Below are 61706 nucleotides of genomic sequence, written 5' to 3' on the forward strand. Positions count from 1 at the left end.
TTGTAGCATATCACTGTATTAAAATTGTACAGAATTTACAGTTTGTATCTGCAACTCTTTGGCCCTTCACTAGGGCAGGCTCTGCTTACTCTACTGCTGCTTCGAGCCTTCTGTAGTGATGGTTCGAGGTGAAATATAAGGGACAATGAATGTTCAAGAAGCAAATTCCATGCAAAGTTTTGCTACATTTCGATGCCAGTCTCACCTGCATAAACATTTAATTTGCCTATGCAGCCGCTGCGGTGGCTTAGTGGTTATAGCTCTCGGCTGCTGACCCGAATGACGCGGGTTCAATCCCGGCCGGGGCTGTCGAATTTCGATGGAGCCGAAATTCTAGAGGCCATGTACTGTTCCCTGTCGTAGCCTGAGTCGCTTTGGGCAGTTAAACCCCCCTAAACCATTTGTCTGCCTACGCTATAAAGTATTGTTCTTAGTAAAAATGCCCTTAAAAACCATCTAAAAAAGGATTAAGTGAGAGATGTGACGATAGGATAGGCAAAAATGGCATGTAAACAAGTGTCGCAAATCTTGATGCCGCGAATAATTTCAGCCAGAAGACAGCAAATCAGCCTATAACCCCGGCTTTAAAAAACTCCAGGAGTCGCGAAATGTTTTGATACTGCGAACTAAGCCGAATCTACGAAGGAGTACAAAAATGCAAAGCGGAACATTAAATTAGTTTTTCCGAGCAATAAGGATGAAGCAGGCACGAAAACCTACCACAGTAATCAACAACTATTGCAATTTAACAACTAAGGTGAAACGATAGTGCTTTTCGATAAAAAATGAGGAAAGTTAAATAAGATCTACGTGTAAGAGTACTTTCAAGGTCCTTTAAAGATCCGAACTATCACTGCATTTAGCAACGGGGTACATTTTGTGAAATGTGTTGGGCAAGCAATTGAGTGTTAATTTTTTCGTTATGTCAGACTCGCCTCGTTCAATGCATTCCCATTGCTTTAGTCTGCTTGCCTAGAACAAGTTGCACAATTATTTTAATGTGGTTCTAGAGAGATGCGTTTTCGTATTTTCCGCGCATAACTCGTGCAGAACACACGGCTGTGCTACTTGTGAAAAAAAGTAATTCATCGCTATACTCTTTTTGTTCTTAAGACGTGCACGCAGGAAGACAGGATGGGACAGACGCTGTCTCATCTGGAACGGAACTGCTTGTTCTTCTGAAATTACTAGTTCCAGAAAGAAAAAAAAAACTCGCAGGCCGTTTCCAGTCTTTTTTCGTCAGTTTGTCATGATTACGATTTGCTGTTAACCTTTGGCGATTTTTTTTCGTGCTGTATGCACACCCTGGGCAAATCACAGATTAGTTTTCAGCGTTACGTTTAGAAACTTGCCATCAAGTCAATCTATTTAAAGGAGAAAAAAAAAAAGCCCAAGCGCCCTACACAGCGAGCTACACAGCCCCTGTACGTACGAGAAGTGGCTTTCCCGCACAGCTTAGAACATGATGGCGGACCTTCGCGCAACTCTGCTCCCTGCGGGAGCATATATACAGGAACTCTAGGTAGTAGCAGAGCGCAACGCCACCTGCCGTGGCGATAGAGGAGGAATGGACGACCGGAAGGTGGTTACCACGGGAAGATCACAGAGGGTGGCTAGCAGCGTAACACGACACCAGGTAGCGTGTGAAGAGCTCAAATTTGGCATTACCGACCATCGCAATCGTCTGTCAATTTTTAACCATATGTTGTGACACCCAGGTAAACTTCGAAGGGACCCATGCTGTGGGCGTTGCGTTCACCAGGTACGGCGAGCCGCGGAACGTGTCGGCCCGGCGTGAGGTGATCCTATCCGCAGGAGCCGTGGGTTCGGCTCAGCTTCTTCTGCTCTCTGGTGTAGGGCCGAGACAAGAACTTGAGCGGCTTGGAGTGAGTGCCTTTAGTTACATTGCACAATCAAAATATTGATGCGGGTTACAGTTGGTGCACGTGTTCTCAATAACCGTTAGGACGCAGAAGACACGGACAACACAGGGTCAACACATGGAAGACACGAAGCGCCAACTTAGAACTTTAAGAGAGACTTTTTGGTCGCCACTGAGAATATGTTAAATAGACTCGCTGAATGCTGTTGATTTACGCGCGTGGCGTTGAGCTTGGATATGCCAAGTGCCACCTCTGTCAAAAGCCTGCTTGGACTATAACAACATCGCTGGCCTGCTGTGAGGCTTGACACGAACAGCAACAATGAATGCGTATCTGCAGTAGCAGTGTAGGGTAGAAATAGTATTGTATACATTACACTGTGTAGGAACTTCAAGCATGTTCCTCATGGTGTCATTCACAGGCAGCAATACCAACCATTTTTTTTATGCGACCAGTTCCATTTAAACGCTGTTTCGTCGGTCCCGTGCGCAGCGTATAATACGACATATATTATTTATACTCTTTCTTAGATGAATTTGGTTTCGTGCTTATTTGACTAGAGGCCTGAGGATACGTTAAAAAACTGAGTGGTGTTGATTTAGGCGCGTGCTGTTCAGCTTGGATATACTAAGTGCCACCCCTTCAAAAGCCTTCTTGGACTGTAACGACATTCCCGACAGTGCCAGTTTGACACAAAAAGCAACGATAAATGCGCATCTGGTGTAGTAGTGTGCGCTAGAAATGGCATTGTATACATTGCACTTTATACTAACTTCGAGCGTGTTGCTCGCGGTACCATTCATAGGCAGCAATAGCATTGTTTCTTTTCTTTTTTTTGAGACCAGCTCTGTTTTAACGCTGTTTGGTCGTCTCCTTCCTCATCGCATAATGCGAGGCGTAAATTATTTATAATATTTCTTAGATAAAGTGAGTTTTGTGATTATTGGACTAGCGTCCTACGACTTAGCTCCTCTGTTTAAATCACGGTAACCTACTTGCTTCGCCGCCAGCAGCTTTTTCCAGATTACAGTCGGACTAGGCGCTGGGAAGTATTCTGCAACGTAAAACTTGCACAAAAGCAGACTGATTATTGATAATGATAATGATAGTGAATCTTTATGGAGCAAGGGCATCTGCGGCCAAAGAGCGCCATAACGCATGGCATTTTCGTTTGCTCAAGGTGGGCTTGAAGACCCATCTCCCAAGCACTTCAACTTGATTGAGCCAAGAATGAGGCCAGGGGAAGCTTGTACCCATTGTATCACCGCTGGGTATCCGGCGGCACTGGGGATCGAACCCCCCACCTTCCGCATGCGAGGCAGATGCTCAACACTTTGTCACCGCTGGGGTCAATGATGAATGAGTGCTATAATTCAGATTCACATGCACAGTGCACTCGCAGATTCCAGTGGTGGCCGACCTTCCCGTGGGGCGCAGTCTCCAAGACCACGGGGCGTTCATGACAGCGGTGCAAATAAGTACGGATGCCACTGTCGGCATCGGATCCTTCACCCTTGGAGACATAATTCAGTACACAGAGAGCAGGAATGGTAAGAGTGGATCTTTCAGCGATTGCATATACCTAAGAACCATTTCTTCTCTTTGTTCTACTGGGGCAACTGTACTGAGTGCAATGGCAGTGCAAAGTTGACCTATGTAACAAAGTTCTCGATACCTTCAGGACAAGATAGAACAGTTGCCTGTTTATCTCGCTGCTGGAAGAGGGCTTAATGAACGAGCTGATTTCCCTTTAAAACTTACTTGAACACGGGCAGACAGAACGACTGAAGCGGCAGCTTACTGGTGGCTGGTCGGGGCTATTATCGGTAACCCACGTCACTGTGCTTTCCCGAATTGCGTCCTCTGTGTTCCCCTTCGGTTGTCGCTGTGCCAGCCTACTTCAGACGTTCCGTGTAACTCGCTGCAGGCTCGCTACCTGTGAATGACATTGTTAGGGATAATCTGTGTGACAATCGCTAGAATTCAGTTTCCTGTAGTCGCGTTTAAGTTGTGTCTTCTAGAAACGAAAGGTTCTAGAACACGCTGGGTTAAGTCGGATACCACAATCAAGCGTATATAGCCGTGCTTAAGGTGCCTATGCAACAGGCTTTTACGACTAGTTGCGTATTGTGCTACATTTGTAGCGATCTTTGTTGAACACTGTAGTGTTAGACCATCATAGTGACCCCTGAATCATATACCAACCACAACGTGGCATAAACGAACACTACGAGATGGGCCCTAGACCTCTTTGCTTTGGTAGTCGCATAGTGTACCCGTAAATGAACAATACTATACCTGAGCCAACCCTAAGGCATGGTGTCGTGCCGGCGCCCACATTTCGCTGGCGGGCCTGTCTAAACAAGCGCTGCGCGCTCGCCGACGCTCAAAGCAGGCCCAGACTTTCTCGGACAAGTCGCAACATGCAGCGTGACTCACCCCGACGCCGCGGCGCCGACGCGGACCCTTCCTCCTCTCCTCCTCTCCGTCTGTGCGAATTCCTCCGACGCTCGCCGGTTCTCGACCATTGGTCTAAATTGAATGGTGGCCAGTGATTGGAGGATTTGAACGGCTGGCTGCCGTAACCGTTTCCAGCGGCTTTAAAAGCGGAGCCGCGCCGAACCCGAGCAGCAGACCAGGGTTGCCAGGTGTGGCTACTTTGCGCCAAATTGGCTACTTTTGAGAGCTCTTGGCGACAAAAATTTGAGCTTGGCTACTTGGCTACTTTTTGGCTACTTTTGAAATGCTATTTATGAACACCATTATCCTTTTGTACCTGCCTTGTTGTCGATAAATGGGGAACAATTTAGCAGGGTTAGGCCAAATGTAAATTAGTTGTGCAGGCACTTCGGTTTTCACTTTGGTTTCGGTTCGAGGCTCGGTTTTACACGTCAAGCAGGCTTCAGACAAAGATCGGCGACTTAATCAGACTTGAGCTCCATCTTAAGGGCATGGCGAGATAGCATTAATCGGTTAATACCCAGATATGTGGAATTGGTCATTCTCTACATTTACTGATCGCAGAGAGTCCTACCACTCCTGGCGCCGTGGTGCAGTGGTTAAGCAATACGCTACTGCCCTGCGATGGCAGGTGCTGCCATTAATGGAGCTTGTGCCCAGGTTGCACTTCCCAAGCAACCAGTCTCAACCAACCAGTAATTTAACTTCCATAAGCCATGGTGGGGAGAGTACTCATAATCTGGTAGGCAATGCTTCACTCCTAGAGTTCCACGTACGCCTTCACGTAGGACTCACAAGGGCTTCACGTAGGGCTTCACTTTGTTTACCCATCACGAAATTGCGACATGTCCCCTCTAATGCTCACGCATTAATAACTATGACTGCGTCAAAAGAACACAAAGTATTTGCTCTGCCGAAGAGAGAATGATTTATTCTGGTCACTTTTCAAGTCATGTCATAAATACCTCTTATGCTTCCAAGTTATTTACAAGCACTGTTGCCCAATAGGTTGCCCTCTGTCTTTAAACTGTAAATTTCCTGTCTCTGGTGACGTTTTTTTGGTGTCTTGGCGCCAATTCTGGCTACTTTTGAGACCGTGGCCGTAGATTGGCTACTTTTTGGCTACTTTTATAATTTTCTTGGCTATTTTTTGAGATTAGGACCTGGCAACCCTGCAGCAGACGGGCAGCAGAAGAGCCATCACGCCGGAGCTACGCTCGCCGCCGGGGCCGCCCTTCTTCTTTGTGCTCGCCCGTGGTGCTCTTGGCCCTTGTATCATGTAAAAGCCCTTGTACGTACTGTACATAAAGTTCATTTGACTCACCGTCGCCTCGACCGTTTCCTGGCTCGGACCACCAGTCCCAACAGTGGTGGCAGCGGTGGGATGCCTCAGACCCAACAGTGGTGGCAGCGGTGGGATGCCCCAGTCCCAACAGTGGATGGCAGCTGCGGGATCGACCGAGGTCAGCTACCTCGGCGCGGTGAGTGCCTGATGTTTTCCCCTCAATTCGCCAGACTGCTCTAGCACACGCGATTGTAGTTTAGAGTAGGGCTGTGTGTAGCACTGTAGAAAGCTTTGCTGTTTCGAGCCAAGTCGGAGCGCTTTGAAACGAAAGCTGGTGCAGAGGGAGTAAACGAGGCGTTTTGGAAAGAATTACTTGCGCGTGTCGTACTAGTAGCGCTATAGTAGTGAACGGCAAGGGAATTCTAAGAAAAGGGCAAACTACAAGAGGCTATTGTGAGCGATGGAGAACTTCAAAGTGAAGGAACTCATCGAAATTTGTGAAGAGTTGGGCATTGATTTGGGCCCCGCAAAACGAAAGCATGCGATTCTTGAGATCATGCGGAAGGAGAATGTAACGGCTGAGGAAGCCAATGAGGCCTGGGAAGAGATCACAGAACGCCGTGAGCGCGAGGAGGCCGAAAGACGCCGTGAGCGCGAGGAGGCCGAAAGACTCCGTGAGCGCGAGGAGGCCGAAAGACGCCGTGAGCGCGAGGAGGCAGAAAAACGCCGTGAGCGCGAGGAGGCCGAAAGACGCCGTGAGCGCGAGGAGGCCGAAAGACTCCGTGAGCGCGAGGAGGCCGAAAGACGCCGTGAGCGCGAGGAGGCCGAAAAACGCCGTGAGCGCGAGGAGGCCGAAAAACGCCGTGAGCGCGAGGAGGCCGAAAAACGCCGTGAGCGCGAGGAGGCAGAAAAACAGAGGCAGCTTGAGATAAAACGGTATGCTCGCGCTAAGAAACTGATGGACCTGGAGCTTGAAGCGCATGAGACCGATTTCGAAAGATATAAAACATTGTCCGCTCTGCATGAGACCAACGGTCAGCAGCTGAGAGACAGGCCGCAGCCCTTCGTGATCGCCGAAGATATGGCGAAATATCTTGCGGAGTTCGAGCGCGTCTGCGAGAGAAAGCGCGTTGAGCGGAATGGTTGGGCACAGAAGTTGGTAGCCCTGCTTTCCAGCGAAGCGTATGACGTTGTCAAGCGCCTGTTGGACGACGGCTTGGCGGACTACGATGAGCTGAAAAGCTTCTTACTGGCGAGATATAACGTGTCACCGCTGGACCTTCGCCAAAGGTACCTGCGAGAGAATAGCACCCCATCGTTTAACGATTTTCCGTACCAGTTTAAAGCCGACATTTTAGAGTGGCTCGAAAATGCTGAAGGGTCGGAAGATCGTGACGCAGAGGTAGAGTGCGTAGCTGTAGAGCAGAGCTGCCAGTGCGGCACAGAGGAAGGTAGTCCGTACGTGGCAGATGTAACTGCTGCTGTAACATTGGGAATTGCCCCGCATTCGCCAACTGAGAAAACCTCTACACCATCGGATAAGGTAGTCACAGCATCGGACGATGCACTAACAGAGGTCTCGCCCATTGAGATTGTGGCGGAGTTACCGGAAAGCGAATCTCCTAGCGTGTCGAAAGCAGAAGTTGCCGAACAGGGCAGAGAGGACGTCCGTCTGGACATTAGTGAAAACACTTGCGCCGACGCAAGCGAAGTAGATGAGGACGGCACACCGTGTTGTTCAGCGCGTTCGGCAGAGATGCAGAAACCTGAAACTTACGATCAACGGAAGCAGGCGCATGGAGAGTTTGCGGACGCTGAGTTGTGCGTTAGTGTCTCTGGTGAGGAATGCAAAACGAGTCCCGTGCTTTCGCACTGCTCTGAGCTTTGCGACATTCCAGAAAGCAGCTGCAGTAGCGGGAACACCGCGACTGAGTGCACAGCCGACCCTCAACCGAAATTGGCTGAAACGCGTCAGGAGCATGACGAGAGCTGCGTGTCAGCAGTAATGTCGACAGAAAACACTGGTTCGTCCGCGCCTGTAGAAGCCAAGGTGCTGGACGACAGTGGAGTACAGAACCTCCCAGACGACATGGGAGCTGTAGACGTCAGCCCGTCCGAGAAAGATGAGGACGAATGCGCACTCAGAGACGCTGAGCAGGAAGAGCGCAGCTTTGAGGAACTTAGTAAAGGCGCCAAAGACAGGCCTGATCTAGGTAGCACATATGAATCAGCTGACAATCAAAGCGACGTTGTCAGAGAGCAGAAACTTAGGCGACGGAAGCAGAATGTGCTTTCACAGGCGAAAGTGAAAGGAAAGCTCACGATAAAAAGCTGCAACCGGAATGAAAGGCACCGCCAGTTCAGGAATGTGAGCTATCGCCACAAGGTGATAGCGAAACAGGAGAAACAGTGCTGCCGTCGAAAGGAGAGGAAAGGCAAGCTCAAGAGAGAGAGCTGCCACCGAAAGACGATGGAAGGCAGGCAAAAGAAAGAGTGGTGCCGCCGAAAGATGAAAGGCAGGCATAAGAAAGACAGGCGCCGCCGAAAAGAGAGAAAGGGCAAACGCGCGAAAACGGGTTTCCACCATCGGAAGCGCCAGCGTCGCCGGCAAAATGACTTCAGTAAAGTCAGTCACGTTGTCAGCCCTGAAACTAGCGTCAGAACCAGAGCTAAAGAAATGTGCGAGGCATTACTATCGCGCAAAGCGAAGCGCATAAGTGTGTCGGGGCACATAGGTCTGGGCAGTAGAATAAACTGCAAAAAGAAATCGTGCAAACATTCGCGCGGAAAAGTGCACCAAGGCACCAAACCGAGATACAAGAGAGCGCTGCTCAAGAAGCTCAAAATAAAGGAGCGAGGCAGGGGTGAATCTTGCCGCGAGCACAGAGAGAGCAAGATGCGCAAAGGCACGTGCTCTCATGCGGGCTCTCTTTTTCCGCTGCAGTCACGGGAGAAACCGCGCTCCCACAGAAAGCGGCACGCGCGCGCAAGGAAAACGCGTGTACGGCTCAAAAAGTGCAAGATTGTACGGGGCCGTAGTGACAGGGGCAGGAAAGTTAGAGAGAAGAAACCGTCTAAGCGCTCGGCCAAGTGCAATCGCGATAGAAAGCCGCGTGTCAGGATAACGCCATTTAGTAGGCGTGAAATCAAGAGGCCGTGTAGAGGCGAACTACACACCGAGCGGAAAGGCAAACGGATGCGCGAGAAAGTCAAGACTCGTGCAAGGTCTGACTTGCCCCCACGAACAGAGAGAAAGAAAGAACGGTCCCATCGGAAGCGTTGCGCACTCGCTATGGGACGTCGCGACTGGCGCGCGAAGCGCAAAGAAAGGGACAAGTTGCCAGTCTATGAAAGCGCATCGCTCTCGTACTGTAGCTCCCGTAGAAACTGGAAAGACAAGTACAGAGAGAAAGAAAAGCGCGTATACCGCGAAAGAGGCAGAGACATTAGCTACCGCGGTAGTAGAGAGAGAAAGAAAAGCGCGTCCACCGCGAAAGAGGCAGAGACGTTAGCTACCACGGTAGTAGAGAGAGAGAGAGAAAAGCGCAGCACAGCGAAAGAGGCAGAGTCACTAGTTTCCGCTGTAGCGGGTGTCGTTTACCGTCCGTTAGAAGCGAGGAAAACACGAACGTAGACGCACTAAGCCGTGTGTTCTAAGCAAGGCTGGCTTCGCCTCCTCGTGACCTACATTTTGTCTCTTCGCGAACAGCTGTTAAGTTCGCTCGTAGATCGGGGGAAAAATTGATATCCTCCTTTGCGGCCTCAGCTGAGTGTTCTTCTGGCCGAGTGATCTCAAGAGAGCGAATTTATTTTGCATTCATTTCATTCCGAGTGTTTCCTGTGTTTGACACTTTGTTTGAGTTTATTACTTTAGAGTTCTGGTATCCCACATGCGTCTCTTGTAGAAGAGGGAACAAAAAGGGGACAGAAATATAGCCAGCAGAGTTTTTTTGACTTGAAGTCTGGTGTTTTGACGGGTGACGGAGGGCACTTGCTCGTGTTGGGTGTTGCCTGTTGTCGGTCGGTTCTTGGCAACATGCAGAACGATCAACGACCGATGCTGAGAAGCAAGCTCTTCCGAAGGACCGAGCGAAGCTGATCCAGTCACCTGGGCGACAAAGCTGCGGAGCAGTGATCCTGTCCTGACGAGAGGGACCCGTTCTCGGGAAGGAGCCTGGAGCTACCTGCGGCTGAACACCGGACGAGAACTTGGAGGAGCCTGGCGTACGAGCGCGCCCCGCATCCGAGCCACGCGGAAGTAGCTCGTCTTCGTGGCGCATTGTCTGGCGGCGGTGGTGCTGTCGTGCCGGCGCCCACATTTCGCTGGCGGGCCTGTCTAAACAAGCGCTGCGCGCTCGCCGACGCTCAAAGCAGGCCCAGACTTTCTCGGACAAGTCGCGACATGCAGCGTGACTCACCCCGACGCCGCGGCGCCGACGCGGACCCTTCCTCCTCTCCTCCTCTCCGTCTGTGCGAATTCCTCCGACGCTCGCCGGTTCTCGACCATTGGTCTAAATTGAATGGTGGCCAGTGATTGGAGGATTTGAACGGCTGGCTGCCGTAACCGTTTCCAGCGGCTTTAAAAGCGGAGCCGCGCTGAACCCGAGCAGCAGACGGGCAGCAGAAGAGCCATCACGCCGGAGCTACGCTCGCCGCCGGGGCCGCCCTTCTTTGTGCTCGCCCGTGGTGCTCTTGGCCCTTGTATCATGTAAAAGCCCTTGTACATACTGTACATAAAGTTCATTTGACTCACCGTCGCCTCGACCGTTTCCTGGCTCGGACCACCAGTCCCAACAGTGGTGGCAGCGGTGGGATGCCTCAGACCCAACAATGGTCACCTTGTGCTCTACACCGCTCTAAGGCGCCGCTAGATAGTTCTCACTTCAGCTTCTCAAAGCTTGGCCACCCTATTGAGACAAATTTGCTTCCGGAAGCGTTGCGCTATATTTCGCATCAAATAAGTGCGTGTCAAATAAGTTGGAGTATTCGAATTAATCTTTCTTATCGTATTATCACGCGGCGTCCTTTGATTTTTATCCTTAAGATAAACTTATAACAACATAGTGTTCATTCGTTCGCCCCAGGTATTTTGTCCTGTGAACATTGGCGTATGTCCTTATTTTCGCCGCCGCAGAGGCTCAGTGGTTATGGTGTTCGGCTGCTGACCCGAAAGACGCGGGTTCGATCACGGCCGTCGCGGTCGCATTTCAGTTGAGGCGAAGTGCTAGAGGCTCGTGCAATGTGCGTTGTCAGTGCACGTTAAAGGATCCAAGGCTGTCGAAATCATCCGGAGCCCTCCACTACGGCGTCCCTCTTAGCCTGAGTTGCTTTGGGACGTTGAACTCCATAAATCATACAAAACCAAACCTTATTTTTTCCTTATAACTTTTCTGACTGCGTTTCCTTTCTCATCATCGCCTCGCTGCATCAATTCTCTTTTAAATGGAAAGCTGCCACAGAGACAGGGGTAAACATTTCCATCTATCTGCATATATTTTTAAGAAATAACATATTGCACCGACGTACTTCTGCGAGACAGTACGTGAGGCTGAAGATTCTTTGCAGATTTCTTTTTGACACCTTTGCATATTAGGCATCCCTAGGCTGCGTATAAATTCAGTTAGTTGTTGATGTCATAATGCAGGAACATTCTGTGATTGCACAAGTAAGCTAAACTGGGCTAGTCGGAGCAATTGCATCTTCGAAAAATGTAGCGCGAAACAATTTAAATTTTGGCGCCATCCATTTGGGCTAGTAAGTATTGCATGCTTTAAAACAAAATAGTTTTTATTGGGAAAGCGAACTGACATAAAAGAAAACAAGCGCGTCTTTAATGCACAGAAGAACAAGTGAACACAGAGAGAAGCCGATATCGCGTTTCAAAATTATGGGCAAGAGTACCAGTAATTGAAATGTTACTGGAACGTGAAGCGTTGCACTTTAGTCGAAAATTTATCGCAGTCACCTGCCCTTCTTTCTTGATGCGTACAAAACTGCATGACATGTGAGTGAAGTGCGAAATGGAATGTGAGTGCCTTTACCGCGATGTAAATCATTTCGACGTTTGTAGCAAACATAGGCAGCGCAAAGGACACATCAAGGATCTGAGTTAAAGGAGTATAGACACCTAATTTTGGTGGCATATTTTCTTCTCTATAGTGATGCGGAAGACACTACTATGCATGGATCACCATGGGTCATTCGTCAATGATCGCCAAATGATTTATAATCGAATTTTTCTGACATGATGTTTCGGTTTCGGTTTCAACAGCCGAACGACGGCTGTTACGTCAAAGAGAGCTTATAGGTCACGTGAGGCATTAAAAAACTGCCTTATAATCGCTGCTTCGTCGTTTTAATTCACTACAGTGCTGAAGACAGCGTTCCTCAAGAGTCAGAATGACAACGCTTGTAGCAGCACCGATTGTATAGCAGATTTAATGCCTCATGTGACCTATAACCTCTCTTTGACGTGAAAGCCATCCTTCGGCTGCTAAAACCGAAACAGCACAAGAAAGAAATTCGACTATAAATTATTTAGCAATCGTAGGAGAATACCACGTGGTAATCAGTGCATAATAATGTCTTACGCCTCTTTTTTGCGAAGCCCTTCACTACGGCGTCCCTCATAGCCTGTGTCGCTTTGGGACGTTAAACTCCAATAAATCAAATCAAATCATTACAAACAAGAACACGCGCACCAAAAAGTTAGGTGTTTATACTCCTTTAAGAGTCCAGAAAAAAATTACGCGATTAAAGACAAACATGGTGATTTGAGCACAAATTTTTTTTTCATTGATTGCTTTCTTCCACTATGTACGCAAGGAACAATCTCGATTCCTGCTGGTTCTGAAGCCCTGCAATTCCTGAGCACCGATTACGCGCCAGCCATCGGTTCCCCGGATATCGAAATCACTCTCGTTTCAACTCAACCCGCTACTCAGGTGGACAGAGAAACGCAGCTCGGCACAGGCATCTTGCCAGAGGTCGGTGTAACACGACTGGTGTCTAGAAAATGATAAGAAAAAGGGATGGTTACTCTAAAGCAGCTAAGCATAAAATACCAGTATAGTTCCTGAAATGCTTCTCTCATGGGCCAATTATTGTGCCACTTTGCAGGCATACGACAGTTACTATGGGCCGAGATACGATGATCCTGGTTTCAGGGTGGCAGTGACCTACAATCGGCCGAAGTCCCGTGGTCGCATAACTCTGCGTTCCGCGGACCCATATGACTATCCCAACATCGACAATCGCTTGTTTGACAACATCGACCTTGCAGAGAAGTTTATTGGACTGATTATTCATACAAAGGGACCATAGTCCCTCACAAAGACAAAAACACCAAGGCAGCGACTAGTGTCGCTCGGCACAAAAAAGCTATGAAACAAGAACACGACGGCGACTGCTGCCACCGTTCACACAAAATCATTCACAGCACAAAATGTTCAAAGGGTCCATAATGTCCAGGCATCGCGGGGAAGCACGCTCACTGAATACGATGAACGCGCACCGACACCGCGCACCACACACTCAATACGGCAGGAGCCGCACCGTCACGCGGCCCCCGCTGGCGGCGATGAAGCGGGTGCTCCACCGCCGCAGGAACTCGTCTTCTGGGAGGGTCACATGATCTAAACACGCCTGTTGAAACAGGCGCGCCCGAACCCTCTGCAGCATGGGGAACATGGCGCGTTGAGGCCGGCCCTGCAAGGAAGCGACGCCTCTCTGGCGCCACAAAACAAAGGCCCCAACACACAGCAAGAGCCGCACAAATGCGTCGCGCGGCCTGGTGTGCGAGTCGAGGCTAACAAAAAACATGCGCGACATCAGCCTCCAAAAAGTGCGCGCTACGACGCACTCAAAAAGCGCGTGTTCGAGGGTCTCTGTCGCACCGCACTGGGGACACCGAGAAGAAGGAGCGATGCCCCACGCGGCGATGCGGACCCCCGTTGGGAGGACTCTCCAGCCTCGCAGCCAGCCGAAGTCGCGGACGTCTGGTGGTACCCAGTGCGACGTCAAGTCTCGCCACCGTACCCGCCTGCTCCGCTCTAGCTGTTCAGGTGTAGCCTCCTGGATGGCAAGGAGCTCGCAAACGCGGGAGGCCTGCGTCTGAGAGACGTCGACCTCGGGCAGGGTGGCGGTGAGAGACTCGGCCGTCCGACAGACATACCGGAAGAACGCCGGCTGCCGTTCGGCTGAAGGACCTACGAGTTCACCAAAAAAGAGCCGCCGCGAAGTACCGAGAAGGTAGGCGAGGAGCCCTCTTCCCGGGTAGTCGGTGGCGTCGACCAGGTCGCGGACGCCTCGAACAGCAAGCACGCTGCACATTGTGCGCAGGTTGGGCAGGCTGAACCCGCCCATGCGCGTGGGAAGACGGAGGAGCGCGCGAGCGACGGTCTCCGTTTTTCCCGCCCAGAAAAAACTGCCACAGAGAGTGGCCAAGCGGCGCGTAAAGGTGCGCGGCGGACAAGCGACGCGAGCTATATAATAGAGCGGCGCGCACACCGATGACCTGATGATAAACGCGCGTTCCGACAGCGACAGGCGGAAACGCGCTGCTACTGTCAGGCGTTGCTCAGCGGTCGCTCTCAACTCGGTCCACGAGTCGCGGGCTACCTCCCCCGAGGAGCGGAACACGACTCCTAGCACCTTACAAGCCGGGACCCACTCCACCTCGCCCAGCAGGTCCGACGCGAAGGCCCCGAAACGCAGAGCCTTGCTCTTGCCCCTGTTGAGGAGGGCGCCGGACAGCTCGCTGTAACTGGAAAAAAGCCGTGCAAACGCTACGAAGCTGTCCGCGTCCCTCAGAAACAAGGACACGTCGTCAGCGTACGCTGACACCTTCACCTGGCCCTGGCCAGGCAAAGGGAAACCGCGAATCGATGGAGACTCTGCTACGCGACGCAAGAGCGGGTCTAAACATAACACGAAGAGCATAGGTGACAGGGGACAACCCTGGCGAATACCGCGCTCTATCCCGAAACGTGCGGTCAACGCCCCGTTGAATAGCAAGCAAGCTGTAAGATCGGAGTACAGCCGCTCCAACCGCTCTACGAACTCCGGCGGAAAGCCGAAAGCCCCGAGAACTCCAAAAAGGTATCGGTGCTCGACCCGATCGAAGGCTTTAGCCTGATCGAGAGAGACAAAACAACCCGGAATTCCTGTTCTCGAGGTGAACGTGAACAAGTCACGCGTTAGTGCGAGAGACGAGAACACCGAGCGTCCAGGCACGTTGCAGGTCTGCGCAGGGCTTACGAGCACCGATAAAACCTTACTCAACCTTTTAGCCAGCAGTGACGCCACGATCTTGTAGTCTGCGTTTAGCAGAGTGATCGGGCGCCACGCTTGCGGGTCAGATCGACACCCGCCAGGCTTCAGGATGAGCACTACGCGGCTCTCTCGAAAAGACTCCGGCCTCTCGCCATCCCTGACGAAGGCGTTCACCATCTGGAGAAGGTGATCCTCTAGGACGGTGTAAAACCTAGCATAAAAGCTGATGGGAATGCCGTCAGGGCCTGGAGCTGAGGCGGCGTTCATGCCCTTAACGGTGGCGAAGAGCTCTTCCGCGCCTACAGGAGCGCTCAGCTGCGCGCCGAGATCGCTCGGGACCTGCGGTAGCGTCGCACAGAAACTACGGAGGGAGTCCGTGAAAGAGGCGTCGTCCCGCCTTTCGGCCTCGGAAGCAAACAGCTGCGAAAAGTGACGCGTAAATGCGTCAGAGATGTCAGCCGCGCTGCTGCTCCTGGTACCGTCCGGCAAAACTACCTCCTCCACGCGGGCCTGTCGCTCCTCGTCAAGGCTACCTGCCCGTACTTGGCGTAATACGGTCGGATCGGAAACCGGTCGGCCCTGTACGAGCGCCCTACTTGCTGTCCGCGATGACTGACGCAGGAGTGTGTGGTAGCGCGCCTTCAAGATGTTCAAGTAATCGCGCATGGCGAAAGTAAGCGGCGCGCCGCGCTGCACGGCGCGTATACGAGCGAGGGTGATGTTAATTTCGCCCGTTATTCGCCTACGGCGTTGGCGCCCTTCGGTGATAAGGAGCGCGCGCCATTCCGCTTTTCGCTCGTCCCAGGTAATGCGCGCCGCGTCGCGTCCACCCGGGTTTCCCAGAGCATGTTGAAGGGCTATCACGCTCGACCAATCTGTCAGCAGACATGGGTCCATACGCCACGCTTCCAAACGTGGGGCGCGCTCGCCTATGTCCAGTACTGCTGACAGTGGTCGATGGTCGCTAATGCGCGGTGTACCCGGGGGGAACGCGAGCACATTGCAGGCCACCAATAAACACTCGAGCTCTCGAGGGAACAAGAACTTGTCAATTCTGCTCGCTGAGCTGCCCCGCTCCCAAGTTCCACCAAAACAACCATCGTGAAGCTTAACCCACGCGTCGGTCAAACCAAACTGAATACAAATATCCCGCAGAGACCGGGCCCCGGCGTAGGGTCGCCCCTGGCCTCGACCGCGAACGTCTCGTACGGGATCCAGAACACAGTTAAAATCGCCAACGAGAAAGCAAGGGTAACAATCTAGCATAAAAGAATCTAGCGAATCAAAGAAGCTAGAAGAGTCGGAGTGGCGGGCCGGCGCGTAAACCACCAACGCTCTGACGCGCATTCCACCGAGGAAGAAGTCGACCGCGAGGGTGCGGCTGTCCACGCCGTAGGTGCAATGCGCGCCAGAGCGAAGGGAACTGTTGACAAAAACGACGCCAACACCGCACGAAACAGCATCGACGACATTAAAGCAACGGCTCAAAGTATGGTGCATGTGGACGACTAGATGCACAGCGGCTTTTACTATAAAATTCTGCAAACCTTTGGTTTACTGGATTTCAACAGTATGAGCTTGTACAGAGTGTTGCCATAGATAAAGTAACACAATTTAGTAAACTAAATTCAAAGGCAACTCAACTTTAAGCTTAAAATTTAAAATTAAGTTTACCTAAAATTAACCTAAAGTAACCTCAATTTAGATTTTGGCTTGTGATTTGTGGTTGTGAGTAAGCTGAGTAATAAGAGTGGTGGTAAATTGGTAAATTCGTTTTTGAGGAAAGGAAATGGCGCAGTATCTGTCTCACATATCTCGGCGGACACCTGAACCGCGCAGTAAGGGAAGGAAGGAAGGTAGGAGTGAAAGAAGAAAGAGAGAAAGAGGTGCCGTAGTGGAGGTGTCCGGAATAGTTTCGACCACCTGGGGATCTTTAACGTGCACTGACATCGCACAGCACACGGGCGCCTCTTGCATTTCGCCTCCATCGAAACGCGGTCGCCGCGGTCGGGTTCGAACCCATGTACTCCGGCTCGGTAGACGAGCGCCTTACCACTGAGCCACCGCGGCGGGTAAGAGTGGTGTGACAGATAATTATTGATGATAACCGAGGATACTTGAAAGTCCGAAAGCTGCTTCTACTCTAGCACATAGAGAGGAGGACTTCACGAGGTCTTACCTTAATTACAGGACTGTGCGAACGGATAGCTTGACTACTGGATTGTGAGTCCATTCGCTACCTGGCTAGTTAACCTAAATCTTCGGCATGTGCTTTGGCAGGTGCGAAGGTCTTCGTCGAGACGATGCTCAACACGGATGCCATGCGAAGTATCGGTGCGAAAGCCTGGGATGTGACTTTTCCACCGTGCGCCGTTGAGGGTCCCTTGTGGAGCGTAGAATACTTCGAATGCCTCTTGCGACACTGGGCGTATCCGAGCTGGCACGCGTGCTGTACAGTGCCCATGGGGTCCCACCCGGGGGCAGTACTGGACGAGCGCCTCAGGTAGGCAGCTGAGAAGGCAATGTTATGCCGCATTACATTATATGTTTATTATAGGTTATAGGTTTATTATTAATTATAGGTTTTTTGCATGTTACTGCATGGTGCATGCAGGGTTTTTTGCATGTCAAGCCGCAATTCCAGACTTTTTTACTTCGACCCTCTCCATGTGTACATGGGAAATAAATAAACTAAAACTGAAATAATGCTCTTATATAAGGGTATTCGGAGGAGGCAGCAATTTTTTACCACGGATGCTGAATATGTTAATTAGAGGCTGTATGCCAGCGGGGCTATCCATGTGGTCTAGCAGACGATCTCCTAGGGCTCAGGAATGGGGATCGGCAAATGTGAAAACAATTTCCACGAATCAAGTCTCCGTCGTGCTAGTAAATACATACAACTCATGTTTCTTAAAGGGACACTGAGGAGAAATTGAAGTTGGCTTGTATCGACAGAATACCAGCTCCTGATTACAAAAACGCCACTCATTCTGACAACAAAGCTCTTGCAACGTAGAAAAGAGCAAGAACCAAAATACAGGTACCGCCGCCAGAGGCCAAACTCGCAAGTACAAGCGTGATGACGTCATAGGACAAAACAGTGTTGCTAGAACAACACTAGGACACGGAAGCCACGAATCACTGAGGCGTAGCCAATGCATACGCAAGTCTCCTTGACGTCGCCAGATGGCGCCACGTACCCAGCAGCTACGCGCGCCCCTGCAGCATCGGGACCAATCAGCGCCTACTCACCGGCGGCAGGCAGGCTCCCGGTATTCCGCTAACGGTAACAAGGCACACAGTATGCTAAAAGTGTCTGTTTGCGAGAACTTCGTTGACGACTTCGATAACGGTATCCACCGTAACGCTGGCAAAATGCCGGTGCAAACGTGAACGAAGCGACGGTAGATGCCTTCAACGTGCGGCCGGCGGTAGCTTTCTTTTCGGCTGCTGCTAGGCCGCACTTCTGGCCGTCAGAAATCACGGAGTCTGCGTTACGTCATGTGCACGTCATGTTTCACGTCCCTTAGTCCTGTGTCGTCATAAAAGAATCCCAAGTTGAAAGCAGAGCGGCGGGAAAAACTTTTTCAACTTCGAATCCAAATTTCTTAGAAATAAATGCATCTTTCGCTGCCGGCCAAGGGGCAACAAAGCCATGAAATGCCGAACTATCGGATTTTGCTATAAAAAAATATTAATAGAGCTCTCCTCACTGTCCCTTTAAGACCGAAGGTTCAAATCTAATTGTGAAGGCAACAGGGCGTCGTCAAGACGAGTTTGACGAGTGGGGTACGTGTGTGAAACAAATAATAACACATGATTTTTACAAGCACATTAGTTGGCATCATATGTCCATTGTCCAAAAGTGAATCATTGTACTGACAGTGATAGAGTGCGCAGGAGACAACTTGGCGAAAGGCAAGTGCTGTGAGGAGCACGAAACTCGGAGCTTAAGCAGGGCTGTTTGAACAGCAGGTCACAGGAACTTGCGGCTGCAAGCGGCCTGTGTTATTCCTGTGTTTTAATACACATAACCCTCACTTCTTTAAATCTAACTCGAACATGTAGTGTTTCACATAAAGTGTTTGACATGTCATTTCTGCCTCGGATCGCAGGGTTCGAGGCAACGTGTCCGGTCTACGAGTCGCCGACGCTTCAGCGATGCCCGACATAGTCAGCGGAAACACAAACGCACCCTCCATGATGATTGGCAGCAAGGCGGCAGCCATGATAATCGAGGACAACAACCATTAGTAACGATGACAATCTAGCGCCCTCAGTGACAAAAAAACGCTGTCATGCTGACTGCTCTTTAAAGTCGTTCCGGCCTGACTTAGTGGTGGAAGCGACACAATTTTAACGTGCACTAAGTTTTAAGTTGGACCGCTTCTTAGCGATTTGTTCTTAGCACACTGTGACGTAACGGCAGCCACCTACCTGTAAGAATTTAAAAGTTCTAGAGATCTTTAGACATGTAGAGGATCTTTAATTTTTATCGAGAATAGTCCAGCTAACGCTGAACGGATCTCGCACCCCTTTGAAGCCTTTTTAACGAGTGTTCTATTCCGCTTGCAAGTGTAAAAAGTACCATTCTAAGCAGCCCACCAAGAGAAAGAAGGCGGTGATTCCGTACATGCACGGCGTATCACACAGGCTCAAGAGGGCTGCCAATGGAAGAAATGTGAAGTTGGTTCTCGCTGTCCCATGCAAGATGAAGCTGCCTAAATTGTGTAGGATCACCAACCCATTTCGCCGCCTCTCAAAAAATGAGAGAAGGCAAAAAAAAAGATCATCTGAAGAAGTTTGTGGAATGCACAGAAGGGTGGTATATCGTATTCCATTGACTTGTGGTCCGACATGCAAGGGCAGACTGGCAGATGCCTAAATTAAAGACTAAAGGAACGCAAGCGTAATGTGGCACACCCAAGAAATGATCACGAGTAAGATCGCTGCCATGAGTGTGCCAGCAAAACATGCAAGCCATTGTTCAGTGAGTGCACAGCTGAAGCGAGGCGCAAGGACCATTACATGGATGAGAATACAGAAGCACGTATGGTTCACAAGACGGCAGCTGAGTGCGTCAGTACATCTTCAGTTAATCTCTCGGATAAAGAGACTGCGTTCCTGGATGGAAATGGATCGTGCACGCATTTAGTTCTTCCTCTCTTAGTTTTCTTGAACTCACTTCAGTTATCATATGCTTCTCTGTCGATAAAATTCAGTTGCAAGTTTGAGCTGCGTCCTGTGCCTGTCTCACGTCCCCGCCTTCTTGTGCGCTCATGTTTTTGTCACTTATAGCGTTCCGTCAGTCTTTCGCGTTTTCGTTTTACTAACGTCGCACAAATTTAGTTTAACGTTGACAAGATCTAAAATTTATGATCGCATACGGTATGAAAGCTATAGATATGGGTACCGCCGCGAAGTCGTCGCAGTAAAATGGTTATCAAGCGAGCGTGGGGTATAGGACGTTTCGTGAACGCTACGCCTTTAACTCGGAATGCTGCTCGACACGAGAGATGGCGCTTTGTTGACAGTTTGCACTGTTGGAATACTTGAGCTCAACTGTCGACAGTAACGATGCCTGTGTATGTGTAAGAAGTGGGCAATAACTCTATAACATCCATTCAACCACAGCCATACACTGATAAAGGAAAACTAAAGTGTATACGTCTCATTGTGCACATCCATTCTTTTTTACGGGAGCGGGGAGGGGATTGCCCTGCGGTCACTATAGTAGAGCGCGAAAGCATAGTACAACGCAGTCACTGCCGTAAATCGCGAGATAGGGGGGGGGGGGGGGGGGTCCTGAGCCCCCCCTTCGCTGAGAATGGGGGAGGGGTGGATAGCATGCGAGCGTCCCCCCCCCCCCCCCCCCCCCCGCCCCCGCCATGAGATTCGTACCGGGACTACTTGGTGGGCATCGAATGATACCAGCTGGTCATGAAACACGGGGATGTCGGAGGAGCGAGGAGGCGTTTTTTCTTCCACAGAAATCAAACAGCAGTCAGAGGATAGCTCATGACTACGTGTGACTGTATTTAATTTGTCTTCAAGCCTCTGCTTTTAATGGCATCGAATTAATTTGTGATTGAGACATGGTGTTAAAGGGTACCCCTGCGCGTTCAAGGATTGGCACCGCGCAAACCGTCAAAGCTTTCTCTTGTTCGGACCTGGCGAACGCTTTAAGAGTTCGCGAGACATGTGCTAACAGGCGCGACTCTCGCCTTGGTGACAGGCATAAAACTACTTCATATCAGCTGGCTATCTCTATTTAAAAAACAGAAATAAGCAAAACACATTGATCAATGCCCACCGCCGTCACTTTCAGCTTCTTAAACGTGCCAGTCCAGTTAGAAAATTGCGAGCGTACGTCCTTCCATCGTCTTGGGCCCACGCCTCTTATGAGCGCAAAGAGCGATGCTGATTAAATGCTGCACAAATCGCACAACCGCTGAACTGGAGGGCTTAAACGGCACAATGCAGGCTCTAGATTCGAGGAAAGCTACAAAACAGTGCTTTACACTCGGTGATAGAGGTCTGAAAGGGCTGGTATCAAGCACCGGTATCTAGGCCCTACTCACCGCTCCTTTTGACTGGACTAGAGATGCCAGTCGCTGAAATCAGTGCTTGAAAAAAAAAAAGAAACCTTGAAAAATTTTGGGGTAAAAAAAGTTTTTCTTTTCGTGCTGTAATTGCAGTGACAGGTTAGTTGTCACTAAAAGAAGTAAGACCGGTGCTAGGATCAAAAAGAAAGTAACTCCCCATGAATTGATGCTTTTTTTTTGCGCATGGTCCGTGGCAGCCTGACGGGTCTTCGAGTGGCTGATGCCTCTGTGATGCCGGACATTGTAACCGGCAACATACATGCTGCTACCTTGATGATTGGCAGCAAAGCGGCAGCGATTATTACAGAGGATAATAAAGGTCCACTTTAAACGATAGGTTGTTTTCAGCACAATTTTTTTCAGCTGTATCCAATTTCCATTCAAAATTGAGCACTTAAAAATACTATTTGACATGCTTGCGCAAATTTTCAAATCAACTCATTTATTTTCTACGTGGGCCGTCTCTATTCAAGCGCCTTCGACTGGCGCTCAGAAAGAGCGCATGTCATACCCAACATTTCCGGACAAAAGCTTTTTTGAACGGGAAAGAGTTTATGAGCGTAATTTTTTCACATATCGTAAGATTTCACAATAAAAATTAATATATCCACTGATATGCCGTCGGTAGGCTTGCACTTTTTTTGTTATTAAATTTGTTGCTGTCGCCAAAAGCGTTCGCCATTGGTTTTCTATGGCAGTCTTAACTGCTCGATGCGAGCGAAGGAAACTATACATATAAAAAAGATCTTGCTACATATGGGAAGAATGGTTCGTTACCTTCAATGCTTATGTACCAGTAGTTCACAGTTTTTCAATTCTGAAATTTTTTGGCCAAGTATGTCGGACATGTTCGTACTACCAGAGACCCGATCTAGAGAAGCACAAACACAGCACTGATTAAAGGGTCTTAATGCAAAATAGTATGCTCTGTCATGAAGCCGTAACTATAATCGCCCTCCATAATAAAGAAATCCTTTTGTGCTTTCTTGGAAAAATTTGTGGCCTTGAAGAGCGAGTGGAGTAAAATGTGAATCTTCAGCCCGATGCCCCATTGCGACCACCGACTTCCGGTGACCATACCAGAAATAACTATACACCAGTCCATGACTAGATACCAAACGAAAGCGGCTTATAGCTCCTTCTATAAGCATGTTTCACTCTGTTCTGCTAATAATTTTTTGTGTGTACCTTACATCCACGACTTTCTTGTGTTTACGAGACGGCGTGCTTAAAATTTTTTAATGATCGCTGTTACTAAAGTTGCATTCCCTTTCAATAATGCAAATTGTTTTTAAGAACTAAATACTGAATTAACAAATGGAAGCGCGAGCGGAAGGGCACTCTTCGAAAATAGTAACTTCGGACGTTTCGGAACTCTTTGAGAGAAACTACAGCTATAAAAGTTTTGTTCGGGCGGTTTCAGAAACAACCGGAAGGTCACTGAAGTGCAAAGGCCTAGGAAGGGCGAAAGACTATAAACCTTGCACGGGGTTATCAGCCAGGAGTCTGTAGCTAAATCGGGCAAACGCACATGTTAGCAAGCGATGAGGCAATTCTAAATTTTTTGGAAGACATTGTTGGAGAGCAGAAGATAGGTTCTTGATATGGCCTTCAGTAAAGTCTTCTGCTCTCGTTATTCTTTATTCAGAGGTTACCCCGCAGCGCCCATAGGCGTTACAGCAGGGGGGTTACAGCATTGAAAAAAATACATCCTCATGAGTACAGCACACCTGCATTTCACTGAGTCGATTCCATTCTTTCTGCACATGCCGAATTTACTCACATAATGAACGTACGTATTGGAGAGCAGAAGATAGGTTCTTGATATGGCCTTCAGTAAAGTCTTCTGCTCTCGTTATTCTTTATTCAGAGGTTACCCCGCAGCGCCCATAGGCGTTACAGCAGGGGGGTTACAGCATTGAAAAAAATACATCCTCATGAGTACAGCACACCTGCATTTCACTGAGTCGATTCCATTCTTTCTGCACATGCCGAATTTACTCACATAATGAACGTACGTATTCCTGCCCCCCCCCCCCCCCCCCCCCCCCCGCACCGCACCACCAAAGAAAGTGCCAAAATTTGGGGGGGAGGGGGGGGGAGGCCTGCTTTCATGATGCGGGGTAAAATATTGAGAAAAATTTTAGTCGGTAAAAACAGGATACCAGGTTAGAAAATGGACTACTTGAGTAAATACTTCATCTGGTACGACTCCCCTTCAATACAGAGCAAAACATACTCTCCAAGCACTGTTTCCGCGTTCGAGAGCGTCCAGAGCTTTGGTCTTAAACCAACACTTAAAACTGGTGTAGCGGGCTATGATGCTATGATGCTGTGTAAAGAGAGAGCAAATAGAGGCCACTATAGCAAAACCAACAGAATTCAGCACGGAGACCAATGGCAACAAGTTGCTAGCTGCGATTCTTGTTTTGGCAGGTCGAACACAGAAAGCATTTGCGACCAGCCGTGGTTTTTATTGGTTCTCTGATCCTTCGCACAACATTATTATTGGCCGTTCGTCCTAAGGGTGAATATTGTAGTCGACATTTGACAGATGCCGCTTGATAGTGCAGCATAGCACAGCGTAACTGTTCCAGCGGTAACCAAAGGGTACCTGCTAGCGTTCAGCAGGGGGCTGCGTGCTAAAAGAATGGGGTGCGTCCATTAAGCGAAGAAAAACAAATAGCGCTTTTTGACAGCCAAAGTGGAGAGTGCGTTGTATCATGTGAGCGCATGCATTACGTAAGGAAATACGGTAAGCGAAACCATCCTTTTCCTTTTTTTCATTTCCACGTGAGGTCAGAGGGAGTTCTCTACTTATCTGGCATTCCGAGAGCTCATCTCATAAAATGTGGCTGAGAGAAAGAGAGGGAGAGAGAGAGAATAGAGGTAGTGGAAAGGCTGAATGGTGGTTTAAAGTAGACCCCTGTTAAATGAATAAAAGAATCTCGGTGGTCGCCGCTGGAAAACATGTTAACAAGAATGCAAGGCAGTGTACAAACTTCTTTCTTGCGGTCGTAAAGTGGCGGTGCTAATGTCGGTCCATTGTCGGTCTTTGAGCGGTAGACGGACCTTGCGAGCCTCTCTTTTATGTCTGTGTACTGAAAAGTAAAAAGCCTGCCCGTCATGCTGCATTTCGCCTTTGCTAAAGTGAAGTTAGCCGAGTATCCTCCCTGTAATCGACAGAATTTCCGAATTTCTTTCTCTAGAGTCTTAATTTTACAGTCATTAAAGGTTTGTCTTTTTTTTTTTTCGCAACCTGCGGTGTTCTTTCTTGCCGCGCTACACGGCAACGCCTCCTAGTCAGCGCTTAGCTATTACAAATACTACCAGAGGGCGCTACGTGTGCACAATCACTGGCAAAAGACGAAAAACTATGAAGGTTTGTTGCAGCCCTACAAACTGCAGCGGTTGACGCCCAAATAAGTCCACGGGCCTACGTTCGTTTCGCTGTGTTTTTAATGCTCTACATCGTGCTTCTGCACCTTCTACAACAACCAGGCCATCCTCACAACAACAAAAATACCCACAGTGTAAAGCACAGGCGCGATTAGGCGCACAGCGTGGCCTGCATTCGTCTAATAGTGTCACATGTGTTCAAAGATCCGAGGCACTATATGGCACCGTGACTTCAAGCCGCTGCTGTGCTGCGGCTAGAGTCAACGGAACTAAGCTGTCAGGAATTCCGGTGTGCTTGCGGGTGGGGAAGCAGATGCCGTACGCGCACGTTGCGCGCATCGCAGGCTCCTCAGCCTCGAATCTTTTTCTCCTCACCGTTTCAGAAACACCGTTAAAAGCGCGCGTTCAGAAGAGACAAGGCCCTATGCGGTAGCATAAAAGACAGGGGTATGACAGGTGGTTTGCGCGCCGTGAACTGCGTGCTATGGGGACACAGTTTAGCGCCCCAAAGTGCACTGGGACTGATCTTCGGAACTGTGAACCTCCTTGTGCATATGCCCTTCACCGACCTGCCTGTGCTATCGGACTATGAACTCGGGGAGCTGCGCCCGCAGTACGACTACGTCATCGGTAAGGGCGGGAAGAACAGGGGGGAGGGGGTACTCATGAGCTAGTATGATATGGTACCGAAAGGGCGAACATTATTTCTCGCTATGATGGCTAGAATGTGTTGCAACCATGTTTTCCCCATGTGCAGGCGATATAAGGGCAAGTGAATAGAAAAAAAATATTTCTACAGTTAAAACTCGATCTAACGAAACCCGATTTGACGAAGTCCCCGTTTTAACGAACGAATTATCATTTCCCGGCAGTTACCCATGCAACAGGGTTCAATGCTCTCATCAACCTGGACCCGAACTAACGAAGTTTTTCTCGGAAGAAATGAGCAAAAAAAAAAGGCGATTTCTGCTCATTGTGTCCACTGTGTCTCGCATGATAGTGTGCTAGCAAGAATTCTGGGGACGCTTAAGTTGCCTTAATATTGTAATGGGACTGCTTGTGGCCACAGGTGAAGAAGCAGACATGAACACAAGTAAGGCTTTAAATGACAATGTACCGTCCGTCTTGTAGCCTGTGCACAAGAGCAGTCGGAACCTGTAGGCGATGCGGAAGACGCTGAAGCTCCCGGGCCCACTCCAAGCAAGGTGATGGACGTTGTCGACCTCTTAGCGGCTTGCTGGGGCCCACGAGAGAACCGATGACGCCATGAAAGCGATTGCGTTCTATGAGATGTGCTGGTGAAGCTCAGGCAGCTGAAGATCACGGGTTTGTTAATGGCAAAATAAATTGGCACTTTTTTCTAGAACGCCGAGATGTGCTGTTTTCGACGCGCAGGCGCGGGTAGCGGAAAATACGATGACGCGCTATCTTTTAGTTGTCGCTAGTTGCAATTTTAGGTTTCGATGAAGCTAACAATGCCCTTCTCGATTTTTCGAATTGCCTGATTTAATGAAATAATTCCAGCCTGCTCACCACTTCATTAACTAGGGTTTTAACTGTAATTACAATTGGCAAAGCTACAGCTGACTATAAGCTTAGCACTTTAGCAGAGGTATATTTTTGGCGAGCTTTTTTTCTTTAAAGCGCTTGCAAATTCCGGTGCAAGCGACCTTTTTGCGTCAGGAAATGCTGCTACCACGGCCGCAAGTCAAGCCCGAGAACTCCAACCTAAAAGTGGAAGATCACAGCCTCTGAGTAAAGGTGGCCCGCCGAAAAATGAAACCTGCAGAATGAATAGGGTTGTAAAAAAAATGACAGCAGCGAGTTGCTCCCAATTGTAGTGACGTGTCGTCTACAGTGTTTTATCGTTCTAGCGTTATAATCGGGTAGTTTCGTAATCGGATACTTTTTCTATCACCGAGGCTGCGATTCGTCGAGATTCGGAGGTAAACATTGGAGAGAAAAAGTAGCACTTAAAGCAGCTTTATTGGATACGTTCGAGAGACATGGAGACAGGCTCATAGTTAATGCTTTAATGAACTTGAAGAAAGGACACAGATGCAAAGTGTACCAATAGCTAAGCGTTGGTTATTGATCATCACACATCGAGTATTAATAGAGTCTTAATTTTGCACGTGTTGGTGATGTTTTAGTTGGCGCCACCATTGCATATATATCGAGAGCGTACACATAAGCGTGAAAAGCTCGACTTGCGACGGGTGACTATGATTTCACGAACCGGTCATGTGATACTGCGAAACGTTTGGGGTGGTGTTTCCTCTCTGAGATGCGCAAGTACTATATACGAATGCCAATGCCTTTCAACATTCTAAAAAATATAAGCGGAATTAATATTGAGGTTTACTTGAAGGAACTCGTTGACTTGATCCACAGCAGGGTACACTATGAAAGTACGAGAGTATAATTGTTCTTTAAATGTTTTTAAATTGTACCTTTTCCCCCGCACTGTATACAACTGGAATTGTTTGCCGGATCTTACTGTCACTGCGATTCCTTCGTCCTTCTTCACATCGTTGCATGACCACATTTATAAATCTTGATATTATTGTATTGTTTCCCAGTTGCAATATGAACGTATTTTGTGTATTGTGTACTGTGTATCATTATGATAACTTCGCAGTGCTGCATTGCTTGTTTTTCATTTTTGCATTATGGATGTCTTTAGTGTACTGCACCGAATGCCAACTGTTCATCATGCTTCACACCTTCCGCCGACACTAATGCCGGGAAGAGAGCTGCCAAAAACTATATAAATAAAATAAACTGCGCTTAACTGGGTAAATAGAAATAGAAGGCAGCTTGTGGGTATGCGTTCCAATGAAAGCAGATCTTGATCACAAATGTTTTACGAAAAGCTGCAAATTTGGGGCATGTCAAGGCCTTGGCATTGTTGTGAGCGCTCAGTGTTATCCACATATACGAGAAAAGATCTTGCAAGAACAAGGCGCATATCTGAACAGAGACACAGTGAAAACAGTCCAGTCTTGTATTTAACAACTACCCGACACGTTCAGCGTAATATTGCTTTCGGGCTGCTAATTCAACCGCATTGGTATAGTTCGCGTTGTATTTACGCAAACTTCGCGTATGCACACAGTTAAATACTGACCGTCTACTTCACACCAGGTTGAAGATGTCGTAGGTGTTGTGTATGTTGCGGCCCAAAGTGATTTTTATTCTGAAATTCTTTTCAACTTTCTCCTATTCCTTAGTCTCAGGGGTACGAAGCAACACAGCGCATTTCATCATTTCATCGTTTTCCTTTCACTGGCTTAAAGCATTTTTCCTGGTCTCATGTATCAACTGACTTCGTCAAAACAAGCGCAGCGGGTTTTGTCAGTCAGAAAAAATGAGGACAAAGTGAAGAAGGCCTTTATCGATAGAGTGGAGTGTTTCTAAGCACAAATAGACCACTCTCACTAAAAACGAAGTTTCTATAGGTTATAAAAGACAAAAAAAAAAAAACTAAGTACACGTATATCACCGGCGAATTCCGCAAATGCGGTACCAGTTTTCGGGGCGCGGATCCCAGGTGCTAGGTTACAGCACCATTTCTTCAAAACGGCGGCAGTCATCGGTGCAATGTCACAAGTTTCAATCAAATGGCCGGCGGAAAGGGGGGGGGGGAGTAAATTTCAATATTTCCTTGGCCGCAATTGCGTCTTTTTATGCTGGTCAAACGTTAAGATACCTACAAAGATCCGGAGAATAAATTTTTTCCGATTAGAACAATCGGATGTAGTTCTCCTCGGTGTCCCTTTAAATGAAAAAAAAAAAAATCGACGACTTTGAGCTGGAGCGAATTATTTCAGGCGGTAACTTCACCTGTATTGGAGTACCTGCCGTAGTTAAAAGGGAGAAAATACTATGGAGCCGAACAGAAAGGAAAACGAATGTTTCATGGGCCACTACTTGGGCCAGTGGTGAGATATCAATGCGTAAGAAATTTTGCCATTGAGAGGGATGTACCGAATGAAAGAGAGAGAGAGAAAGGTAGAGAGGATTAACTTTACTGATACGCAGCACCAAACATCGAAAATATGATATCCTGCTACAGTGTCAATACTTCCAGCTGGTCCGAAGTATCATGTACAAGTTGCTTCTGAAAGTCAGCGTAACAAATAAAAATGTGTTGACGTCGATAAGAACAGTTCGTGTGTAATTGTTGCCTTGTAGTACACATGTTAGGATTAATCAAAGAGAATGGTCTGGCGACTTGCCTCGACAGGTGGTGAGACCATTTTCACCTCTTGTGCAGTGGGCGGTGGGTCGGCTGGTTGCGTGATCGCCAACCGACTCTCGGCGGATCCTGACGTAACGGTGCTACTCCTCGAAGCCGGAGGACTGGAGACGGCGTCGCGGCAGATTCCAGCTTTTGCGTCTTTAAACCTGGGCGGCCACGACGATTGGGCGTACTGGATCGCGCCGCAAAAGAACGCCTGCCTTGCGTACCGCGATCAGGTTGGAGCACCTTGACAAGAGATACAAGTGAACGAATGCTAGCGAACGTAATGAAAAAAGAATGAGAAGTGTCGTTTAATCCTACATACAGCCGGCTGTACACGAAAAAGGATTGAAATCAAGGACAGGTCAGAGCTGCGAGCTATGGAACGGCAAATAGTAGGTGTAACGTTAACAGACCTATAGAAAGCAGGATAAGGCAGGGGGCATATGCTAGTTAATGATATCCAAGTTGAAATCAAGAAGGAGAACTGGGCATGGGCTGGTTATGCAATGCGAATACAATATATCAGTAAGTTCTTAAGATAACTGACTGAATTTCAAGAGAATTCAAATGTAGCATTTGAGGGGGGAGGGGGGGGGGGGGGGGGGGGGGCAAGAGTAATGTTGGCTGATGAGATTTGGAAGTTTGCAGGGGTACGCTGGACACAACTGGCACAAGAAAGGTTGAACTGGGGAATATGGTAGCGGTTTTTGCTCCAAAGTGGAAGTCGTCAGGCTGGTTATGGTGATAATGAGAGCAATCTTTGGGTGTTTTATGCATGCTTAGTGGTACCGCGCTTCAAATGGTTGATCTGCGGTGAAATGGACTCCTAGCTTATTGTAATCAATTATTGGTTCTGTGAAAACGCACTCTGGTTCTTAAAGACTATAGCTTTAAAACTGCGCAAAGCCGAACGGACACCTCTACATTCGCGATGTCAGCGAAGGTTGACGTACAGGCGCCCAAATCTTTAGCTGGCGTGCGCGAGCGGCGACTTTTCTGTTCGTCAGCGCCATATGACGGAGCGAAGTTGGAAATAGGATGAGGCTAAGCGCATGCTCACAAAGCCCGCTCAGCTGGGGCCGTCGTCTGCCAGGCTGTTCCTTCTTAAGGACGTCACCCCTTCTTATCGCGTTTCAACGAACAGGCAGCGTGAGTAGGCCAATAGTTTTGCTCGCATTTTACGTTCCGAAGAACAGCGTTGTAGCAACCAAGCGAGGAAATAAAACTGAAAGATATGCCGAACACGCCCAATCATGCGATAAGCCGAAGAACATGGGTCGTTATCATTATGAATGGAGAACATGGGTCATTATCGTTATGAAAGGGTTATCACTAGCTCAGGCAACAATCTGCAAGTCCTTCTTTTGTTTTCCGGGTGAGGTAGCGAGGAGCATCTTCGATCCGACCTTCGTCCCAGTAGGCACGTATGATTCTGCCCACTGAAGTCCCAGCCACTCCAGTTGCTTTAGCATCTCCTTCTGCGATGAGCCACCCAATGACATCCCTATAATTCGAAGTCTTGTCGCTTGACATACACGGAGTGGCATCTTTGTAACTGTTCCAAGCTGCTGCGAGTACGGCTGCAGAGCAGCTGCACTTCACTTTCACAGCGGCCTTTTAGTTTCGTCTCCACGCTGAAGCATAAAGCACGCAGATTGTTGATAAGCGCCCTTCGTGCAGATGAAAAAAAGCTTTCGCGTCAGCAAGTAACACATGAACGATATATGTTCTCCGGCTTATCGCATGATTGGGAGTGTTCGGCCTATCTTTCAGTTTTATTTCCTCGCTTGGTTGCTACAACGCTGTACTTCGGAACGTAAAATGCGAACAAAACCATTCGTCTACTCAACCTGCCTGCTCGTCGAAACGCGATAATAAGGGGTGACGTCCTTAAGAAGGAACAGCCGAGCGTGCTTTGTGAGCATGCGCTTAGCCTCATCCTGTTTCCAACTTCGCCCCGTCATATGGCGCTGACGCACAGAAAAGTCGCCGCTCGCGCACGCCAGTTAAAGATTTGGGCGCCTGTACCTGGCCACGCCTGTAGTGCTCCGGTAGTGGTAGTTTAATTTCTTTTACTCCTGTAATAGTTTTGTTGCGTTCGTTCCTTTCAGAGAAAAAAAAAATACTCCTTATCTCCTCTCCAGATCCGATTGCCTCGGAAATTCAGAGTTATAAGCGTTATTTCCAATAGTGGATGTAGACAACTACTTCTAAGCGGGACACATAAGCTGCATGGTGTTAGACGTTATGTCTATTCTCCCTTCAACATGAATTAATTTCATTATACATGTTTTTGTTTGCTGACCTCATCTTTGAAAGGTGATGTGCTATCTTTAACGGGAAGCGGTTTGATGTCGTGAACACAGTACTGTGAACGTTAAAAAAGCAAAGCAGCGGCATTATTATAACCTGCGGCGCTTTCCTTTGTTTAACTGTTTGAGGAGACTTTCACCCTGTATGAGTTATGCGTTGTTACTGGAACCGTATCATATTTCTTTGTGAAATTATTATGACTTATAACTGGTGGCCAGCGGAGTTGAAGCTCGCACGAAAGGGCCTCTACCTTTTCCCGCTCTTTTCCGCATTTTCGCGCTGTTAACGTTTTCTACATTAAGTTCCTGCTCTGCCGCTTTACATGAACAGCGGCCTTACTTGCCACGAGGTAGAGTGCTTGGTGGTTCCAGCGTGTTAAACTACATGTGCTACGTACGAGGCAACCGACACGACTACGACCGCTGGGCCTCGGAGTATGGCGCAACTGGATGGGCATACGAAGACGTTCTGCCGCATTTCAAGGCCAATGAGGACTACCGCGCAGGAGCGACGGACGGTGAGCAGCAGGGAATGCCAAAGAATGAGTACAAAATTTCTCCCATTTATTATGTCCACATCGTGAAAACGATTCGCATCTGTAACTAGTATCTGAAAGCTATCCACAAACCAAACGTTGCTGTCCCTGTCGTGCCAAGCTATGCGTTCCGCACACATTGTAAACAGCTAGTTTATTGTGGTATCCTTTCCAGGACATTAGTGGCCCTTGAAATCTCAGCGCGTAGCTTTGCACATGGAAATGAACTTGAGTTACGAATCGTTGCGTTTAGAGGTAGGAGACAATTGCTGTCAAAGCGAGGTCCGTTGGAGCAATACTTGTAGAAAAAATGAATCGCATTGTGAACGCACATATTCTTGTACACCCTTCCTTTTGTGAGGCGCATCTTCGTAATGGTGTTTTTTTCACATTTTATCTTATAATATGAAGAAGGAAGCATTTCTGATTCTTGGGAAAACAAAACCAGCGCTGTTGGTTAATTCCGAAAAGATAGAAGATTACGAGCATCAGCTGCTGAACACAGAATATGTTTTGCAGCTGCTAGCTACAGCCCTAAACCAAGCTGCTGATAGCCAAGCAAACGGCACGCATGTGGTCAGTACGAGCTGCAGATTTTTTACCTTCCTTATCGAACTCTTTTCGATTAATGAAAAAGGAGTTACTGCATTACATGGTATTTTCGAAACCTGTACTTATGACATATTCATGTCTGCACTCGTAAAATACATGTGCTACTACTACCTTCAGTTCATTTTGTACGTCAGCCTATCAGATTTCGCGTGAAATCTTGCGTCTGTTAGCGTGTTTAAAAGGAGCTACTAAACCTACACGGCGTCCAGCGTGCTATATTATCACACCGTAAAGTGAACTTGACAAGATTCAGCAGTGGAAAAGCTCACGTAACATCGATTTTCTGAAAGCCAGGTCACGGTACTTGTACCACTTCAAGCACCACCGTTTCGCTCAAAGCTGTGGCATAATAAAATGTTCTATACCGAGGCCATTTATCTTACAGGCAGCTTACTCTTGCAGAGTACCATGGTGCCGGCGGCGAGGTGCCAGTGGATTACGCCAACACCACTACACGGCTTAGCCAGCTGTTTCTGGAAGCCTGCAACCAGGCTGGGTACCCTTATGTCGATTACAATGGCCCCACGCAATCAGGTGACCGCAGTATATATATATGGTGTACTCGAGAACTAAGCCACTCAGTGGAACCGAAGGAATCAAACGAATTAGTGTGACGCCTTTACAGATTTGGGAATATTTGCTACGCTGGTGACCTTGTGACCAACAGTACCTGATAGCTTGGATCATCCACACAGCTACGGCAAATGAGATGAATATTCTCTCCACTGTCCACCTGCCCGCCATCCTTCTGTCCCTCCGCGTCATATCCCCTCTCCCGCCCCCTCTGAACTTGTAGGAGGGTGGAGGCAGGCGCAGAACTAAGAATGATTCCGCAGAAATGAAAATGTCTTTGTAGAAAATGGCTAGGACAACAGCAGGCCTAGGTGCAAAATAGAAAACCTCTCGAAGGACGCTGTGGGAAAGAAATTAGGCTTGCGAGAGCTATTCTTTAACCCCATTGTTCGGGAAGAGCAGCCTTGGTCTCACAACCCCCACTGATGGCTTTATCTGGAACAGCCGATGTGCAACGAAGCTCAATCTGCTTGTTAAACTTGAAACATGTGAGCAGTGAAACATGAAACAGGTGAACAGTGCAACACACTTAGTGAAAATTAGCACAGAAGACGAAACAGCGAGTGAAGTGGTTACACACATACACCTACCCCCACACATTCATACTGTACGCTGAATATTGCGCGTGTCAGGCAGTAACTCGCTACATATGCTCCAAGGGAGATGAAAAGCTTGTAAGAAGTATTTCGAAAACAGTGAAAAATGAAAGTCGCACCGAGGACATAAAACCGTTCACAGAATCGTGACGCAAAGGTGCTTTCTTAAACCGGCATGAGCGGCAGGCTTACGCGTTTTGGTGCAATGTAGCACTTCCGAAGCGTTCTCCAAGCATTAAGCATTATTCGTTGCGTTTCTATTCCCTTAACTATATAAATTACTAAACGCGTTCTTCCAATGCCGCTTCATGTCATGCAGGTTGTTCTTGCTCACAGGGAAATGTGAGGGATGGCGAGCGGGTCAGCGCTAGCAGGGCATTCATCCAGCCTATCGTACGGACAAGGAAAAATCTGGACGTGGCATTGTTCAGCCAAGCAACGAAGGTATGCCGCTCCGATGGCGCGATGCTGATTTCTTTATCAATTCGACTCAGTCTAGACTACAGGCTTCCGTCATGAGGTAACCTAGAGGCCTGTCCTCCCTCTGTGATTTCCTTGCATGCTGTACTGAAGACGCTCCTAGCTATTGTGTTCATTAATTAAAAAGACGTACTCCCTCCTGGATATGGCGCTAACCGCGCCTTGTCACAGAAGCTGCGATGTCCGAAAATAATGTTCACCAGCTTAGAATGCCCGCAGGAAATAACACACACACACAAATAGCTAGCAATGAAAGCGGCGACAAACAGCATCGTCATCAGTGAAGACTGGCACCTGTAAGCAGGTCAGAACGAATTAAAATTCAGAACGAGGTTAAGAAACAGCTGTGCAATGTTAACCCCGAAGTTACTTGTTTGCATAGTCGGTATTATTGCTCTTATATCATGACGGAGCAGCCCTTATGCGATGTATATACATGTCATAAGCACATGCCTGTTTCTTGGAGCAGGCTATTACATGACTCGTGATTCTTCGACGGTGGCGCGCATACGTACTGCGTGGCAGTAGTAGCCATTATTCGCAATTTACTCTGCGGTACCTCAGACTATGCAGAACGATTCGATGAAGTCAGCGAAACGTTTTTGCAAAGGGTTCACAACCAATTAGAACACAATGCGAAAACATTAAAGGGGCTCTTAGAGGGGCTCTATAAAGTTACGGTATGCCTGAGATGTTGAAGAACACCGCTTCAGCGATATTGTCCAGCAATTTTTTTTAATACGCTTTGTAGAAGTTGAGTTATCTGCAGTTAAAATTTAAATTTCAGTTTCTGTGCGCCTTTCCCTCTCCTCTCGTCACTTTTTGCACGCTGGATGGTCTGCTTCTCCACTGGCCCCACCTCCGGGGGCAGAGCTTCCTGACCCCGCTAGAGCTACGTGGCTTATTGGCCGCTGCCATGGTAGCTGCCTGACGTCTGAAAGAATCTAACCAATAGACATCTTTGAACTGGTGTGCGTAGGAGCGAGCAACGGAGGAAGTTGCGGTCATAAAAAAGTAGCTGGAAACGGCTAGCCAACTTTGCGCCTGATTGTGGGTTCTCTGCTGACTGTAGAAGTGCATTATTTGGCTCAGGTGTTGATGACAACACAATGCAGTGATTTAGTGTTGATGTGCTCTCCTCGAAGATGCTTTAGAGCCCCTTTAACCATGCATAGCTCATCTACTGGGTCATAAGGTTACACGCGAATATAGGCTGATCGTAGTATGCACGCTTGTGTCTCAGGTCAAGGTGTCAAATACAGTCTACAACATTGTATCCAATAACTACCCGATCACAGTCCATATCTTTACTATGCCTAGCAGTAGCTCGAAGAATGAAAGCCATTTAAACTTTAATCTACATTTAACACGCAACCTTTATGGTCAGAGATTGCTGCAGTTTTGCGATGCTAAAGTTTGGCATGACATCCCACTTGTGATTAAAATGTCTAGCAACTTTGAACACTCCGTAAAAACATTTTTAGCTTAGTAATATGAAGTAATTACAAGCTGTATCTCTTATTTTGTTGTGTGTTTTCACTTTTTCGTGTTACGACTGACATGCTTTTGCACTGTTTAAATTTCTAGCTCATTACTGTGCTGCCACGCGTGCGTGACCATGGGCCCAAACTAGCTCTGACTATGGACTCATCAAATTTTGATGCATGGTCTAAGTGTTGAATAAACGGAAATCAATCAGTCAATACCAAGGTCCGCGGGCCTTCCAGCGTGCTTCAAGGTTTTATTTTATGCGCAAGAAGTATGAAAGCCATCAGGCGAAAATGACGGCGTGTGTCGCTGCGTGGCCTCCGAGTGAAGCCTCCTGCACCTGCATTTAGCCGAGCAGGAGAACCACCCTCGACGAGAGGCGATAGAGGAGTGCGAGTGAGCGGTAATAGAGAATGCCCCCCCCCCCCCCCCCCCCCCGACGACAAAAGACGAGGGAAAATCTGTGTCGGAGGAGGTGGACAGGCGGGCGCGGCGACGCCCTTTAGCTAGCGGCAAGGACGGACAGTGGGAAAGCGGCGCCGAGAGCGAGGAGAGTCAGCGGATAACGTCAGCGGGCGCAGGCCATCGGCATGTTCAACATGACGCGCTAAGGAAGGCGGAGTATGTATAATGCAATAAATATTAAAGGAGAAAAAATCATTGGCGAACTATTCAAGCCAGCCCTAGTAAAGCGAAGTGTAAATAATAAAATCCTCAGCGGGCCACGAAAGCCAAGTAACGTAAAGTGAAATCAGTTGGCGGAACTTGGAGACAATGAAATGCGGCAGAAGGAAAAGCAATAGAAAAGGCTAAAAGGGAAAAAGCATGATCCTAAGAGCGTATTCTTTTTACGCGGTTCATCGCATCAGACCATCTTAGCGTCTGCCATTATTTTTCCCATGCACCTCCAACACAGGCGTCATGTTTACCCTTCGCCACAGCCCATGAAGAAAAAACATTTTACGATAGGGTTCTCTGTTTGCGTGTCAATCCTATATGTTGCACCGTTATTATGGCCAATTTTAACCATTTGTTTGCCAGGAGCCTTGGAGGGTTTTCCTTCCATAGCTGTCTTAGTTTATGACGACCATGACATATACACTGATCACTCTACGCGCTCTCTTGACTGTCAGCATTGGGCTACTGGCTGCCCGACGACGGATTGGATTATAGAGTGCCCAGCGCTTTAGAGCACAGCTCTTAGAGGCCAGTCCTTGCATTCCTCGTCGTTGTCGTCGCCAGCAGTGGCAGGTGGCGTGTGAAGAGCTGCGCTCAAATTTCGCGTTACCGATTATCGTAATCATCCGTTAATATTTTAAAACCAAATTTTGTGACATCCAGGTAAACTTCGAAGGGAGCCATGCGGTGAGCGTTGCGTTCACCAGGTACGGTGAGCAGCGGAACGTGTCAGCCCGGCGCGAGGTGATCCTATCCGCAGGAGCCGTGGGTTCGGCCCAGCTTCTTCTGCTCTCTGGTGTAGGGCCGAGACAGGAACTCGAGCGGCTTGGTGTGAGTGCCTTTCGTTACGTGCATAAGCAAAATATTGATGCGGGCTACAGTTGGTGCACGTGTTCTCAATAACTGCTGAGGCGCAGAGAAAAACACGAACAACACATAGTGTGCATACATAAAGCGCACGGAGTGTAAGCTTGCAACTTTAACGTCCACGAGATGTATCATCATCCCGCTCTACGCGACCACCTGATCCCCCAGCCAATTTATGTATCCGGCCGCATTGATCATAATCACAAAGTCGGAATTGTGTCATGTAACACGACATGCTTCTCGCAGTCATTCCTGCAGCGAACCTCACGTGACTGGAACCACCTTCCCGCAGACGTTGCTGGCATTGCAAATTATGAGCAGTTCCGCGTAGCACTAGCTAACATTGTGTATTCGGATACTTTTTTGCTTTTTAACATTCTTGTAACCAACTGTGTTTTCTCTCTGTTTTTTTGTATATTTACCACTCCCCCTCTGTAATGCCACTGGCCCTGAGAGGTGATGTAAATAAATAAATAAATAAACTAGAGATACTTTTTGGTAGCAATGAGGATACGTTAAACAAACTCGCCGAGTGCTGCTGTTCTACGGGCATGCCGTTCAGCTTGGATATACCAAGTGCCGCCACTGTCAAAAGCCTGCTGTGACTATAACGACATCGCTGGCCTGCTATTGTCAGCTTGACAAGAGCAGCAGCAATAAATGCGCATCTGCCATAGCAGTGTGTGCTAAAAATGCCATTGTATACATTACATTGTACAGGAACTTCAACCACGTACCTCATGGTGCCATTCATAGGCAGCAGTAATACCCTTTTTTATGAGACCAGTTCCATTTTAACGCTGTTTCGTCGGTCTCTTCCTCAGCGTATAATATGGGACACAAATTATTTATGTTCTTTCTTAGTTGAATTTGGTTTCGTGCTTATTCGACTAGAGGCCTACGTCTATCTCTCCTGGATCTAAGTCACGGTAACGTACTTGCTTCGCCGCCAGCACCTCTTCGCCGATTACAGTCGGGCTAGGTGGTGGTGAGTGTCCTGTACCGCAAAATATGTGCGCAAACTGACAGATGACTAAGTATTCAAATTCAGATTTACAGGAACAATGCACTCGCAGATTCCAGTGGTGGCCGACCTTCCCGTGGGGCGCAGTCTTCAAGACCACGTGCTGTTCATGACAGCGGTGCAAATAAGTACGGATGCCTCCGTTGGCATCGGAGCCGTCACCCTTAGGGACATAACTGAGTACACAGAGAACAGAAATGGTAAGAGCGCAGCTGCCAGTGATTGTATATTGACTTTGAACGATTTCTTTCCTGTGCTCTAAGGGCAGCTGTACTGAGCGCAATGGCAGCGCAAAGTAGACCTATGTAAGAAAGTTCTCGATGCCTTCAGGACAAAATAGAACAGTTGCCTGTTATCTCGTTGCTGGAAGAGGGTTTAATGAACGAGCTGCTTTCTCTTTAGGAGATACTTGAATACAGGCAGACAGAGCCACTGTAGTGGCTGCTTACTGGTAGCTGGTCGTGGCCATTATCGAGAACCCACGTTACTCGACTCTCCCGAATGGTGTCCTCTGTGTTCCCCGTCAGGTGTCATGGTGCCAGCCCACTTGAAATATGTCTTGTAGCTCACCGCATGCTCGGCACCTGTGAACGAAGACGTCAAGGAGGATTTATGTGACAACCACAAGATTCAGCTTCCTGTTGTGGCATTTAATTGTTGCCTTTGCACAAAAAAGGTATTCTAGAAACAAAAGCTTTCTGGAAGGCCCTGGGACAAGTCGGGTACCTTAGTCGAGCGTTACCATACTTAAGGCACCTATGCGACAGGCCTTTACGGCTAATTGCGCATTGTACGACACTTATAGCGATCCTTGTCGAATACTAGTGTGAAACCACCATAGTGATCCCTTAAATATGGACCACACTATGGCACACACGAACACTACGAGAGGAGTACTATACGTTTTTGCTTTAGTATCCGTAAGTGTGCCCGGAAATGGACAACTCGACACCTGAGCCAACCCCATGGCATGGTCACCTTGCTCTCTACACCGCTCTGAGATGCTGCATGAAACTTCTCACTTGCTTTAAAGAGAGCGTGGTCACCATACTGAGACTAATTTGCTTTCGGAAGCGTTGCGCTAAATTATGCACTGCAGCCATATCTGGCGCTGTTGTGTGTGGGTCAAATAAGTTGCAGAGTTTGGATTATTCTTTCTTATTGTATTTTTATGCGGTATATTTTTGATTCTTTGTCTGAAGTTACATTGATGACAAGAGAATGCTGATTCTTTCGCCCTTGCTATTTTCTCCTTTTGGACAATGGCTTATGCCCTTATGTTTTCTTCTTATACATTTCCTGTCTGTCTTTTTTTACCCATCAAACGCCTCGCTGGCTCAATCCATCTCTAGGTGAGAAAGCTGCCAATGAGACAGCAGTAAAAGTTTCTCCCTGTATGCGTATAGCTTAAAGAATTAGCATAAATTACAAGGAAGCACCTTTGCGAGGCAATATGTGAGGCTGAAGATTGTTTGCTGATTTCCTATTGATACTGGTGCATATTTAGGCACCCCTATGTATAGTGCCTATAAATTCAGCTGGTTTTTCATGTTATACACCAGAAACATTCTGTGACTTTGGCGTAATGCATTTGGGTTAGTTAGAATAGTATGCTTTAAAACAAAAACTAGTATTTATGCGAAAAATGAAATGACATCGAACAAAAAAATCACGTCGATCCAATATAGGTATAATACAATGAATGCACAGAAGACTAACCGAACAGAGAGAAAAGTTTACATCGCTCTTCAAGGTTACGTGCATCAGCTTCAGTTATTGAAAGTTTATTGTGGCGTAAAGAGTTAAAGTTGAGTTGAAAATTTGATGCAGTAACATGTCCTGGTTTCTTGATGCGTAAAAAACTGCACTCAACGATATATGAGAACAAATAATGAGATGTAATTCAGTTTGACATTCGTAGTAAACACTTGTAGTAAAGTAAACGTTTGTAAACGTTTGTAGTAAAGCAAATGACACATCAAACATCTAAGCTAACAGCACAGAAAAACAAAACTACGCGATTAAAGGCAGACATGATGACGTGAGAATTAAGTTTTTTTCATTCATTGTTTTCTTCCACTGTGTACTCAAGGAACAATCTCAATCCCTGCTGGCTTTGAAGCGTTGCAATTCCTGAGCACGGATTACGCGGCAGCCATCGGCTCTCCGGATATCCAAGTCACCCTCATTTCAACTCCACCCGCTACCCAGGTGGACAGAGCAACGCTTCTCAGCACAGGCATCTTGCCAGAGGTCGGTGTAACACGGCTATCATTTAGAGAATGATACGAAAAAAAGGTGGTTAATCTAAAGCAGCGAAGCCTAAAATACCAGTATAGTTCCTGAAATGCTTCTCTCATGAGCCAATTATTGTGCCACTTTGCAGGCATACGACAGTTACTATGGGCCGAGATATAATGAACCTGGTTTCAGGTTGGCAGTGACCTACAATCGGCCGAAGTCTCGTGGTCGCATAACTCTGCGTTCGTCGGACCCATATGACTATCCCAACATCGACACTCGTTTATTTGATAACATGGAAGACATTAAAGCAACGGCTCAAGGTATGGTGCACGTGGACGTCTAGATGCATAGCGGCTTATACTATAAAATACTGGAAACCTTTGTTTCACTGGATTTCAAAAGTTTTAGCCCATGAGCTTGCACAGAGTGCGGCGATAGATAGAGTTGAATAGATTTAGATTTTTCCTTGATAAGCTGGGTAACAAGCGTGGCATGAAAGATAATTATGAATGGCAACCATGCATACTCTTTAAGTCCGAACGCTGCTCCCATACTGGCGCAGAAAGCGGATGACTCCACGAGGTCTTATTTATCTAAATTACAGAAGTGTGGTTGGCCGTTTATAAACGCGAACCGCAGTTAGAGTACTTGGTTGGGAGATACTTCGCTGCTTGACTAGCAAACATGAACATCGGGCGCGTTCTTTGGCAGGTGCCAAGACCTTCGTCGAGACGATGCTCAACACGGATGCCATGCAAAGCATCGGTGCGAAAGCCTGGGATGTGACTTTCCCGCCGTGCGCCGATGAGGGTCCCTTGTGGAGCGTAGAACACATCGAATGCCTGCTGCGACACTGGGCGTATCCGGGCTGGCACACGTGCTGTACAGTGCCCATGGGGTCACACCCGGAGGCAGTCCTGGACGAGCGTCTCAGGTAGGCAACTGAGAAGGCAATGTTATGTTGCATTAAATTATGTGACCATAATGCTCTCTTCTAGAAGGGTGTCCTGATGAGGCACTAATTTTTTATCACTGATGCTGAATACGTTAATTAGAGCCTGTATGCTAGCGGGGCTATCCGTGTATTCTAGGAGGCGGCCTCCTAGGGCTCATGAATGGGGGTCGGCAATTGTGAAAAAAATTGCCACGATTTATGTTTATTGACCATCGTGCTAGTAAATATGTACAACTCGTCTTTCCTAAGCCCGAGGTTCAAATGTAATTGCGAAGGTAACAACAGTACGCCGTCAAGACGAGTTTGACGTGTGGGGTACGTGTTTGAACCAAATAATAACATATGATTTTTACAAGACCATTAGTTGGCATCACATGTTCATTGTTCAATAGTCTATCATTGTACTGACAGTGAGATAGCGCGCAGAAGACAACTTGGCGAAAGGCAAGTGCCGTGAGGAGCACGAAACTCCGAGCTTAAGAGAGAGAGAGAGAGACTCTTTAATGAAATACAGAGAATTTAGCCGGCGTTAAAAAATCGCTGGTATGCTACTCTGCGTAGGGAGGGGAATTTGGGAGATAAAGACAGAAGGATAGCAGTGTGGTAGAGGTAAAAAAAAACGATAAAATGCGGTCATGAAATGGTTACTAAGGATGCAATGGCGAGTATTGATGTAACCTATGGAATGATGGAGTGCATAGTCCGACAAATGGGCTGACGAAGTTCACTGCATGAAGAATGCATGATGGTAACGTGCAAGTGAATTTTAAGCTTATCGAGATGTGCAATGTCTTTTAAATATGTAAATAGAAAGTTCATTGCAAGTCTTTGTTGCCTAAGGCAGGCTAAGGGACCTAAAACTTTGTCCATTGTTAGGGGCACTGGGCAGAGCTTTTGCATGCAATGTTTATAGTACGCACGCTCGTTAGCATACGCAGGGCACTCAAGCAAGATATGTTCCACAGTTTCTATCGAGGCACAGCTGTCACAATGCGGACTGTTCATTTGTCCAAAACGGTATCGCAAGCCGTTTGTATATGCAGCATTCAGACGAAGTCGATGATAAAGTGTTTCCAGATGTCGAGGAATTCTGGGTGAGAGTCTTGATCTAAGATGTGGGTCGATTGAGTGAAGAAATTGATACTGATGTGTCGGCAAACTCCAAAGCCGATATGTTTCTTCGGAAGCAAAAACTTTTAGCCATTTGGGACGCATCAGATTTTGTGAAAAAAGTTCGAATGTATCTCCGATGTTGATGGCCCTTAAGGGCCGCTTCATCTGCTTAAGCAGGGTTGTTTTAGCAGGTGACAGGAACTTGCGGCTGTAAGCGCCTTATTACTGCGTTTTTATACACAGAACATTCACTTCTTTAAATCTCAGCAATAACTCGAAGTGTTTGACATGCTCTCATTTCTGCCTCGGATCGCAGGGTTCGAGGCAACTTGTCCGGTCTACGAGTCGCCGACGCTTCAGCGATGCCCGACATAGTCAGCGGAAACACATACGCGCCCTCTATGATGATCGGTAGCAAGGCTGCAGCCATGATAATCGAGGACAACCGCCATTAATAACTATGACAATATAGCGTCATCGGTGACAAAAAAACATGGTGTAATGCGGACTGCTCTTTTAAGTCGTTCCGGCCTGACTTAGTCAATGGAGCTACACAATTTTAATCTGCACTAGGTTATAAGTTGGACCGCTTCTTAGCGATTTGTTTTTAGCACACTGTGACAATATGGTAGCCACCCATCTGTAAGAATTTAAAAGTTCTAGAGATCTTTAGATAAGTAAAGGATCTCTAATTTTTATTGAGAATAGTCCAGCTAACGTTGAACGGGTCTTGCAACCGTTTTAAACCTTTTTAAAGAGTGTTTTATTTCGCTTGCAAGTGTAAAAAGAACCATTCTAAGCAGCCCGCCAAAAGAAAGAAGACGGTGACTTCGTACATGCACGGCATTTCACACAGGCTCAAGAGGGCTGCCAATGGAGTAAACTTGAGGTTTGTTTTCTCTGTCCAAAACAAGATGAAGCTGCCGAAAGTGTGTAGGATGACCAACCCATTTCGCAGCATCTCAAAAAAGCGCAAAATGAATAAAAGAGCATCGAAACAAGTTTGTGGAGTGCAGAGAAGGGGTGGTATATCGTATTCCATTGACTTGTCGTCCGGCATGCAAGGGCAGACTGGCAGATGCCTAAATTAAAGACCAAAGATACACGAGCGTAATGTGGCACAACCAAGAAACGATCACGGGTCAGATCACTGCCTTGAGTGTGCCAGCAAAACGTGCAAGCCATTGTTCATTGAGTGCACAGATGAAACGAGGTGCAAGGACAATTCCATGGGTGAGAATATAGAAGCACGTATTGTTCACAAGATGGCAGCCGAGTGCGTCGGTACACCTCCAGTTAATACAGGGTGTTTCACCTAAGACTTTCTGCAATTTTTAAAAATAAGCTATTTGAATTAGATGCGCGCTTTTTCTGGCATAGGATTGTCAGTGGTGTAGTACATCATAATGCAGCCAAGACGTGCTAATTAGCAGGCTTGTTAAACAATATTTAATTGTTAACTTTTGAACTATTACCGTTTGGCTCCTTAATTATTGGGAGGCATGCAGCCCACCGTGAGTAATGTCCATATCCGTTTTTAGAATTTCGAGAACGCGATTATCCTCGGCGCTGTGGCCCGACAAATTTCGCCTACATCGTGCCAAAATACATGCGGTTTGAGAAGCTTGCAGGCAAAGCAACCTCTCCAGTGCACGTAACTCGTCGAAATAGCCAAAATTTGTTGGGCCACAGCGCCGAGGATAATCGCGTTCTCGAAATTTTAAAAAGGGTTATGGACATTACTTACGGGGGGCTACATGCCTCTCAATAATTAAGGAGCCCAACGGTAATAGTTTAAAAGTTAACTATTAAATATTGGTTAACAAGCCTGCTAGTTAGCACGTCTTAGCTGCATTATGATGTACTACACCACTGACAATGCTATGCCAGAAAAAGCGCGCACCTAATTCAAATAGCTTATTTTTAAAAATTGCAGAAAGTCTTAGGTGAAACACCCTGTATATCAGATAAGGAGTTCGCGTTCCTGGATAGAAATGGCTTGCCCATGCATTCAATTTTTCATCTCTTAGTTTTCTGGAACTCGCTGCCCTGTCGATGAAATTCAGTTGCAAGTTAGTGCTTTGTCCTGTGTCTATCTCACGTCTCCTTCTTCGTATGCGCTCACGTTTTCGTCAGTTATAACGTTCGGTCAGTCTTTCGCGTTTCCGTTTTACTAACCTCGCACAGTTAACTTCAACGCTGACAAGATCAAAAATTTATGGTCGCGTACAGCATGAACGCTGCAGATATGGGTACCACCGCGAAATCGTCACAGTAAAATGGTCATGTAGTGAGCGTAGGGTAAGGGACGTGTCGTGAACGCCACGCCTTTGACTCGCAATGGCGCTCACCATGAGCTGCGCTTTGTTGATAGTTTGCACTGTGTGGAGTACTTAAGCTGGGCTGTCGACAGTAAAAATGCTTGCGTATGTGTAAGAAGTGAGTAATTAGTCTATAACATCCATCCAGCGCAGCCATACGGCGACGAAGGAAAACTGAAGTGTATACGTCTCTTTTTCTGCGCAGTCTATTCTTAGGGGGGATTACCCTGTGGTCACTATAGCAGCTTAGTACGACGCAGTCAGTGGCGCAAATCGCGGGACAGGGGGTTCCTGACGCCCCCTTCGCTTGGAGTTGAGGGGGGGGGGGGGCACAACCTCTTCCCCTGCCCCATCATGAGGTTAGTCCCGGGACTACTTGTTGGACACCAAATGAACATGCAAAATAGGGAAGCCGGTGGAGTGAGACGGCGTTTTTCCTTCTACAGAAAAAATAAAAATAAAATAATATGCCACGACTACGTGTGATCGTAATTTGATTTCATTTCAAGCCTCTGCTTTTCTGGTGTCGAATCAATTTGTGATTGAGCTTGAGCTTTAGCACAAGCGTAACCTGTTTGCCCATAAGCGCGCTAGGATGCTTAGAGCCGTAGCGCACTATGAGTGCATTGCTGCGAACTTGGGGTTTCATTGAGCTAGCGGGTAATGGGAAGCAGCCGATAAACAGGTGTTTTAGCTTCGAAGGGCACACAACTTTACTGAAATAGTGAGGGGGCTTCGTACAGCAGTAAAATAAATATTACATCGTTTTGAAATAAGGAGAGAGCTCCCCTTCGAGTAAGGCTGGTAGTATCCTTATTAAGTCCAAAGATCCAAAGAAAGGGATTCGCAACCGCAAATACCACATCAGCGTGGGTTATGCAAAGATTGTCCGAGAACATGAAGTGTCTTAAATTAGTCAGCTTTTCTTAGGTTAGGAACGCAGGCGAAGATATTCTACTGAAGTGTAAAGCATCCACCGTTAAACAACTCCGCACAGCAAAGAACTGTGAGCGTGGAGCACTATGCAGGGTGTGTAGCTGGACGGTAATGGTCTTCTGCTATTAGGGGACGTTTTAGAAGCTCCTCTTGTCGACTGTCCGACTTGCTCCTCTCTATCACCCCCGGTCAGCTGGGCTTCTGCTGACGCGGCGCCTTTGTCGGTACTTCGGTCTATACCCGTATCTTGCACTTGTTAAGTTGAAGAGAGAAGGGGGAGTGAGGGGCTGCCTGTAGAGAACCGTGTACCCCCCTGAAATTTGCATGCATTTGAGACACTGGACAAAGTGGTGCAACGCTTACGCTTCGTTACTATTTGTCGCACACGAATCTGGGAATTTTTTCGCTGGTGTTGCGTTGTTTCAATTGTATCTTCTCGTTTGCGCTTGCTCTCTTTTGAGAGACTACAAAATGTCCCTGGCCTACTCACGGTATAACAGCACTGCAGTGGATGCAAGTGCGATCCAGAAAGCTATGGCAAGGAAAGTAGATGTAATTTTGATGGAAGCCCTCAGGCTCCTCGTAAGGCTTTGAGTGCCCGCCCTAAAAACTTTCAATTGTAAAACATAACCTCGTCGAAAAATGCGCCTCCGCGCCGAGTGGAACACCAACAGGATGAAACAGGAAACGAGATGAAAATTATCGCTCTAGGGTCAGAAAGTTCGATTTCTGCACCTTGGCTATATTTTTAGCTTCTAAGTACCTTGACACACAATAAAACCAGCGCTAGCTTATATTCTCATAAGCACTGCCGGTTGGAACCACACACATGACTACTGAATGTACCGCGCAGGCGTTATGAACGCCGCTGTCGTGTTCAACTTCCGCCGATCACCGATAGACGGCGACAGCTTACAAGGCAACAGCTATTGCACCGACGTTTTTTTGGTTCGCATTGTACAGTTGAAACCAGCGGCGGCCGCTGCCCAGTACCGATGTGGGTGCCGTCCATCAGCGTGACTGTCAGAGGATCTCTGCGTCACCGCTGATTGCTAAAGGGCGGGGAACTTTTTTAGGCTTATCCAAATCTGCGGGCGTTGTGAATGTGTGTTCGAACGGCTCGAAACTTGCCTGGGTCGTTAAACAGTAGAACTAAAGCTTGGTAGGGTGCGAAATAACAACTTCACGAGGTCAAAAGCAATCAAGAATCGTGTGGCGTTCTTTCCCTTGAAGCTGCAGTAATAAATTAAATATTGCCGCGACTGGGTTTCGAAGCCGCGGCGGCGCGAACAGGTGAGCTTTCGCTGGCCACTGCACGAGCGCACTAGGCTATCTCCGCAAGCCGGTCAAGCCTTGGGTTAAACTGGAACACTTTCGCGCCGTGCACTGCACATAGTTTCCTTCATGAACTTCCACCTGCTGCGAGAACAGATCTGATCACCTTAACCTCGATCAGAGCTTAACCTGAGTCTTATGTCGTCGCCAGACGTGCCGACGACCCAAAAAAACAAAACCATGAGTCAACCAGCCTAAAGACATAGTTTCAGACGTCTTCTCAGTTTAGATACGTTAAAACACCGCCACGATTATTTTTTTTTGCTTCAACAGTGCGCACTACGTGTCAGGACTTGAACAGCTCAGCTCTGGAAGGCAAAAAAAACGTGGCAAAAATGGATGCTTCAGGGACACTGGCTTGAGAGAGTGGGTGTTTTCAAACGTTGAGCAGCCAAATGGAGAAAAGGATTTGGTGAAAGGCGATAGTACTTGTGTATTAGTAGGACTGCGTGACCTAAATTTTGGTGTGATAGGAGGTCAAGGCGTTGTCTTAGTATATCGCTGTCATGCCCTATCGACGTTTGCGCTGTAAGAGATTTAAATAGGGCATTAGAGAGCATCTGCCGGACTATCCTAATAACAAAAAGCGTCTTTATATGGCTACAAATGTCTACAAACGTGTTCACTACATCGAAATGTAGAGTAGACGTCTTAGCAACAAATTTCATCCCATCCGTCTTTAAAACGGTCAACTCTAGACCACAGAAGAAGCCGTATTAACCTGCAAGCTGTTGACAGGCAACAAAGACCAATTTTCGCCGTCGCGTTGAAAGGATATTATGGTGTTGCGGCAAGCATTTTCGACCATTATACATTTCATTGACAGCCTAACCTGCAAATGTGCTATAAAGCTCAACACAACACAGGTATATTCCGGCCATCTAATTGAACGCCATTGACTACGGCGCACAAAGTATTAAATGGCTTAACGTTATTTAAGCGTCTGTGCTTGTCTAAGACCGCCATATTTTACTCCAACTCTGACAGTGCGATTTTATTCCGACTTTTATCGACTATTTTTTTTTGCGGCTATCGAAAGCTTCTTGTTGAAATAAGTGAAGACCAGTCTGTGGCGCTGAGAAACAGATGAACGGGATTTAAAACCCATTTTTTATCATATGGTAGTCGTGCTTTCTTATGGTAGTCGGTGTATGAGAACCCTGACATTGGGGACAAGAAATATATCTGTGTTTATCTTGGCTCATTCTTTGGCTACGTGTTTTGCGGTGTTGAAATATGAAATATAAATGAGTGCAGCGACATTACGGAAAGTAGCCGGGCCAGATGCACGTCATTCTAAAGAAACATCGCGCGAAGAATTGGGACCGAGACTAAAAATTACAAGGTACAGAGACAATTACGTGGTTCTATACAACTCTATGGACACGAAGAATTCTGCGTCGCGTAGGTAGAATGCAATGGCAATATTGAGGGTGACATTTAATGATCTGTTGCTGCTTGGCGTTGCCGAGCTCTGTGGTGAAGCAGGGAAGACTGCGTTTCAGTTTTACAGTGATGAGTACAATGCGCGGTAGTTTTAGTCATTTCAAGCCAAAGGAATTTTTCTACAAAATATGCAGTTCATTGATTGATGAAACGGTATTATTACTTGTTTTATTAATAATTTAGCACATAAATTGCGGCGACGTCTCAATTTTGCGGCCTGACATTTCCTCAACGATTGCCTGCTAGTCTCGGCGCTTCAGTGCTAAGCACCAGAACACTTAGACTTCCAAGGTGGAGGGACAGGGACCGCTACGATCGAACGCAAGATGAGGGCGAAGTGAAAGTTCATTACTGCGCGCTAATAAGTGCAAAGCCATGGCGTGCTTGAATATCTTGCAGAAAGACAGTAATTATAGGCCAGGTCTGCACTAAAGCAGCGCCGTGTGTAAACAAATCGCTAAAGGGGGCACAGGTGAGGAAGGTAAACAGAACTTGACTAACAACGATGCACGCTTTAATTATCAGCTCTGTGTTTGCTTTGCTCGCCTGTCAGTGCTTCACCATTTTTGCTAGGGAATCAATGAGCTCATTAAAAAAAAATGTTGTTTTTTTGCACGCATGCAAAAAAGAGAAGTGAAGTAAAGGCTTAAGAAAAAGGCAGCCCGTGCAAGCAAACAGCTTCTCATTTTCACTGTCATCTCGGTCAAACGGCAACGAAATAAAAAGAATGCGAAAGTCAGTCAACCTGCGGATGCTAGCGAAAGAGATGAACTTTACGCAATCAGACTCGAGACAACAGGCCCGCCATTAAGCCTATGGCTTTCTCTCTGATAACAGTGTGGACCGCTTCTGGGCTGCACCGATGGCTCCTATAGTATGCGAAAGGGTCCACAGTGCCAAGGCTCTTTTCCATTTCCTCTATTGAGTTCTGCGTGCGCCGAGTTGCTAGCCAAACAGAGCAATCGTACCGGCAGCAGTGAGACTTCCGAAGGCTTTCCACTGCCGCTTTCTCGCAGATTGAGCTGCGCGGCTGTGCCAGAGGAAGATTGAACGGCTGTTCCAGCTTCGGTTAAGCTTGCGCGGAAAGGCGCCTCCAATTGAGAGGTCGACGGGAGATAAATGATGCCCCACCTTGCGAAGCCTCCCAGATTAAACGGATGAGATGGCGTAGAGAAAGGGGATGCTCTCTAGCACGGTCGCCTAAGCTGCGGAAAACCGTCACGACATAAAAATGTAGAAAACACTCGTAATAGATTATGGCTCGGCACTCAAAAAGTGAGGCGCATGCTGAGCTGCTTGCCATGAGTGCGAAACGGACGCGAGAAAAAAAAAAACTGCCGTGAGTCTGTGACAGCATTACTGGCCCGCTGTTATTCTCGTTACTTCAGCATGAAAAGAAACACAAGGAAGAAAAAAAAAACGCTCGAAACAAGTAACCAAACCAGAGAGTTTGGTTACTTTTTGATTGAGCGAGTGGACTGGGTTAATTCTCTCCTATGAAACTGGGCTTGTGTATTACACGACTAGACCACAAGCACAGAGGTAAGGAAAAGACACGACCAGTGTTTGGAGCTGCCTGCATCTAGTCTGTGTGTATATATGCGTACCACACTTTGCCTGCAGCCCATAAGTAAAAGCACAGATATGAGCATTTTGAAAGAGAGCGCTTAGTGCTCAAGAAGAAGATCCACTGCATCAAACTGAAAACAGCAATGGAAGGTGGCACTTCCAAAACAACACTACTTTAAAACAAAAATTATAATTCTTATTCCTACTAAGGGAGTTATATACACTGCGTGCTAATGAAGCGTTCCGTTTCATATCGCTTCAAATCTTTCATCACATCGACCCCTGTCTTTATATTTCCGAAGCTCAGCTTTCATTGTCGACACGCTTCTACTTTTCGATAGTAAGTAAAGTAAAGTAAAGTAAAGTAAAGTAAAGTAAAGTTAAGTAAAGTAAAGTAAAGTAAAGTAAAGTAAAGTAAAGTAAAGTAAAGTAAAGTAAAGTAAAGTAAAGTAAAGTAAAGTAAAGTAAAGTAAAGTAAAGTAAAGTGGAAGGATAATAAGTAAAATGTTATTCATAAGTTCTCAAGCCACAAGGTCTGCTTTCGAGCCTTGCAGTGGGGCGTTTACAACACCATCAAAGCTGAACATCCCTGAAGGGTGAGTAGTGGTCTCATCCTAACCACTGACGAGTTTGGTAGGGTCACAGGAGCCGTCGTAATTGTTTGACTATGCCGCTAAGAAGCAGTTGGACTTCTAGCCTAAAAACGATTAACCAATCCTGTGCCGTACGTAAGAGCAGTTGGCGACGATTTTTGTCGCCCACATTCCATCCTGTTGAAGTGAATTGTGCCTGTTAAGAACATCGTATTGACCTTCTGCTAAACGAGCCATCACTGATAGTTCATAACTTAACAATTTTCGCGTTAACATATTCGTGAGGTTTTCTGCCGTTTTTATTTAGAGCGAATCCAGGAATTGTATTGGCTGTGTTCTTTTTAAACTGGTAGATATTTAATGTAATTGCACTAATTGGTTTTAAAAATCTAAATTCGCTTAGAGAATAAAAAAAATGGTTAGAGAAGAAAGGCAGTCTTCAGTTTTTGACGGTTTCTTGTACGACTGGTTCTAGATGTGTGTGTCCGCTATGCGTTTTTTATTCATGCGATTAGCTAATAGAGAATGCCGAAGACTGCACAGGTATGTACTGGAAAGACGCAAGATCTCGGTAGGCCCGAGGGAGGCACACGCCATAAGATATGAGGCGCAGCAGAAGTGTAAATTGCTGACAAGATTGCTGACAAGATTGGCATGAATCATCTCACTGAGGCGGACACCCTCGCACTTCATAGGATGTCGGCGAAACCAGGGAAGACAAAAGGTGTGATTGCCCGTTTTGTACGGCAGGATCTTCGGGACGCTTGGCTGCAGAAAAGGGTGGTTCTTAAGGAAAAAGACGACTCAGTGTACATCACAGAAAACATGACCAACTATTCGAGAGTGTTGTTGCAAGCCACAAAAGAGTGGGCTAAACAGTCTGGCTTTGCATATGTGTGGCATGTCAATGGGAAAATTTTGGTGCGTAGAAAGAGTGGCGATGGCGCTAAGGTTATCAAGAGCGTAAGTGACCTCTCCACACTTGGTAGCTAAATGCCTTTTATTGTAGACAGAAACCCGTGATACTTATCGTGAAATGGCGTACCTAGGGCATGTTACCTTAGAAGAACTCTTAAGAGAGCTTGGTGGTCAGACACATGGTTATCTTCGTTGCTTTCACTTAAATGCACAGTCTGTATTCAACAAGGTTGCTGAACTAGAATCCTTGTTAAAAAAGCTTGAGAATTGTTTTGATGTTCTGATGATAACAGAAACATGGCAAACAAGCAGTTCTGACACTTTTGATCTTCCTAATATGACAACTTTTTCTGTTAATACAACCACTCGTCGCGGTGGTGGTGTGTTTGCGCTAGTAAGCTCTCTCTTACAACCTGCCTTGCTTTCAGAATTTTCTTGTGTCACAGATAATTTTGAGATTATTTGTCTGCAAATCAAAGACGTTGTAATTGCAACTTGTTATCGCCCTCCGGATGGCTCTCTCCCTGAATTGTTTTTTTTTTTTAGATAATCTATTGTCATTTGTTAACCAAAGCAGATACAATGTGATACTTGCCGGTGATTTTAATATTGATATGAGTAGCAATTGTACGAAGAAAACAGAGTTTGAAAATGTATTGCTATCTAATGGCTGTATCAACCATATTGTTTCTCCCACCCGTCTAACGTCGTCCACGCAAACAATTCTAGATTTAGTAATAACAAATTATGATGCTAACCTGGTCAGTTCCGGTGTTCTCACTTACCCTATTAGTGATCACTTGCCTGTGTTTTGTAGCATAAAATTTAGTACTCAGGGAAACTTCCACCACAAAGTGTCTAATTTTTTTCAGCCTGTTACACCTACCCTCTTAGAAACTTTTTATCATGAGTTGGAAACAGTTTGCTGGGACAACGTCCTTCAGGAAACAAATGCGAACGTAGCTTATGACGCCTTTTTGAGTTTGTTTCTTTCGGTATACCAACGTCACTTCGTATTCAAACGCCAGACGGGTAATAAGAGATGTCGAAAACCGTGGGTGACAAAGTACCTATTGAAGAAGATTGAAAAGAAAGAACGCCTGTTTAAAACATTTATGCGAACTCGTACAGCATCTGATCTCGCTGCGTTCAAAAAATTTCGTAATGACTTGACTAAGCAGCTAAGAAAAGCAAGAGAACTGTACTATCAGAACATGTTCGGTTCCAATGTAAAGCGGACTGACTTAATGTGGAATAACTTAAATGCACTGATGGGTCGGAGCGAGAAAAAACAGATAGTTGAAGAAATGTTTTACGAAGGACAGATATTAAAAGGAGAAGAAATGGTAAATATTTTTAATGACTACTTTGTTAACAGAGATTTTACTAAAAACCCGACAACATCATACAAAACTTCAGGGAAGAAAAACTCTAGCACAATATTTTTTGAACCAACAGTTTCAAATGAAGTGTGTTCTCTCTTTTTGAGTTTAAATAATTCTCATAGTGTTGATGCCGATGGTATACAAATAAGACCCGTGAAGTATGTGATACGTATAATCAGCCCCATTCTAGCGCACAATTTTAATCTTTGCATTTCTACCGCTGTTTTTCCAACAAAAATGCAAGTCACCCGTGTGATAGCCTTATATAAGGAAGGTGATAAAAATGATTTATGTAACTACAGACCGGTGTCAATTCATCCTGCCTTCTCGAAAGGTCTCGAGAAAATCATCCTAGATAGAATATCGCGGTTCTGCAGCAAGCATAATATAATAACTACTTCGCAATATGGTTTTAGAAGGGACAGGTCTACAGAGCTGGCGCTGTTGAACCATAAGGAATATATTCTAAAACAGTTTGAAGAGAAATGTATTGTTATGGGCATTTTTGTTGATTTTAGCCAAGCCTTCGATTATATTAGTCATACTATCCTTTTTGAAAAAATGCATCATTATGGTAACGGGGACATTTTCTGGCTCTGCTCAAAAGTTACCTATCAAATAGATTTCAGTATGTCGACATAAATGGTTTCATTTCTCAGAGGAAAAAAATAATTTCAGGAGTCCCACAGGGTAGCATTTTAGGCCCTGTCCTATTTAATTTGTACATTAATGATATCGTACACATCTGCTCAGATACCAAGTTCGTTATCTATGCCTACGATACCAGTGCTTTGGTGCCATCACGTTTGAAGCTGAAGGAATTACTAAAGCAAATAATCTTCTGCGCAAATTGGACTCGTGTACTTCCAGCAATCATTTAAAACTTAACGCATACAAAACAAAGGTGGTAATTTTTCGACCAAAAAGTAAACAAATTTCGTCACAAGGAACCGTAATGTTTAGATCCGCAGCCATTGATATTGTCACGTTGTAGTGACGGCAGTCCAGCGGTCAGGAAGACACCAGAAATACTTGCAAACGAAGCTCTTTATTTGGGCTGACTTGCGCCCACAAAAGAACTGACTCACTCGGTGGCGGCGTAAGCAACAAGCGTGCTCGTCAATCGTCGAACTACGAATGCCCGCTGCTTGCGGCATCGCTCAATTTAAAGCCGGCAAGGAAACTTCCAGATAACAGGTCAAGATCACTACAGTAATCTGAAAAAACCTAGATGCAGCCTTTCATGGCTGCGATAAATCGAGATTAGTCTGGTCGCTTCTCGCGTCACGAACAAAAGTGATAACGGCCCTTTCCTGCAGCCTTGAGCGTGAACGAACAAACACTATGATACGTGGCATTACCCCCCTACCAAAAAAAGCATCGCCTCGATGCTTCAAAATGAAAACAAACACGGAGAATGCCAGCTTCGAGTCCTTTAGCATTCATAATAAGGTTTAAAGGCAGCGGTAAAAGCTTCAAGTCTGGCCGTGTCGTCGTCGTCGTCGGTGTTGTGGTAGTTTTCGTAGTCGTAGTTGTTGTCGTCGTCGTAGTCGTAGGGGTCGTCGTGTCGTGTCGTGGCCGTGTCGTCTTCGTCGGTGTTGTAGTTTTCGTCGTCGTAGTCGTCGTCGTCGTAGGGATCGTCGTCGTCGTAGGTATCGTCGTCGTCGTAGGTATCGTCGTCGTCGTAGGTATCGTCATCTTCGTAGGGGTCGTCATCTTCGTAGGGGTCGTCATCTTCGTAGGGGTCGTCATCTTCGTAGGGGTCGTCATCTTCGTAGGGGTCGTCATCTTCGTAGGGGTCGTCGTCGTCGTAGGGGTCGTCGTCGTCGTAGGGGTCGTCGTTGTCGTAGGGGTCGTCGTTGTCGTAGGGTTCGTCGTTGTCGTAAGGTCCGTCGTTGTCGTAGGGTTCGTCGTTGTCGTAGGGTTCGTCGTCGTCGTAGGGGGCATGGTCTTCTGTTTTCGTCGATCGAGGATCTTAGTTCTTGCGCTCAGAAGCAACCTCACCTCCAGAGGCTGCTTTATTCAGTTTAACCTTCGGGACCTGGGGGAGCGTCCACGCACTGCGTAGCCTCGGCTAGGAGATACAAAGCGCGGTGACGATGGCGACGGGGAACGTGATAGGGGGCTGAACGGTGAGCATTCTTCCCGACGCAAAACCTCCTCGATTTCCGCTGGTCGCTGGCCGGGTCGGTGTTGGTGGCACCCGGGGCTGCTGAATAACGATTGGAGTAGTCGTCTGGGGCAAGCTCATGGTGGACGTTGCTACTTGATTTCGCTTCCGGGTAGGGTCCGTCAGAGTCCCGAACTCAGGTGCGTCCCCTAGCAGACGTCGGCTTGCGCGGTGGACGGGAGTCAGGTCTTGCGGTGAATGACTCAGAGGGCTGGCGTCACGACTTGTAGGGGGTGTCCGGGACGTAGAAGGCTACCCAGCACCTCCACCAGATGTCACGTTGTAGTGACGCCAGTCCAGCGGTCAGGAAGACACCAGAAATACTTGCAAACGAAGCTCTTTATTTGGGCTGACTTGCGCCCACAAAAGAACTGACTCACTCGGTGGCGGCGTAAGCAACAAGCGTGCTCGTCAATCGTCGAACTACGAATGCCCGCTGCTTGCGGCATCGCTCAATTTAAAGCCGGCAAGGAAACTTCCAGATAACAGGTCAAGATCACTACAGTAATCTGGAAAAACCTAGATGCAGCCTTTCATGGCTGCGATAAATCGAGATTAGTCTGGTCGCTTCTCGCGTCACGAACAAAAGTGATAACGGCCCTTTCCTGCAGCCTTGAGCGTGAACGAACAAACACTATGATACGTGGCAATATGGTAGACATTGTCTAGGTGTTAGGGGTATATTTTAATTCAACTTTACAATGGAATGATCATGTAAATAGTATAATCAGCAAACTGAGCTGCATAACTGGAATTTTAAATCGCAACCGCTATACTCTTCCAAAAAAAGTTAAACTAATGGTCTATAACGCTTTCTTTGTCTCCCACCTAAACTACTCTCATTTAGTCTGGGGAACAACAACAAAAACTAATCTGTTGAAGCTTGAAAGGCTACAGAAAAAAATAGTACGAATAATTGAAAACGTTGAATACACAGCACCTTCTTCGCATATCCTTGCTTCGCTTAATTTATTAAAAGTAAGAAATATATACGAATACAAATTATGCAGGCAGTACCGTTTAAGCGTCCAACGAAAGAGTACAGTTTTTACTGAAATGGCAGAATTAAGACCCAATTATCCCACCTACAGCACCAGAACTCCAGAACGATGGAAAATTCCAAAATGTCGCACTGCCTATGGACAACAAACACTACGGTATAATCTTCCGCGATTATTGAATGCTGCAGAAAAAGAAGCCGCTGATGTATCCAATATGTCTCTTCCAAATATGTACAAATATTTTGCTACTCATACTTTTTTTTGTGAATGAACGCACAGGTCTATCCTTATGTTCAATTACATTGCATTGTTTACGTTTAAAAAAAAAGGGAAAAAAATGTTTTCCCAGGCGTCCAGAACCTGTGCTTTATTGAAACTCTTATTTAGGCTTATTTTATTTTGTGATGCGATATAGTGCTTTTTTTGTGTGTTGAAGCTTTTTTTTTCCTCTTTGCAACAAAAATGCGACTGTTTATTGCCCCACTCTGCTGCTGTATACACTGTAAGGGGGCGGAGGATTTTTCAAGCCGCAAATGTACGGCTTTTCCCTCCGCCTCCTTCCACTTCTTTGTGGCGAATAAAACCTGTATGTATGTATGTATGTATGTATGTATGTATGTATGTATGTATGTATGTATGTATGTATGTATGTATGTATGTATGTATGTATGTATGTATGTATGTATGTATGTATGTATGTATGTATGTATGTATGTATGTATGTATGTATGTATGTATGTATGTATGTATGTATGTATGTATGTATGTATGTATGTATGTATGTATGTATGTATGTATGTATGTATGTATGTATGTATGTATGTATGTATGTATGTATGTATGTATGTATGTATGTACGTACGTACGTACGTATGTATGTATGTATGTATGTATGTATGTATGTATGTATACATACATAAAAAAGAACCACCACCGACAACGTTTTGTGCATCTCGGACCGACAAAAGCAATTTAAAAAAGAAATATGAATGAGTCAATCCTGTCCATTAATCACGTTCTTCTTCGGCACCCTTCAGCGCCCGTGCGCGCATACGCACTGGCCGCTCAAAAGTATTTACGCCCCTTAAACACAATGCTCTAAATTCACTTTAAGGGAGCTTAGCGAGGGCTGCTCCCCCCCCCTCCCTTCCTTCATGCTCAACAAATACGTAACAAAGTCTCTGTGCATTCTCCTCCATTCAGCTTGCAGTGCGCGGTTCGAAATGAGTTAAACATCAACAAAATAAACTTGCTTCCCCCCCCCCCCCCCCTTAATTTCACTCAGCTCTCAGTGAAAATCCTCCCACCCCGATTGAATAAAATAAATGGGGACTTCATTTTTCAACACGCAGGCCACGTCTCTTCCCCAATCCATTCCCCTTCTTAATGCACCGAAACATTCATTTTATCGCGGGGCTTCGCCGGTGCTTCTGGTACGAGTGAGGGCTGGGGAGCGTGTCCGGGGCCCCATTATCCTTGACCGGGTAAATTGGTCACGTTCCGATGTTCGGATGCGGCTCTTCGGCGCACCCGGTGTTCCCGACGTGAACAGAGCCTTTCCAGCCATCTTTGCCCTCACCTCTGCTACATCTTCCAGTGCCTCTTCTTATCCCTCTTTGTGCCTTTGCTCACCGAATGCATTCGCTATCTTTGTCATCGGATTTTTGTCGCGTAGGAAGCGGTAGAAGAAGCCTGAAAATACGCCGACAATTTTGCCAGCCATGTTGACCTCTATACGTAGAGAAGGATTACTTATGGATGACTCGTCAAAAAGAATAAAGTCACAGAAACTGTAACTTCCCCCTGGCCAATTCCCCGCCGTGGGTATGTGCCATTAAGCCTGAGGACATCATCATCATCATCAACTTCAAGACAGGGGACGAGTTAATATTGCGCATGATATTACGCGTGTATCGCGCGCACGCTACATACGACAAGTGTAAACTAGATATTTTGTTCAAGGCGTACATTTGTGAATAAGATCAGAAACTATCCGTAATTATAAAAGCGCAGACCCTTACGCAGTTACAAAGAATTCTGTTCGCTCCTCGAAATTCCGTGGAGGACGACGGCAGTCGTAGATTGCGAAGAAATTGGACCATGTTCGCGGAAAATGTTGCTTACCTAATAAACTAATGCATTCCTATCCGGGTTTTAACAAACCGGACCAATTTTGGTATACTGATTGGTACAGAATTCAGTCCGTCTCATTCTAACCTAAACAGGACCGCTAGCATATTTTCAATGAAGTCAGGCCTTAATCTTTAACTACATATTAGAAAATGTTTTGTATCTGTCTGTTCTATAAGATACTTCACAATCGACATTTGTGAAATGAATTCATCCCTGCCCCGCATCACCTGCCATCGCGATTTGATTATGCCTAAAGTCGGTACTCCATTTTGCGGAACTAACGCTTCCTTTCAGTCGTTTTTACACCTCGTAAACCACCCCACTGGAATCACCTTCCCTCGCTGAAAGCCTCCATCAAAGATCATCAGCTTTTTGAGAATGCTTTAGCTGACACTGCATGAGTAGACAAATCTGTAAGTGCTTTAATAACAATAGCCTCATTCCGTTTTTTATTTTGTTATCTTTCCTTTTTATATATAGGTAACTTCTCCGCTCTGCAATGCATTTGGCCCTGATAGTATATAAAAAAAATAAAATAGGCAAATAAACCTAACGCCATAATGCAATAAACCTCGAAAAATATTACAACGTATCGAAGCGTACATTGATGAAAAAATACTGAACCGCAATTACTCATCCGTGGGAAATTACATAGTTTTTTTGGCAAAGAAAAATGAAAAATAAATGACACAGGAAATTTTCCCAGATCATTCAGCCTGATCTAAGAACCATGACTAAAAATGAAATGGACTGCGTAGTGCGTGCTCATCCTGCCATATCGCCGGATGTGGAAATCCTCAGAAAGGTGCATTGTAGCTACCACCGGATGGTAAGGTCCCAAGCCTAGACTTGAAGAGAGAACGGAAAAAACTAAAGTAAGACGTACGTCCACTAGCGAGTTAAGGTAAAAGGAACGTGAGAAATTCAGGACCTCGCTGCAGAACAAATATTCTGCTTTAACTGAGTTTGACGACCTCATTGTTCAAGCAATGAATGATAATCTCAGAGCTATCATCATAGAGTGCGCAGTAGAATTAGGCGGTAGGATGGATGGTTCGACAGGATATCGGCAAGCTATCTCAGGAGAAGAAAGATCTGATTAAGAAAGGGAAAAGCATGAAAGCGTGTAAGAACAGACAGAATAGAACTCGCAGATCTATCAAAGTTAATAAAAAAGCGCTAGGTAGCCGAGATAAGGAAGTTTAATATGGAGACAATCGAGCATGCTCTAAAGAACGGAGGTATTAAAAGCGATGAAGAGAAAACTAGGCATAGACAAAAAACCAGATGTACGCGTTAGGAGACAAATAGGGCACCGTCATTAGCAATAAGGGTAAGATAGTTAAAGAAGCTGGAGCTCTACACTAACCTATACAGTAGCCAATGTAATCAGGACGTTAATGAGAGAGGCTGTAGCGCACAGCAATAGGAAATTCCGCCATTATCAAAAGATGTAAAGAAAGTCTAAGCAGCAATAAAACGGGGGAAAGCAGCTGATGAGGATCAGGAAACATCAGATCTCTTGAAGCACAGAGGGGAGATTGCGCTAGAAAAACTAGCCACCCTGTATATGCAATGCTTTGTGACCTGGAGCGTACTAGAAGCTTCGAAGACGCTAAAATTATCTTAATCCGTAAGAAAGGAGGCGTCAAAGAATTGAATATTACAGACTGATCAACTTGTTGTCCGCAGCCTACAAGGTATTTACAAAGGTAATCGCTAACAGAGTCAGCACGACTTTAGAATTCAATCAACCAAATGATCAGGTAAGCTTTACTAAAGGATACCCGACAAAAACTCCGGGAGGCACTTTTTTTACCTAAAGTGCGGTGAGGCGAAAACATCTAGCGCGGTGTTGCTGCTTGTGTCACTAATGTGTGGATAACGTGTTAGTTAAGTACACAATTGTTTGTGAATCATAAGTGCTGGAGACACTGGAGGGCGTTTGGGAGGCATCCGTCTGATTCGACGCTTTTCTGCAAACACTCTCCAGTGTCCTAGACAAGGAGAACTACATATGCGTTGGCAGGAAGTAGCGTAGCCATTGGCACGCTCGGCTGCGGAACGGGAGGTGGTGGTTCGGATCCCATCGTGCACAAAGATTTTTTTCCTGGAATGACTAGAAAAAGCGTGACACCTCTGCTGACAACATTCTGCTGTCAACCTTCTGTCGACAACGATGAGACATTAAAAGGCTTTCACCTTAATATACAGTATTCACCCTATCAATTAGGTGACAGAGAAATGCGCAGAGTATAACCAACCACTATACATAATCTCCTTAGGCTGCTGAAAACATTTGGGTCAGTAGAAACCTCGGCATTCATGCAGTCATTAAGAAATCAGGGTGAGCCTTGTGTAAAAGCACTGGAACACATCTATAATGGCTGCACAGCCATCATAGACCTTATTAAAGCCAGCAATAAAATTCTGATAAGGAAGGGTGTCGGGAAGGGAGGCACGAACTCGCCAATGCTGCTCACCGCCTATTTACAGGGAGGTAGGTATTCAGAGGCCTTTATTGAGAACAGTAGAGGATAACAGTTAGTGAAGAATACCTTAGTAATCTGTGATTATGCCATCAACAATGCCTTGCTAAGTCACTGTAGGGAGCAGAACGGTTGGTGTAAAAATTAATATGCAGAAAACAAATGTGATGTTCAACAGTCTCTGAAGGAAACTACACTTTACAATTGGTTACGAGGCACTGGAAGTGGTGAGGGAACATGTCAACTTATGTCAGGTACGGGCCGCTGATGCGGGTCACGGGAGTGAAGTAACTAGAGGAATAAGAATGGGGTGGAGTGCATATGGCAGGTTCTCTCAGATAACGAATGGCAGTTTACCAATATCCCTAAAGAGAAAAGTATAGAACAGCTGTATCTTACCGGTACTCGCCTATGGGGCAGAAACGTGGATACAACGAAGACTGAAAAGTAAACATTTCGACAGAATTGCCTGTCAGGATGGGTTTTATAACTTTGAATAAACAATGACACTCTTCCTACTATTATTTTTTTAATTTGAAACCCATAGTTTCGAAGCCGACACGGCTGCTTCTTCAGGAGTGCTGTGGCTTCAGGAGTGCTGTGCTGTGGCTAGCGTCTTCAGCGTCTTTAAGTATGCTCAAAGAAGGAACGAAAGATCCGAGACGGCTTCGAAACGGTGGGTTTCAAGTTAAAAGCTTGGTTGGAGATCTGTCAGTTTTTAAAGGCTAAAGGAGAGGATTCAACTTATACTGAGAACAAAGCAGCAAGCTATGGG

The 61706-nt window shown here is 46.7% G+C and overlaps 1 protein-coding gene across 1 annotated transcript; it reads left to right on the plus strand.

Annotated features, from left to right (window-relative positions):
* The first annotated feature begins 25357 nt into the window (after positions 1-25357).
* Positions 25358-43090, plus strand: LOC149342987 (glucose dehydrogenase [FAD, quinone]-like). Its single transcript, XM_089542269.1, has 11 exons — positions 25358-25538; positions 29188-29390; positions 31801-31987; positions 33020-33151; positions 34106-34230; positions 37096-37263; positions 38376-38523; positions 40416-40576; positions 40710-40887; positions 41279-41501; positions 42952-43090. The coding sequence occupies exons 1-11, from the start codon at positions 25358-25360 to the stop codon at positions 43088-43090; spliced, it is 1845 nt and encodes a 614-aa protein (XP_089398395.1).
* The last annotated feature ends 18616 nt before the right edge of the window (positions 43091-61706 follow it).

The sequence above is a fragment of the Amblyomma mixtum genome, chromosome 5 (assembly GCF_055824585.1).
Source record: "Amblyomma mixtum isolate Tamu chromosome 5, ASM5582458v1, whole genome shotgun sequence".
Lineage (NCBI taxonomy): Eukaryota > Metazoa > Arthropoda > Arachnida > Ixodida > Ixodidae > Amblyomma > Amblyomma mixtum.

Bases quoted from the DNA above. Each gene is read 5' to 3' on its own strand.
- LOC149342987 (XM_089542269.1), top strand. From the start codon at position 25,358: ATGACAGGTGGTTTGCGCGCCGTGAACTGCGTGCTATGGGGACACAGT. The intron at 31,988-33,019 runs GTGAGCAGCAGG...TTACTCTTGCAG, and splicing joins CCGCGCAGGAGCGACGGACG to AGTACCATGGTGCCGGCGGC. The intron at 34,231-37,095 runs GTATGCCGCTCC...TGTGACATCCAG, and splicing joins TGTTCAGCCAAGCAACGAAG to GTAAACTTCGAAGGGAGCCA.